The sequence below is a fragment of the Manihot esculenta genome, chromosome 9 (assembly GCF_001659605.2).
Source record: "Manihot esculenta cultivar AM560-2 chromosome 9, M.esculenta_v8, whole genome shotgun sequence".
Classification (NCBI taxonomy): domain Eukaryota; kingdom Viridiplantae; phylum Streptophyta; class Magnoliopsida; order Malpighiales; family Euphorbiaceae; genus Manihot; species Manihot esculenta.
In genome coordinates, this window is record NC_035169.2 from 27,090,977 (window position 1) to 27,163,065 (window position 72,089).

The 72,089-nt window shown below is 44.8% G+C and overlaps 1 pseudogene; it reads right to left on the reverse strand.

Annotated features, from left to right (window-relative positions):
* Positions 1–24,752: 24,752 nt before the first annotated feature.
* Positions 24,753–31,739, reverse strand: LOC110608324 (annotated as a pseudogene).
* Positions 31,740–72,089: the final 40,350 nt, after the last annotated feature.

Genomic DNA, 72,089 nt, shown 5'->3' on the forward strand with positions numbered 1-72,089 from the left:
TACAGCTTCAGTCACCAGGTGAGTGGAACAACTTCTTAAGTTTTAAAGTAAATGAATAAATGAATAAATGAATGAATCATAAAGCATTGCCCATGCATCATTATGCCATGCAATATTTCAGGATGTTTGCATTAGATCTCACGAATATGCTGCATTGCATAAATTGATGTTGATGTGGATGAATGTTGAGTGATCCATTAGCCCTCGTATGTTATGTCATGATATGATGATGATACGGTATGGAAGTCCAGGAAGACCCATTCTACGTCCCTGGCACTATGTAAGAGAAAGACCAGGACCCATTCTACGTTCTGGCACTAATGGAAATGTAGAGGGCTATTGGTGACAAATTCATCCTTTATGTGATTAGCTGTGATGTGTTGCATTCCATGAAAGCATGAATAAGAAAAAGTTATATAATAATATACCTAAAAATGGAGGAATCATAATAATAATAAAATGTATAATAATATACCTAAAAAGGGTGGAATTAAAGCAAATATTTTTAGTTTCTGCTCATTGGGCTTTATAGCTCACCCCCTCTCCCCTAACCCCAGTCTTGCAGGTGCAGAGTAGATAGAGAAGTCAGCAGAGTAAGAGAAGTTTATGTAATAGCTTAGCTGTGGACATGGTTTGTTGGTAATGTATAAGTAAGATGAGATGTAATGTAATGTAAGTTTGATAATGTGCTTGACTAGAGTCTGTTGTATTCCCAGTACACATGGTCTTGTATGAGATATAATGTTTTTATGATGATTATGTAATCCAAGCCTATGTTATGTTATGTTACCCCATTGGAATATTTGATGAGGATTCCAATGAGAGGTTTATGTTATGTTGTGCATGCACAGGCTAGGCTTGGCAAAGAAATGTTTGAATGAATGAATGAAAGAAAAGTTTTTAATTTTTATGTATGTTGTTGACCATGTATGGGATTAAACAGGTTCACAGGATGTATGTTTGGCTTGCTACGGGTCCCGGCGGCCTTAAGCCGATCTGGATCCTAGCGCCGGTGGCGGCCTGATTTTCGGGTCGTTACATCAAAACCATGCATAAACCCCTAAACATGCATAAACAACCTTACACTACAACACACAACATCACAAAGCCACATATAGCACACATAGGCATAAAGGGTGCATAAACCCCCTTCATGCACAACTCATGCAAACCATGCAATTCTACCCTTTTTCTACCATAAAACTTGCTTAAAACACTAGAAAACATAAGGATCAACACTTACCTCTTGAAGAACTAGAGTTGATATGATCCTAACGTCAAAACAAGGAGAAACCAAGCTCAAAAGCTCCAAGCTCCAAAACTCGCTCTTTTTGCTCAAAACCTTCAAAACCAAGGTAAAAGCTTACTACAACTTGGAAAGAACTTGAACAAACCATGAAATCATCTCAAGGAGGTCATGAACTCACCTTGGGTGGGAAGAGGAAGCAAACTCAGCTCCTCAACCGACCTAAGGGGCTTTTATAGGTGGCTTGGTCAACCAGTTTCGGCAGCCAAACATGCACCCGCAACTCAGCCAAGTTCGGCGGCCGAACCTAGCTTTCGGGGGCACAAACTCTACCACCTTATGCGGCCGAACATTCCTTCGGCGGCCGAACCTCTGTTTTTCCCTCCTTGAGCCTTTTCTCTTCCAAACTCATTTCCTTTCCTTTTAAAACCATAAAACACATAAAAACCTTTTGGAAACCCTTTACTTAACCCTTGCTAGAACCCGTAAAAGAAGCCGACATCCGAGATTCCACCGGACGGTAGAAATGCTGATGCCTGAACGAGGCGGGTATTACAGTGATGACAGGTAATCTCACTCTCGTATGTTCTTATGTGTATGCTTTAATGAACCCTGATCTCTTTCTTTGTTTGCTCCGAGAGCCGTAGATAGAGTGGGTTTGATAGCTTCTGGGTTAGAGTGTCCCCTTTGGGTCAGTGGACCCAAGTGTGATCCATCGGTGGCAAAGTTAGTCTGCCGATATAGTTCAGAGTATGTTGAAGGTAGATGTCTTCCAGCCGACCTAGTGGTTCTAGATTTGACTGATTTTGACGTCATTCTAGGGATGGATTGACTTTCTACTCATGGTGCTACCTTAGATAGCAGAGACAAGGTAGACAGGTTCAGAGATCAGGATGGATCAGAGGTAGTCTTTAGAGGGGACAGAGTAGGGATACCTAGAGGTATGATATCAGCCCTACAGGCTCGTGAGTTTTTCAGGAGAGGTTGTCAGGGGTTTCTTGCTCATGTTAGAGAGCATAGCCTTCAGGTTAGGGAGCCCGCCTCAGTGCCCGTAGTGAGAGGATTTCTAGATGTTTTCTCAAACGAGCTGCCAGGTTTACCACCTGCTAGGGAGAATGAGTAAAAAATTAAAGTGATGATGGGAACCAGACCCATCTCTACCCCTCCCTACAGGATGGCACCTGCAGAGTTAAAGAAGTTGAAGAGCAGTTGCAAGAGTTGGTAGACAAGGGTTTCATCCGACCGGGTACCTCACCTAGGGGTGCTCTAGAGTTGTTTATGAGAATAAAGGATGAATCCTTATGACTTTGTGTCGACTGCAGACAGTTGAACAAAGTCACTACCAAGAGCAAGTATCTGTTACCTAGGATCGACAATCTATTTAGACAGCTAGCAGGAGCTGGTTGTTTCTCCAAGATAGATCTGAAATCCGGATATCATCAGTTAAGAATCAGAGAAGAAGATGTGCCGAAGACGGCGTTCAGGACCAGATATGGGCATTATGAGTTCTTAGTGATGCCGTTCGGGCTAGCCAATGCCCCTACCGCATTCATGGACCTCATGAGCAGAGTTTTAGTCAATTTCTAGATCACTTTGTTATTGTCTTCATTGACGATATCTTGGTGTATTCCGGAACGCAGAAGAGCATGCCCATTATCTGAGGACAGTGTTGCAGACCCTGAGAAAACACAGCTTGTATGCCAAGTTCTCCAAATGTGAGTTCCGGTTAAGGAGCATATCTTTCTTGGGTCATGATATGTCAAAAAAAGGGAATTGAAGTAGACCTCAAGAAAGTAGAAACTGTAGCTAACTGGTCCAGACCCACTACAGTGACAGAGACTAAAAGCTTTTTTTGGGTTTGGCAGGTTACTACAGGAGGTTCATCTAGGACTTCTCAAGAGTTGCTGCTCCTATGACCGGATTGACCAAAAGGAGTCAGAGGTTGGGGTTGGTCAAAATAGTGTGAAGGAAGCTCTGAAAAGTCAAAGAGAAGGTTGACGTCAGCACCGGTGTTAGCTCTGCCCACCAGTAATGAAGACTTCATAGTGTTCTGTGATGCGTCCCGTGTGGGACTAGATTGTGTGTTGATGCAGTATGAGAAGGTAATTGCTTATGCTTCTAGGCAGCTGAAGAAGCATGAGTTGAATTACCCTACGCATAATCTAGAAATGGCAGCTGCGATCTTTGCACTCAAGATGTGGAGGCGTTATCTTATGGGATAAAATGAGAGATCTTTACAGATCATAAGAGCTTGCAGTGCATCTTGAGTCAAAAAAGAGTTGAACTTGAGGCAGAGAAAATGGGTAGAACTGCTTAATGACTATGATTGCAAGATTTATCATCCGGGTGAGGCAAATGTTGTGGCAGATGCCCTCAGCCGGAAATCACTTGGCAGTTTATCCCATATTACAGCATGAAAAAGGCCGGTGGTCAGAAAAAGAATCAGAACTGCTGTGAGACAGCAGAGGTGTTAAGCAGATGTTCGTAGAAAGCTTGTAATGTTTCTGGAGGGAGATATGGTGTTGCTTAAGGTGTCTCCTATGAAAGGGGTGGTTCGTTTTGGGAAGAAAGGTAAGCTAGCTCCACGATACATCGAACCCTTCGAGGTCTTGCAAAAAGGTTGGGAATGTATCGTACAAGTTAGACTTACATACTCCCATGGAGAGAATCCATCCGGTTTTCCATGTTTCCATGTTATGGAAGTTCGTGTCAGATCCAGGCAAGGTCCTTAATGAGCCAGATGTAGAGATCCTAGGAGATCTCACTTATGTTAAGCAGCCAGTACGGATCATAGACACTCAGATCAGAAAGCTGAGGAACGGGGAAATCCCGATGGTGAAAGTCCTTTGGAATCACCACTGAATGGAAGAGTGTGTCTGGGAGACCCGAGAGTTCATACTCCAGCAATATCTTTACCTCTTCTAAAGTGAGTGTTCTAGGTTTTATGTGTTTCTCTTGATACTTATGCTTGTTTGTTGAACCTTTAGGGACAAATGTTCTTAAAGGGGGGAAGAATGTAATACCCGGCTAGACCCCGGCATCGGAATTCCTATCTTCCGACGGAATCTCCGTTGGAATCCGGAATTCCCCGGATGTCGGAAGCCTTCTAGAAGGGTAAAATAAAGGTTTTTTAAAATGTTTTTACATGTTTTCATGGTTTAATCAAGAAAGAAAATTGAGTTTTGGGAGAAAAGAAAGTTTTGAAGGGAAATACCAGGTGTAACGACCCGGAAACCGGACCGCTACCGGCGCTAGGATTCAGGTCGGCTTAAGGCCGCCAGAACCCGTAGCAAGCCAAACATACATCCTGTGAACCTGTTTAATCCCATACATGGTCAACAACATACATAAAAATTTAAAAACTTTTCTTTCATTCAAACATTTCTTTGCCAAGCCTAGCCTGAGCATGCACAAACATAACATAAACCTCTCATTGGAGTCCTCATCAAATACTCCAATGGAGTAACATAACATAACATAGGCTTGGATTACATAGGCATCATAAAAACATTATATCTCATATATGACCATGTGTACAGGGAATACAACAGACTCTAGTCAAGCACATTATCAAACTTACATTACATTACATCTCATACTTTTACATTACCAACAAACCATGTCCACAGCTAAGCTATTACATAAACTTCTCTTACTCTGCTGACTTCTCTATCTACTCTGCACCTGCAAGACTGGGGTTAGGGGAGAGGGGGTGAGCTATAAAGCCCAATGAGCAGAAACTAAAAATATTTGCTTTAATTCCACCCTTTTTAGGTATATTATTATTCATTTTATTATTATACATTTGCTTTAATTCCTCCATTTTTAGGTATATTATTATTTAACTTTTTCTTATTCATGCTTTCATGAAATGCATCACATCACAGCTAATCACATAAAGGATGGTATTGTCACCATTAGTCCTCAACATCTCCAAATGCCAGGGGCGTAGAATGGGCCTCACTGGTCTTTCTCTTACATATCATAACATTCCAAATGCCAGGGGCGTAGAATGGGCCTCGCTGGTCTTTCTCTTTCATAGTGCCAGGGGCGTAGAATGGGCCTCACTGGTCTTCCATACATATCATCATAACATATCATCAGAGGACTATGGATCACCCAACATCCATCCACATCAACATCAATTTATGCAATGCAGCATATTCGTGAATTTCTAATGCAAACATCCTGAATTATTGCATGGCATAATGATGCATGGGCAATGCTTTATGATTCATTCATTTATTCATTTACTTTAAAACTTAAGAAGTTGTTCCACTCACCTGGTGACTGAAGCTTTAACGACGAACTCTGAACGACTATCTCACAACCGGGGGTCTCGGTTCCTCGGGTCCGAACCTACACAGGTGGACTCAAATGAGGCACCAAACAACAAGAACATAACTCTAAACATACCCCCAAAAACCTCCTAAAAACATCACCAAAACACTCCTAGGAAGCATGCAAGAAAAGGCTGGACAGGGCACTTTCGGCGGAACCTTCGGCGGCCGAAAGTCCCTCCAGAGACGAAAGTCAGGCAGGTTCGGCGGCACCTTCGGCGGCCGAAACTCCCAGACAGAGACGAAACTCATGCATGTTCGGCGGCACCTTCGGCGGCCGAAAGTCTCGGACAGAGCCGAAACTCCAATTTTCGGGGGCAAGCTTCGGCAGCCTAAAGCTGCCTCTCAAGCCATGTTCGGCGGCCGAAAGTGCCTTCGGCTGCCGAACCTGGTTTCTGCCAAAGGGCAGAAACTTTGGCTCCTCTATGCACAAATGCCTCCCAACTCTCACATCATGCATATACTTCACCCAAATCATGCATACAAGTTCCTAGGGGCCTCAAAACATCAAATACCCCAACTACAACACTTCAAGCATACTCAAACATCATACATTGTTCATAAATCACTTAAAACTTAACATTTGCTTAAAAACTCATACAACCCTATACATGTCATTCTACCCCATAAAATCACTTAAAACTTACTTAAAACACATGAAGAGCTTAAGATCGGCTCTTACCTCTTGAAGATCGAGGGTTGAGGAGATCTAAACTTGGAGATGGGAGAAGTTCCAACTTTTGGTCTCCAAGCTCCAAAACTCGTTCTAGGCTCAAAGATCTTCAAAACCAAAGTTACAAACTTGTAAAGATCATGGAAAAAGGAAGGAAAAACTCAAGATTGGGGAAGGATGGCGGAATGCTCACCTTGGCCGAAATGGGGAGAAAAAGCTCGCCCATTTTCGGCTAAGGGACCCTTTTATAGGTGGCTGGCCAGGCCACGTTCGGGGGCCGAATGTGCCCCCGCATCCATGCAATTGTTCGGCGGCCGAACTTGACTTTCGGCGGCCGAACTTGAACTTCCCTAACTCATGCTTTCGGGGGCCTAACGTGCCTCCAAAACGCATGCATGTTCGGCGGCCGAACTTGACTTTCGGCGGCCGAACCTGGGTTTTCCTCCAATGCTATTTTCATGCAAAACTCATTTAGTTTCATACTTTAAAACCATTAAAAACATGAAAACATTTCATAAAACATGTCTTTACCCTTCTAGAAGTTCCCGACATCCGAAATTCCACCGGACGGTAGGAATTCCGATACCGGAGTCTAGCCGGGTATTACAGGAGACACCTTAAGCAATACCAGATCCCCCTCCTGAAACTCTACTAGTCTTCTGCGGATGTCTGCATAACTCTTCTGTCTGCTTGCAGCAGCCTTGATTCTTTCTCTGATTATTGGTACCACCCTGCTGGTGATCTCTACTAGCTCAGGCCCTGCCAAGGCCTTTTCTCCAACTTCTTCCCAGCAAACAGGCGACCTGCACTTCCTCCCATATAAAGCTTCATATGGAGCCATCCCGATGCTAGCATGATAGCTGTTATTGTAGGCGAACTCCACTAAGGGTAGATGTTGCCTCCAAGAACCGCCAAAATCTAGCACACACATTCTGAGCATATCTTCTATTGTCTGGATGGTCCTCTCTGACTGTCCATCAGTCTGGGGATGGAAGGCAGTACTGAAGTCTAACCTGGTACCCATAGCACTCTGCAGACTCCGCCAAAACCTGGAAGTGAACTGGGGCCCTCTATCAGACACTATAGACACTAGAACCCCGTGCAGCCTGACAATCTCATCCACATACACCTGCGCCAACTTGTCCACAGAGTAGCCACTCCTGACGGGGATGAAGTGAGCAGATTTGGTGAGTCTGTCCACAATCACCCATATGGAGTCCACTCTGTTGGACGTCGCCGGTAACCCTACTACGAAGTCCATAGCTATGTTTTCCCATTTCCATTCTGGAATCGGTAGCGGGTTAAGCATTCCAGCTGGCTTCTGATGTTCCAGCTTCACCCTCTGACACACTTCGCAAGCTAACACGAACTGTGCCACTTCTTTCTTCATCGCTGGCCACCAATAAACTTTCTTCAAATCTTGATACATCTTGATGGCTCCGGGGTGAATGTTGTATCTTGCATTATGAGCCTCTCTCATAATGTCTCCTTTTAGCCCTATGTCATCTGGTACACATAATCGACTCCCATAGCGGAGGATCCCCTTGTTGTCAAATCTGAACTCATCATTCTTGCCTGACTGAACGGTCCTGGCAATCTTCACTAACTCGGGGTCCTCATGCTGTTTTTGAGCGACTTGCTCAAGGAACACGGTGTCACTTTCATCTGAGCCAACAAGGCACCTGTACCCGACAACTCTAACTGTAGCCCTTCTTCGATGAGTTTGTAGAACTCCTTTACTACTGGTCTTCGTTCTGCTGTGATGTGGGATAGACTGCCGAGTGATTTCCGGCTTAAGGCATCAGCTACCACATTAGCCTTACCCGGATGATACTGGATTTTGCAATCGTAGTCACTGAGCAGTTCTACCCATCTTCTCTGTCTCAAATTCAAATCTCTTTGACTCAGGATGTACTGCAGGCTCTTATGATCTGTAAAGATCTCACATTTTACCCCATAGAGGTAGTGCCTCCACATCTTGAGTGCAAAGATTACTGCTGCCATCTCCAGGTCGTGTGTGGGGTAATTCAACTCATGCTTCTTCAGCTGCCTAGAAGCATAAGCAATCACCCTCTCATTCTGCATCAGTACACAACCCAGTCCCACACGGGACGCATCACAAAAGACTGTAAAGTCCTCATCACTAGATGGCAGAGCTAAAACTGGTGCTGAAGTCAACCTCTTCTTAAGCTCTTCAAAACTCTCTTCGCACTGGTCGGTCCACAGGAACTTCTGATCCTTCCTGGTTAACCTGGTCAGAGGAGCTGCTATCTTTGAGAAGTCCTGAACGAACCTCCTGTAGTAACCTGCCAAACCCAAGAAACTTCTAATCTCTGTCACTGAAGTGGGTCTAGGCCAGTTAGCCACAGTTTCTGTCTTCTTGGGGTCCACCTCAATACCATTCTCTGACACTACATGCCCCAAGAACGAAATGCTCCTCAGCCAGAATTCACATTTAGAGAACTTGGCATACAAGCCATGTTCCCTCAAAGTCTGCAAGACCAACCGCAGATGATGGGCATGCTCTTCTGCATTCCTGGAATACACTAAGATATCATCTATGAAGACAATAACGAAGTGATCCAGGTATTGGCTAAATACTCTGTTCATGAGATCCATGAATGCTGCAGGGGCGTTTGTTAACCCGAACGGCATCACTAGGAACTCAAAATGCCCATATCTGGTCCTGAATGCTGTCTTTGGCACATCTTCATCTCTGATCCTCAGCTGATGATACCCAGATCTCAGATCTATTTTGGAGAAACAACCTGCTCCTGCTAGCTGGTCGAATAGATCATCGATCCTAGGCAACGGGTACTTGTTCTTGGTAGTAACCTTGTTCAACTGTCTATAGTCGATACAAAGTCTGAGGGATCCATCCTTCTTTTTCACGAACAACACTGGAGCACCCCAAGGTGAGGCACTCGGTCGGATGAAACCCTTGTCTACCAGCTCTTGCAACTGTTCTTTAAGCTCTTTCAGCTCTGCTGGCGCCATCCTGTAGGGAGGGATAGAGATCGGTCTGGTTCCTGGCATCAATTCTATTTCGAATTCTATCTCCCTAGGAGGCGGTAAACCTGGCAGCTCGTCTGGGAAAACATCTAAGAACTCTCTAACCACAGGCACCGAGGCGAGCTCTCTGACATCTCTGTCTAGCTCTCTCACATGGGCTAGATAACCCTGACAACCCCTCCTGAGCAGCCTGCGAGCCTGTAGGGCTGATATCAAACCTCTAGGTGTACTCCCCCTGTCTCCTCTAAAGACAACCTCTGACCCATCCTGACATCTGAACTTAACTACCTTGTCTCTGCAATCCAAGGTAGCACCATGGGTAGATAGCCAATCCATCCCTAGAATGACGTCAAAATTTGTCAAGTCTAGAACCACCAGGTCGGCGGATAGGCATCTTCCCTCTATGAAAACCGGACTGTACTGGCAGACTGACTCTGCCACTGACGGGTCACATTTGGGTCCGCTGACCCATAGGGGACACTCTAACCCAGAGACCATCAAACCCAACCTCTCGACCGCTCTCGGAGAAACAAAGGAATGGGATGCACCCGGGTCCATTAAGGCATAAACATCTGAACAACCAATGATGATATTACCTGACACCACGGTGTTGGATGCGTTTGCCTCCTGCTGCGTCATTGTGAAGATCCGTGCTGGAGCCGACGGACCTTCCCCTCTGTAAACTGATGAAGAAGAGGCTGACCCTCTCCCTCGGCCTCTGCCACTAGCCTGTGTTGCGGCTGAAGCTGCTGGCTGTGCTACGCTACCCGAAGTTGTCTGCTGGGGCTGTGCCGTAGGAACTGCTCTCGGACATTCCCAAGACATGTGTCCCTCTTGCCCACACCTGTAGCAGGCTGTCGTCCCAAACCGGCATACCCCCTTGTGTAGCTTACCACACCTTGCACACACTGCATTATCAGCACCAGAGCTTGAGCCACCTCCTAATCCCAAACCTGATTTGATCTTGCTCCAGAACTTATTCTTCTTTGGTTTCTTAGTGGTACTGCCCCACTTCTTACTAGCTGAACTCAAGGATGAAGGGTCTATCCTTCCCCCACCTGGGGTCTTAGAACCAGAAGGCTGTGCCACTGACTGCTTGACTTTTCCCTCTATTACGGCACTAGCCTCCATTCTCCTGGCCATGTCTATAATGGCATGGAAACTTTCTCTATCAGCTGACTGAATCAAAGAGGAATACCTGGAATTGAGCCTCATGATATACCTCCTCGACTTCTTCGGATCTGTGTCCAGATGTTGCCCAGCAAACGGCAACAACTCTAAGAATCTATCGGTGTACTCATCGACACCCATCTCATCTGTCTGCTTCAGCTGTTCAAACTCAATCACCTTCAGCTCCCTGGAACTGTCAGGGAAAGCCAATCCTGCGAACTCATTCGCAAACTCCTCCCATGACAGACTGTCCACCCTTGGTTTCACATAGTTCTTGAACCACTCTCGTGCCTTCTTGCATTTCAGAGTGAAACCAGCCATCTGAATGGCTCTACTGTCATCAGCCCCTATCTCATCTGTAATTGTTTTGACCCTTTCCAGGTACACAAACGGATCATCACCGGTATCAAACTGGGGAGAACCCAACTTCATATAGTCGGTCATCTTGGCCTTGCTCCCTCCAGATGAGGTAGGTTGAGGTCTTTGGGTTTCTGTAACTGCGGTTTCTGCTGGTGGTGGAGGTGCGGCATCCCCTGGGGTAGGGTTTGCTGTGCCTGGATGGAAGGATGGAGGTGGGTACATAGGGTACTATGGATACTGTGGGTAGAAAGGTGGGTATGGCATGTGAGAAGGGTAAGGATTAAAACTGGGGTAATCCGATGTACCTCCCATCGAATACCCGGGGTATGGTGAAAAAGGTGGGTACTGGGGTGGTGGAACAAACCCCGAGGCCTGAGTGCCTCCCTGAGACTCACCCATGCCCTCTTCTGGCATGCTCACACCAAGACTACTATCCCTCCTCTGGTCCACATCCATCTCTTCTCCCACATCCACTGACCTGCCTCCTTGAACCGTTCCTCTTACTGATCTATTTCTACCCAGATCCAGAGATCTTCTAGGGTCTCCCACTACTCTGTCCCTGTTGGACCTACTTGACACTGCCCTTGGCAATGCTGGAGGACGGACGCTCGTGCCCTCATCCTCCGGTGGTACTCTAGTCAATCTAGCTGATCGACGAGTTCCTCGCATTCTGTTTACTGAAAAACAGCACAGATAACAAAACATTAGCATCCAATGGTTCATGTGGAAACACATGAACCCACATCATATACATAGCATATCTCATGGCATATCATACTTTCATTCTAGACAGGACTCTACATCCTATCCTAGTGGACATGATTTCCTATTGTGCTTGACTTTCTATCACATCTATGAGCCCGACACTCTAGGTCCGACCATATGAACCTAGGGCTCTGATACCACTCTGTAACGACCCGGAAACCGGACCGCTACCGGCGCTAGGATTCAGGTCGGCTTAAGGCCGCCAGAACCCGTAGCAAGCCAAACATACATCCTGTGAACCTGTTTAATCCCATACATGGTCAACAACATACATAAAAATTTAAAAACTTTTCTTTCATTCAAACATCTCTTTGCCAAGCCTAGCCTGAGCATGCACAAACATAACATAAACCTCTCATTGGAGTCCTCATCAAATACTCCAATGGGGTAACATAACATAACATAGGCTTGGATTACATAGGCATCATAAAAACATTATATCTCATATATGACCATGTGTACAGGGAATACAACAGACTCTAGTCAAGCACATTATCAAACTTACATTACATTACATCTCATACTTTTACATTACCAACAAACCATGTCCACAGCTAAGCTATTACATAAACTTCTCTTACTCTGCTGACTTCTCTATCTACTCTGCACCTGCAAGACTGGGGTTAGGGGAGAGGGGGTGAGCTATAAAGCCCAATGAGCAGAAACTAAAAATATTTGCTTTAATTCCTCCATTTTTAGGTATATTATTATTCATTTTATTATTATTATTATTATTTTTTTTTATCATATTATTTAATTTTTTTCTTTCTTTTTCTTTTTCTTATTCATGCTTTCATGAAATGCAACACATCACAGCTAATCACATAAAGGATGGTATTGTCACCATTAGTCCTCAACATCTCCAAATGCCAGGGGCGTAGAATGGGCCTCACTGGTCTTTCTCTTACATAACATAACATTCTAAAGTGCCAGGGGCGTAGAATGGGCCTCGCTGGTCTTTCTCTTACATAGTGCCAGGGGCGTAGAATGGGCCTCACTGGTCTTCCATAACATATCATCATAACATAACACCAGAGGACTATGGATCACCCAACAACCATCCACATCAACATCAATTTATGCAATGCAGCATATTCGTGAATTCTAATGCAAACATCCTGAAATATTGCATGGCATAATGATGCATGGGCAATGCTTTATGATTCATTCATTTATTCATTTACTTTACTTTAAAACTTAAGGGGTTGTTCCACTCACCTGGTGACTGAAGTTTTAACAACGAACTCTGAACGACTATCTCACAACCGGGGGTCTCGGTTCCTCGGGTCCGAACCTACACAGGTGGACTCAAATGAGGCACCAAACAACAAGAACATAACTCTAAACATACCCCCAAAAACCTCCTAAAGACACCTCAAAACACTCCTAGGAAGCATGAAAGAAAAGGCTGGACAGGGCACTTTCGGCGGCACCTTCGGCGGCCGGAAGTCCCTCCAGAGCCGAAAGTCAGGCAGGTTCGGCGGCACCTTCGGCGGCCGAAACTCCCAGACAGAGGCGAAACTCATGCATGTTCGGCGGCACCTTCGGCGGCCGAAAGTCTCGGACAGAGCCGAAACTCCAACTTTCGGGGGCAAGCTTCGGCAGCCTAAAGCTGCCTCTCAAGCCATGTTCGGCGGCCGAAACTCCCTTCGGCTGCCGAACCTGGTTTCTGCCAAAGGGCAGAAACTTGGCTCCCTTAAGCATTTTTGCCCTTAAACTCACCAATCATGCATAAACTTGTTCTAAAACATGCATACAAGTCCCTAGGGGCCTCAAAACATCAAATACCCCAACTACAACACTTCAAGCATACTCAACCAACATACATTGTTCATCAAAACATAAAAACCCATAAACTCATCAACAAGCCTAAACATGCATCTCTACCCATAAAACAACTTAAAACTTACTTAAAACACATGAGGAGCTTAAGATCGGCTCTTACCTCTTGAAGATCGAGAGGGAGACGACCTAAACTTGGAGATCCACGAAAATGAGCTCCTGAGTTCCCAAAGCTCCAAAACTTGGTTTAAATGCTCAAAACTTGCAATGTGAGTTTAAAACTCAAGGAAAATGGAAGAGATTTGGAGGAAGAACACAAGATTTGCAAAGGGAAGGTCGGAAGTTTGCTGTGGCCGAAAATGGGAGAAAGCTCGCCCCTTTCGGCTAAGTGCCCCTTTTATAGGTGGCTGGCCAGGCCACGTTCGGGGGCCGAATGTGCCTCCGCATCCATGCAATGTTCGGCGGCCGAACTTGACTTTCGGCGGCCGAACCTGGACTTCCCTAACTCATGTTTTCGGGGGCCTAACGTGCCTCCAAAACGCATGCATGTTCGGCGGCCGAACTTGACTTTCGGCGGTCGAACCTGGGTTTTCCTCCAAAGACTTCTCATGCAAAACTCATTTAGTTTTTATACTTAAAATCATGAAATACCTTAAAACATTTTATGAAAACATGTTTCTACCCTACTAGAGGCTTCCGACATCTGAGATTCCACCGGACGGTGGGAATTCCGATACCGGAGTCTAGCTGGGTATTACACCAGGTTCGGGCACCGAACATGGTGGAGTTGTAGAAGCACCTTTGGCCTCCGAAGGTGGTTTGGCCAGCCACCTATAAAAGGCCCCATGTCCGAAAATGGGCGAGTTTTCTCTCTCCATTTTCGGGCAAAGGTGAGTTCTTGACGCTCCATGGTTGATTTTATGTTTTCCTTCAAATCTCCCAGAGTTTTTATGAGTTTTTACCATGTTTTGAAGATTTTAAGCTAAGATCAAGGTTTTAGAAACTTGGAGACCTCCGGAGTTCGTTTCCTCCACATCTCCAATGTAACGACCCTGAAACCGATACCCCTCTGTAACGGCCCGAAACGCTACCGGCGCTAGGATCCAGATCGGCTTAAGGCTGCCGGGACCCGTAGCAAGCCAAACATACCTCCTATCACCTGGTCAAATCCCATACATGATCAAAACTTTAACATAAAAACTTAAACATTTGATGTATATCCCGAGCCTGACCTGTATGCGACATAACTGAAAACATAAAGAAACCCCCTACTAGAGCCCTCATCAACTCTAGCTGGGTCAACATAACATACATCAAGCCGGAGTCACATCCAAAGAACTAGAACCTAACCTGTGCATGCATCAAACCACAAACATAAGACTTCCACTAGGGTCCTCATCAAATACTCTAGCGTGGTAAACAACACATGCCACAAGTTCAGTTCAAACACAACTCAACATTAAACCATAACATACATCATGTACTAAAAAGGGACTAACCAAGTCTTAGGGCCAAGCACAGTACTAATACATAAACATAACTCTACTATACTTGCATTATATTACATTTCATTATCTTACAATACATTATATCATTTTACAATACATGTCCACACTAAAACACTAATCTAATACTATTACAAGACTTTTACCCTTGACGTCTTCCTGGACTACTTCTGACCTGGAAAACTAGGGTTAGGGGAGAGGGGTGAGCTAAAAAGCCCAGTGAGTAGAAACAGAAAAACAGTTCATTAATTACATGCTTTTATGAAATGCGTCACAGCACAAACATTTCACGTAACGGATGGACATGACCACCAAAACTCCCTATGTCTGTAACATAACATGGTGCCCGGCCCTTCAGGCTCCTCAGGACTTCATTATGCCCGGCCCTTCGGGCTCCTCAAGACTTCATTAACATAACATAAATAGGGCTATTGGGGTCGCCTTGGTCCATCCACACCAACAGTAAATAATGCAATGCGTCATATTCGTGTAACTAGTGCAATCAACCTATTACATATAAACATGATGCATGAGCATGCTTTAGGCATTTGAATTTCGTAAAGTAAAAGATTAAGTTTAGTTCTACTCACCTCTGGCAGACGCTGGACTGACTCTGCAACAGCTAATACTGATGGCCTCCTCGGTCCCTCGGGTCCGATCCTACACAGGTGGACTCGAATGAGGTGCCAAACACACTCTAAACAACTCATAAACAACTCCCCAAAAACCCCCTAAAACAACCTCAAAACAACACTTAAATATGCATAGAAAATAACCATGAAAGGGCTGGACAGGGCACTTTCGGCGGCACCTTCGGCTGTCGAATGTCTCTTGCAGAGACGAAAGTCATGCAGTTTCGGCGGCCGAAGCCTCTCTCCAGATCCGAAAGTCAGGCACCTTCGGCGGCCGAACATCACCTTCGGCGGCCGAAAGTCTGCTCCAGATCTGAAACACAACTTTCGGGGGCAAGGTTAGGCGGCCAATCCATGCATCCATAGGCAGGTTCGGCGGCCGAAATCACCTTCGGCGGCCGAACCTGAGTTCGTCCAGAACTCAGCCTCGCATGCATACCAGCCTCCCAAACCTTCCAAACGCCCCAAACAAGCACCCAACCTCTAAAGAACATGCATAAACCCTTAACCATGCACAAAGGAGCTTAAACAAGCTTAAACTCCAACAAAGAACATCATAAAGCATACATAAAGAGCTTATGACCCACATAAGCCGAAACCATCAAAACTACTCAAAACCTCACTTGCTCTCTCCCAATCATGCATACACTCTCCCACATGCATAAAGGAGCATAAACTAACATAAACTCCTCAACACAAATATCACATAACATACATTGGGCATAAAACCCACATAAACCTAAACATGCATATCTACCCATACTCAACCATTAAAACTCCATTAAAACACAAGGAAAGCAAGGATCTACACTTACCTCTTGAAGATCGAGGGGTGGTGCGATCCCTAACTCGGAGATGTGGAGGATCCAAGCTCCAAAAGCCTCCAAGCACCCAAAACTCCTATTTAAGCTTCAAAACTTCAAAACAAGGGTAGAACTCATGAAAACTTGAGGGATGGGTAGAGAAAGCATGAAAACGACCAAAGGAGTACAAAAACTCACCTGAGCTCGCGAATGGGGAGGAAACTCGCCCATTTCCGATCTGAGGGCTCTTTATAGGTGGCCTGGTCAAAGACCTTCGGCAGCCTAACGTGCCCCCTAAACTCATGCATGTTCGGCGGCCAAACTTGAGGTTCGGCGGCCGAACCTTGGTTAGTTCAAACAAAGCTTTCGGAGGCCAAAAGCACTCCGAAACCTTCCCATGTTCGGCGGCCGAACTTCACTTTTGGCGGCCGAACCTGGCAAACGCCTCCTTAGTCTTTTCTTTTCAAAACTCAATTCTTTTCATTTAAAAACCATAAAATCAGTAAAAACCTTTTAGAAAACACATTTTATCCCTCTAGAAGCCTCTGGCATCTTCAAAATTCCAAATTCCAACGGAGATTCCGCCGGAAGGTAGGGATTCCGATGCCGGAAGGTAGGGATTCCGATGCCGGAATCTAGCTGGGTATTACATCCAAGTTTGGGATCGCATCTCCTCTCGATCTTCAAGAGGTAAGTGTAGATCCTCCTCTTCTTTCATGTTTTAAGTAAGTTTTAAGAAGGGGTTAAGGGTTTTAATGCATGTTTAGAGTAGATCTAAAGTGTTAGGGTTTATGTACCCTTTATGATAAATGTATGCTAAATGTGATGTTTTTTTGGGGTATAGCCTAGTTTTATGCCCCTATACGCTTAAATATGTGTATAAGCATGTTTTAGCATAGTTGGTTGCATGTTGGGATGTTGGGATGGCTGAATGTGGGATGGCAAAATCGAGTTCTGCCATCCAGAAGGATCCAGGTTCGGCGCCAAACCTGCCAGGGAAGGCAGTTTAGGCCGCCTAAACTCGCCCCCGAAAGTTTGGACTTTCGGCTCTGGAGGGGAGTTTCGGCCGCCGAACCTGCCCCCGAAAGTGGGTGACTTTCGGCTCTGGAAGGACTTTCGACCGCCGAACCCTGCCCCCGAAAGTGCCTGACTTTCGGCTTTGGAGGGACTTTCAGCCGCCGAACCTACCGCCGAAAGTGCCCTGTCCAACCTTCCTTTGCATGTTTTCTATGAATGTTTTGTGATGTTTTAGGGGGGGTTTTTGGGGAGATGTTTAGAGTTATGTTAAAGTTTGTTTGCTCCCTCATTTGAGTCCACCTGTGTAGGATCGGACCTGAGAGACCGAGGAGGTCAGCTGTGAGCTAGCTGCTACAGAGTCAGTAAAGCGTCAACCAGAGGTGAGTGGAACACAACTCTTCTATTTTAAAGCAATGAAATCTTTTTAGCATGATCCATGCATCACGAATGCCATGATATGTATTAGGTTGTTTGCATTAGAATTCACGAATATGATGCATTGCATAATATGTTGTTGATGTGGATGGATATTGGATGATCCATTAGCCCTCGATGTGATATGATATGATATGAGATGGAAAGACCAGGTGTGGCCGTATCGCCCCTGGCAATATGTATATGTAAGAGAAGACAGGGTGATATGATATGAGATGGAAAGACCAGGTGTGGCCGTATCGCCCCTGGCAATATGTATATGTAAGAGAAGACAGGGTGTGGCCGTATCGCCCCTGGCACAGTTAGACATGTTATGATATGTATATGTAAGAGAAGACCAGGTGTGGCCGTGTCGCCCCTGGCACAGTTGGACATGTACGATATGCAGAGGGTTATTGATGACAAGTCCATCCGTGATGTGAATGGTTTGTGATGTGATGCATTTCATGAAAGCATGTGTTTAATTAACTGTTTTACTGTTCTACTCACTGGGCTTTAGTAGCTCACCCCCTTCCCCTAACCCCCAGGTATGCAGGACCAGAGGTAGCACAGGGAGTCAGCAAGGGTAATGGCCATGGTTATGTTATGTAATAGAGTGTTAGAGGACATGTAATGTAATGAAATGTAAAATGATGTAATGTAAAATAATGTAATGTGGATTAGTATTGTGCTTGGCCCTAGTGTTTATTGTAAATCCCTGTTGTACATGATCTTGATGTAAATGTTTTAATGATGAGACATGTTGAACCAGGCTTGACATATGAGATATTGACCCAACTGGAGCATTTGATGAGGGCTCCAGTAAGGGGTTTTATGTATACAGTTATGGTGCATGCACAGGTCAAGCTTGGGATATGAGAAAAGTTTAAAGTTTTTTGATTTGTATGATCATGTATGGGATTTATCAGGTATGACAGGATATATGTTAGGCTTATTACGGGTCCCGACGACCTTAAGTCGACTTGGATTCTAGCGCCAATAGTAGTCCGGTTTCCGGGTCGTTACAATAATTGTCTTTCTTGTTGTATCACAAGAGAAAAGACTTTGTTTATTGAAGATAGTGGATTCATCATCATGATTTGCGACCTAACATTGTTGAACTGATCATTGAGACCCTTAAAAATCTAATGATATAATTGTTTTCTCTGTAAGTTTTCACAGTTGCAATTGCACGACAGCTGCATGAAGGATTGCATGTGCACTGAGGTATAGGTCTAAAGTTGATTAATTCATCCCATAAAGTTTTTAGATGGGTGAAGTAGTCTGTAACAGATGAATCTGCCTATTTGAGACTATAAACCTCTTCTTGTAAATTAGAGATGTGAAACATATCTCCCTACGAGAATTGATCTTGAAGGTCTTTCCAGGTATATGCTGTAATATCGATCCAAATAATACTCCGTGCAATTGACTGTGATAAAGATTTCGTGATCTAAGACAAAACCATGTTATTATACCTTTCCCATGTTATAAACATATGATCTATAGCTTCTGGCATCTTTAAAGATCTATCAATGAATTTTATCTTGTTCTTAGATTGTAAGGCCATTTGCGTGGCTCTACATCAAGAATGGTAATTTGGTCTTGAGAGAGCAGGTGACACAAGAATCAAGGCAGGATTTTCTTTTGGATGTAAAAAATATGGATTTGAAGGATTGGTGAGATAATCTGTTGTTTGGTTTTAAGGATGATTCAAGAACCTCATATTTTGGTTTGCCATGAATGCAGTTGGAAGGAAGAAGAAAAAGAAGAAAAGAAAAAGAAAAAAAATGTTATTGCTCTGATACCATGTTACAAAAAGAATTGATTGAAATAGAGAGACTAAGACAAAACAAGCTTGACTATTTTATTTGAGTAAAATATGTTTATATACAGCTCTATCGAGTATTTTAGAACAAAGTATGCATCATAATATACAACTGTTGCTATAGAAGAAAACATGTGAGTTAAGAGAGAGAAGAAGAGAGAAAAGTCTGGAATATCCAACCAATTCCAATTCAATCATTTTAAGATAGTTATCCGACCTGGTCATCTTAGATTGATCGTCTGGTCATCCATTGATTCTAATCAGGTCATTTTAGAATAGTTGTCCAACCTGGTCATCTTAGAGTGGTCGTCCGACTTGGTCTTCTAACCTAGTCGTCTGTTTTTGGGTGGTCATTCAACCTAATATTGAGTGGTCATTCGATATGATCTTCTGGAATGGTCGTTCGATTTGTTTGACTTTTATCTGACATTGGATGGTCATCCGACCTGATCTTCTGGACTGGTCATCCTACCTGTTCGACTTGCATTTGATCTTAGATGGTCGTCAGACTTTTGGAATGGTCATCCAACCTTTTATTTATCACGTAACAGCTTCTACTATAGCTTGAATTAGCAATAAAAGCTCCACTTTCATTGCTACCACTTGTTTTTCTTGAACTTTTCATCATTTAAATTATTGCAGCAACCTCTTCTACTTTCAATATCTCCTTCCCAATTGTTAGACCTGTTACTAAACTTTTATTGGATGTTGCTCTTTGTAACGACCCGAAAATCGGACCGCTACCGGCGCTAGGATCCGGGTCGACTTAAGGCCGCCGGGACCCGTAGCAAGCCTAACATAATACCTGTAAACCTGAATAATCCCATACATGATCAACAATAAGCATAAAAATTAAAACTTTCCTTTGCATACTCATCAACCAAACTCAACCTGTGCATAAACATTAATATAACATTGATCCCTCTGTGGGATCTCATCTGTGCCCTCAAGGGGTAACATAACCTGTGTTGAGCTGGTTTACATAAACATCATCAAAATCTCTAAGATCATGTATAAAGAGGGATACAACAAGCTATGGTCAAGCACATACTAACATCCAAAAAAACTCATTACATAACTATACTGTACTTTTACATTACAATTTTGATCATGTCCATTACTAGCTATTACATAACATGACTTCTTTACTCTATCCGGACTCCCGCTCTATACTGTACCTGCAAGCCTGGGGGTAAAGGGAGAGGGGTGAGCTAAAAGCCCAGTGAGTAGAGCTAGTAAAACACATTAACACTATGCTCAAATGGAATGCATCATAACACAGACAATTCACATAAGGGTTGGGTGAACTTGTCACCAAATAGTCCAAGTTAACTCTGTGCCAGGCCTGTAGAATGGGGCCTGGTCTTCCTGTCATAACATACATTACTTACCATTTTCCAGGGCCTCCTCTGGGCTCCTGGTCTTCGAGTCCCATAACCGTGCATTACTCTGTGCCAGGCCTGTAGACTGGGGCCTGGTCTTTCTTACTCTGTGCCAGGCCTGTAGCATGGGGCCTGGTCTTCCTGTCTTGGACTAATTGGGTCATCCAACATTCACCCACATCAACAACAATTTATGCAATGCGGCATATTCGTAAAAACTAATGCAATCATCCTATTGCATAATCATGATGCATGAAACATGATAAAACATTTAATTTAAAAGATTCAGTTTAGTTCCACTCACCTCTGGCTGACTCTGACAACACCGCAGCTGAACTCACTGCTGGGGTCCTCGGTTCCTCGGGTCCGAACCTACACAGGTGGACTCAAATGAGGAACCAAACATACTTGAACACAACTCTAAACTACTCCCCAAGAACCCCCTAAAACATCCTGAAAATATCACAGAAAATATGCATGAAATGGCTGAACAGGGCACTTTCGGCGGCACCTTCGGCGGCCGAAAGTCCTGGACAGAGACGAAACTCAGCTAGGTTCGGCGGCACCTTCGGCGGCCGAAAGTGCCAGACAGAGACGAAAGTCTCTTTTCGGGGGCAACTTCGGCAGCCGAAAGCTGCCTCCACAAGAGGGGTTCGGCGGCCGAAACTCCCTTCGGCTGCCGAACCTGGTTTCTGCCAAACGGGCAGAAACTTGGTTCACTTGAACCTCCTGCCTCCCAAAACCACAAATCAAGCATATACTCCAACCAAGTCATGCATACAAGTTCCTAGGGGCCTCAAACATGCATATACCCCATCTACAACACTTCAAACACACACAAACAAGCTACATTGCTCAAAACATCAATATATATCCATGGCTCAACATATGCCCTAACATGCATTTCTACCCATAGATCTTGCATAACACTTACTTAAAACACATAAGGAGCTTAAGATCGGCTCTTACCTCTTGAAGATCGAGGGTTGAGGAGATCTAAACATGGAGATGGGAGAAGTTCCAACTTTTGGTCTCCAAGCTCCAAAACTCGTTCTAAGCTCAAAGATCTTCAAAACCAAAGTTATAAACTTGTAAAGATCATGGAAAAAGGAAGGAAAAACTCAAGATTGAGGAAGGATGGCGGAAAGCTCACCTTGGCCGAAAATAGGGGAAAAAGCTCGCCCGTTTTCGGCTAAGGGACCCTTTTATAGTGGCTGGCCAGACCACGTTCGGGGGTCGAATGTGCCTCCGCATCCATGCAAATGTTCGGCGGCCGAACTTGACTTTCGGCGGCCGAACCTTGACTGCCCTCACTCATGCTTTCGGGGGCCTAACGTGCCTCCAAAACGCATGCACGTTCGGCGGCCGAACTTGACTTTCGGCGGCCGAACCTGGGTTTTCCTCCAATGCTATTTTCATGCAAAACTCATTCAATCTCATACTTAAAACCATTAAAATTTATGAAAACATTTTATAAAACATGTTTCTACCCTACTAGAGGCTTCCGACATCCGAAATTCCACCGGACGGTAGGAATTCCGATACCGGAGTCTAGCCGGGTATTACATTCTCCCCCCCTTAAGAACATTCGTCCCCGAATGTTCCTCAACTAGCACATGCATAGCAATCAACATAACATACATACAACACATAGAGACTAACCTTAAAAGAGATGAGGATATTGCCGGAGCATGGACTCCCGTGTCTCCCAGGTACATTCTTCTATATTGTGGTGGTTCCAAAGGACTTTCACCATCGGGATTTCCTTGTTCCTTAGCTTTCTGATCTGGGTGTCTATGATCCGTACTGGCTGCTCAACATAGGTGAGATCCTCTTGGATCTCCACATCAGGCTCACTAAGAACCTTGCCCGGATCTGACACGAACTTTCTCAACATAGAAACGTGGAAAACCGGATGGATTCTCCCCATTGAAGCAGGCAAATCTAGCTTGTACGATACATTCCCAATCTTTTGCAAGACTTCAAAGGGTCCGATGTACCGCGGAGCCAGCTTACCCTTCTTTCCGAACCGAACCACTCCTTTCATTGGAGACACCTTGAGCAATACCAGATCCCCCTCCTGAAACTCTACTAGTCTTCTGCGGATGTCTGCATAACTCTTCTGTCTGCTTGCAGCTGTCTTGATTCTTTCTCTGATCATGGGCACCACCCTGCTGGTGATCTCTACTAGCTCGGGTCCTGCTAAGGACCTCTCTCCTACCTCTTCCCAGCAAACAGGTGACCTGCACTTCCTTCCATATAGGGCTTCATATGGAGCCATCCCAATGCTAGCATGATGGCTGTTATTGTAGGCAAACTCCACCAAAGGTAGATGCTGCCTCCAAGAACCGCCAAAGTCCAGCACACACATTCTGAGCATATCCTCTATGGTTTGGATGGTCCTTTCTGACTGTCCATCAGTCTGGGGGTGGAAGGCAGTACTGAAATCCAATCTAGTACCCATAGCATTCTGCAGACTCCGCCAAAACCTGGAGGTGAACTGGGGCCCTCTATCTGACACTATAGAAACAGGGACCCCATGCAGTCTGACTATCTCATCAACGTACACCTGCGCCAACTTGTCCACAGAATAGCCACTCCTGACAGGGATGAAGTGAGCAGATTTGGTGAGTCTGTCCACAATCACCCATATGGAGTCCAATCTGTTGGACGTCGCCGGTAACCCCACTACGAAGTCCATAGCTATATTCTCCCATTTCCACTCTGGAATAGGTAGCGGGTTAAGCATTCCAGCCGGCTTCTGATGTTCCAGCTTCACCCTCTGACATACTTCGCAGGCTGACACAAACTGTGCCACTTCTCTCTTCATAGCTGGCCACCAATAAACCTTCTTCAGATCTTGATACATCTTGGTGGCTCCGGGGTGAATGCTGTATCTTGCATTATGAGCCTCTCTCATAATGTCTCCTTTCAGCCCTATGTCATCTGGTACACACAATCGACTCCCATAGCGGAGGATCCCCCTATTGTCGAATCTGAACTCACTGTCCTTGCCTGACTGAACAGTCCTGGCAATCTTCACTAACTCTGGGTCCTCATGCTGTTTCTGAGCCACCTGCTCTAGAAACACGGGTGTCACTTTCATCTGAGCAACCAAGGCACCTGTACCAGATAACTCCATCTGTAGACCTTCCTCAATGAGCTTGTAAAACTCCTTCACCACTGGTCTCCTCTCTGCCGTGATATGGGATAGACTGCCTAGTGACTTCCGGCTTAGGGCGTCTGCCACGACATTCGCCTTACCCGGATGATACTGAATCTTGCAATCATAGTCACTCAGCAACTCTACCCATCTCCTCTGTCTCAAATTTAAGTCTCTTTGACTCAGGATGTACTGCAGGCTTTTATGATCGGTGAAGATCTCACATTTTACCCCATAGAGGTAATGCCTCCACATCTTGAGTGCAAAGATTACTGCTGCCATCTCAAGGTCATGTGTGGGGTAATTCAACTCATGCTTCTTTAGCTGCCTAGAAGCATAAGCAATTACCCTCTCATTTTGCATCAGTACACAACCCAGTCCCACACGGGACGCATCACAAAAGACTGTGAAGTCCTCTCCACTAGATGGCAGAGCTAAAACTGGTGCTGAAGTCAATCTCTTCTTGAGCTCTTCAAAACTCTCCTCGCACTGGTCGGTCCACAAAAATTTCTGATTCTTCCTGGTTAGTCTGGTTAGAGGAGCTGCTATCTTTGAGAAGTCCTGAACGAACCTCCTGTAGTAACCTGCCAAACCCAAGAAACTCCTGATCTCTGTCACTGAAGTGGGTCTAGGCCAGTTAGCCACAGTCTCTGTCTTCTTGGGGTCTACCTCTATTCCATTCTCTGACACTACATGCCCCAAGAATGAAATACTCCTCAGCCAGAACTCACATTTAGAGAACTTGGCATACAAGCCATGTTCCCTCAAAGTCTGTAGAACCAACCTCAGATGATGGGCATGCTCCTCTGCATTCCTGGAATACACTAAGATATCATCTATGAAGACAATAACAAAGTGATCCAGGTATTGGCTAAAAACTCTGTTCATGAGGTCCATGAATGCTGCAGGGGTGTTAGTTAACCCGAACGGCATCACAAGGAACTCAAAATGCCCATATCTGGTCCTGAAAGCTGTCTTTGGTACGTCCTCTTCCCTGATCCTCAACTGATGGTACCCCGATCTCAGATCTATTTTGGAGAAACAACCCGCTCCTGCTAGCTGGTCGAATAGATCGTCGATCCTTGGCAATGGGTACTTATTCTTAGTAGTGACTTTGTTCAACTGCCTGTAGTCGATACAAAGTCTAAGAGATCCATCCTTCTTTTTCACAAACAGAACTGGAGCACCCCAGGGTGAGGTACTCGGTCGGATGAAGCCCTTGTCTACCAGCTCCTGCAACTGCTCCTTCAACTCTTTTAATTCTGCTGGCGCCATCCTGTAGGGAGGGATAGAGATCGGTCGGGTTCCAGGCATCAGTTCTATCTCGAACTCTATCTCCCTAGCAGGTGGTAAACCTGGCAGCTCGTCTGGGAACACATCTAAGAACTCTCTAACCACTGGCACCGAGGCGGGCTCTCTAACCTGACTATTTAGCTCTCTCACATGAGCCAAATACCCCTGACATCCCTTCCTAAGCAACCTACGAGCCTGAAGAGCTGAGATCATACCTCTAGGTGTACCCCCCCTGTCTCCTCTGAAGACAACCTCTGATCCATCCTGACCTCTGAACCTGACTACCTTGTCCCTGCAGTCCAAGGTAGCACCATGGGTAGATAACCAGTCCATCCCTAGAATGACGTCAAAATCTGTCAAATCTAGAACCACAAGGTCGGCGGACATGCATCTCCCCTCAACAAACACAGGACTACACTGACAGACTGACTCTGCCACTGATGGATCACACTTGGGTCCACTAACCCAGAGAGGACACTCTAACTCAGAGATCATCAACCCCAACCTCTGTACGGCTCTCGGAGCAATAAATGAATGAGATGCACCAGGGTCCATCAATGCATATACATCCGAACATCCAATGACGAGATTACCTGCCACCACGGTGTTGGATGCGTCTGCCTCCTGCTGTGTCATTGTGAAGATCCGTGCTGGGGCTGACGGACCTTCACCTCTGAAACCCGCTGAAGAAGAGGCTGCTCCTCTCCCTCTGCCTCTGCCACTGGCCTGAGTCATGGCTGGAGCTGCTGGCTGTGCTACACTGCCTGAAGCTGTCTGCTGGGACTGAGCCATCGGGGCCGCTCTTGGACAATCTCGAGCCATATGCCCCTCCTGACCACATCTGAAGCAAGTGTTTGTCCCAAACCGACATACTCCCCTGTGTGGCCTTCCACACCTCGCACATAAAGCATTATCCGCACCAGAGCTTGAGCCACTCCCAAATCCCAGACTAGATTTGACCTTGTTCCAGAACTTATTCTTCTTACCCTTGGGTTTACTCCATCTCTTACTGCCTGAAGCTGCTGCACTCAAAGTAGAGGGATCTACCCTTCCCCCTCCCGGAGTTTTTGAACCAGAAGCTTGTGCCACTGTCTGCTTAACTGTCCCCTGAATAATGGCACTAGCCTCCATTCTCCTAGCCATGTCTACTATGGCGTGAAAACTCTCTCTATCTGCTGACTGTACCAAGGAGGAATACCTGGGATGGAGCTTCATGATATACCTCCTCGACTTCTTCTGGTCTGTGCTAAGGTCTTGCCCTGCAAATGGCAGCAACTCCATAAACCTGTCAGTATATTCGTCTACACTCATGTCATCCGTCTGCCTCAACTGCTCGAATTCTATCATCTTCAATTCCCTTGAACTATCAGGAAAAGCCCATCCTGCAAACTCGTTTGCAAACTCTTCCCAAGTCATGCTGTCCACTTTTGGGTTCACATAGTTCTTGAACCACTCTCGTGCCTTCTTGCACTTTAGTGTGAACCCAGCCATTTGAATGGCTCTACTGTCATCCGCCCCTATCTCATCTGTAATTGCCTTGACCCGTTCCAAGTACACGAACGGATCATCACCGGTTTCAAACTGGGGAGCACCCAGCTTCATATAGTCTGTCATCTTAACCTTGCTCCCACTGGCTGAGCTAGGTCTAGGTGGCTGAACAACTGGGGCTGTCGGTTCTGCAGGTGGTGGAGATGGTGCAACATTTTCTGAGGTAGGGTTTGCTGGATTTGGATAATAGGGTGGAGGTGGATACATTGGGTACTGAGAGTACGGTGGGTAGTATGGTGGGTATGGCATCTGTGTGGGATAAGGGGTGAAACTAGGGTAATCCGATGTACCTCCCATCGAATACCCTGGATGGTGTGAATAGGGTGGGTAGTGAGGTGGCTGTACAAATCCCGAGGCCTGAGCGCCTCCTTCTGATTCTCCCATTCCCTCTTCCGGCATGCTCACACCGAGACTGCCATCCCTCCTCTGATCTACTTCCATATCCTCAGACGCTCCTCCTTGCACTGTTCCTCTTACTGATCTGCTTCTACCCAGATCCAAAGACCTTCTAGGGTCTCTTGCTACTCTGTCCCTGTTGGACCTGCTAGACATTGCCCTAGGCAATGCTGGAGGACGGGCGCTCATGCCCTCATCCTCAGGTGGTACTCCTGTCAATCTTGCTGATCGACGAGTTCCTCTCATCCTGTTTTCTGAAAAACAGTACACATCACAAGCAACATTAGCATCATATGGTCCATGTGGGCACACATGAACCCTCATCACATACATCACATATCATAGCATATCATTAATGCACATGCATATTATCATGGCATTTCACATCATTATGCAAGACAGGACTCCACATCCTATCCTAGTGGACATGATCTTGCCTATCGTGCTTGACCTTCTATGACCTCTATGAGCCCGACACTCTAGGTCCGACCATATGAACCTAGGGCTCTGATACCATTCTGTAACGACCCGAAAATCGGACCGCTACCGGCGCTAGGATCCGGGTCGACTTAAGGCCGCCGGGACCCGTAGCAAGCCTAACATAATACCTGTAAACCTGAATAATCCCATACATGATCAACAATAAGCATAAAAATTAAAACTTTCCTTTGCATACTCATCAACCAAACTCAACCTGTGCATAAACATTAATATAACATTGATCCCTCTGTGGGATCTCATCTGTGCCCTCAAGGGGTAACATAACCTGTGTTGAGCTGGTTTACATAAACATCATCAAAATCTCTAAGATCATGTATAAAGAGGGATACAACAAGCTATGATCAAGCACATACTAACATCCAAAAAAACTCATTACATAACTATACTGTACTTTTACATTACAATTTTGATCATGTCCATTACTAGCTATTACATAACATGACTTCTTTACTCTATCCGGACTCCCGCTCTATACTGTACCTGCAAGCCTGGGGGTAAAGGGAGAGGGGTGAGCTAAAAGCCCAGTGAGTAGAGCTAGTAAAACACATTAACACTATGCTCAAATGGAATGCATCATAACACAGACAATTCACATAAGGGTTGGGTGAACTTGTCACCAAATAGTCCAAGTTAACTCTGTGCCAGGCCTGTAGAATGGGGCCTGGTCTTCCTGTCATAACATACATTACTTACCATTTTCCAGGGCCTCCTCTGGGCTCCTGGTCTTCGAGTCCCATAACCGTGCATTACTCTGTGCCAGGCCTGTAGACTGGGGCCTGGTCTTTCTTACTCTGTGCCAGGCCTGTAGCATGGGGCCTGGTCTTCCTGTCTTGGACTAATTGGGTCATCCAACATTCACCCACATCAACAACAATTTATGCAATGCGGCATATTCGTGAAAACTAATGCAATCATCCTATTGCATAATCATGATGCATGAAACATGATAAAACATTTAATTTAAAAGATTCAGTTTAGTTCCACTCACCTCTGGCTGACTCTGACAACACCGCAGCTGAACTCACTGCTGGGGTCCTCGGTTCCTCGGGTCCGAACCTACACAGGTGGACTCAAATGAGGGACCAAACATACTTGAACACAACTCTAAACTACTCCCCAAGAACCCCCTAAAACATCCTGAAAATATCACAGAAAATATGCATGAAATGGCTGAACAGGGCACTTTCGGCGGCACCTTCGGCGGCCGAAAGTCCTGGACAGAGACGAAACTCAGCTAGGTTCGGCGGCACCTTCGGCGGCCGAAAGTGCCAGACAGAGACGAAAGTCTCTTTTCGGGGGCAACTTCGGCAGCCGAAAGCTGCCTCCACAAGAGGGGTTCGGCGGCCGAAACTCCCTTCGGCTGCCGAACCTGGTTTCTGCCAAACGGGCAGAAACTTGGTTCACTTGAACCTCCTGCCTCCCAAAACCACAAATCAAGCATATACTCCAACCAAGTCATGCATACAAGTTCCTAGGGGCCTCAAACATGCATATACCCCATCTACAACACTTCAAACACACACAAACAAGCTACATTGCTCAAAACATCAATATATATCCATGGCTCAACATATGCCCTAACATGCATTTCTACCCATAGATCTTGCATAACACTTACTTAAAACACATAAGGAGCTTAAGATCGGCTCTTACCTCTTGAAGATCGAGGGTTGAGGAGATCTAAACTTGGAGATGGGAGAAGTTCCAACTTTTGGTCTCCAAGCTCCAAAACTCGTTCTAAGCTCAAAGATCTTCAAAACCAAAGTTATAAACTTGTAAAGATCATGGAAAAAGGAAGGAAAAACTCAAGATTGAGGAAGGATGGCGGAAAGCTCACCTTGGCCGAAAATAGGGGAAAAAGCTCGCCCGTTTTCGGCTAAGGGACCCTTTTATAGTGGCTGGCCAGACCACGTTCGGGGGCCGAATGTGCCTCCGCATCCATGCAAATGTTCGGCGGCCGAACTTGACTTTCGGCGGCCGAACCTTGACTGCCCTCACTCATGCTTTCGGGGGCCTAACGTGCCTCCAAAACGCATGCACGTTCGGCGGCCGAACTTGACTTTCGGCGGCCGAACCTGGGTTTTCCTCCAATGCTATTTTCATGCAAAACTCATTCAATTTCTTACTTAAAACCATTAAAATTTATGAAAACATTTTATAAAACATGTTTCTACCCTACTAGAGGCTTCCGACATCCGAAATTCCACCGGACGGTAGGAATTCCGATACCGGAGTCTAGCCGGGTATTACACTCTTGCTAGCCAATTGGGTAATTAAATTATTAAAAATATTAAGATATATCAAATATCCATACCTCTTCCATTTTGAGTCAGTACAATTTTATTTTTAAGTATAAACAGTTTGTGAGTGATTTTGATATATACAAACTCTCTAACATCTTCTATAATATAATTAGTGAAATTTCTTTCAAGACATTGTACTTCATATCAAGAGCTAATACTAATCTAATTATATTTATTATCTTTTATTGAAACTCCTCTCAATCATCATCCTGGCCTTTATTGGTTATTTCTTTTAAAGTTTTAATCAATCCTTATGTACAAGGATATCCTTCATAGTGTTTTACTATAGATTAAAATTTATTTTTCTATTAGACAATTCCACCTTAAATTTTATACTTGTTATAGTTGACTTACCTCAGCTCTCATATCAATTTGTTGTAGTAATTACTTATAAATTATATAAAAAAATAAAATTTAACGTGGTTTAGTGTAAATATACTTTACAATAAATCCACTAATAAAGAAAAATAATTTACGATCACAAATTATTTTCTGCGCTTCCGAAAATCACTCACATTATTTAACCATTCACAATTTGGTTTTACTGCATACCATCTTCATTCATGAAATTCTCTTTCTTTTATAATTAATCACTAGTTAAACATAAATTTAAATGGGACTTTTGAAATATAATTTTTTTTAATTAAAATTCTACTTAAAACTTTCTGATGAAATTTTAATAATAATAAATTTTTTATTTTATTTTAAATTATTAATTTTATTTGGACCTAAGTTTCAATAGATTAAATAATAGATTTATTGAAAGACATATGGACTAAAAAAAGTTCAAACCTTTGCATAATTTCTCAATTATATCCGCTCCTTTAAATTATGTAATGAATAGCCTAACCTTTGCAATTGCATCTGCATTCCCAAACCAATTTTGACCAAAAAGGAGTTTATCCACCGAGTATGACACCTATCATTTCTCATTATTATATTAAAATATGTATAATTGTCCCTCATCAGATTATTTAACTCCACATTAACCCATGTTAACCTTTATTAAACCCCTAAAATCTTTTAAAAACCCTAAATAACTTATTAACAGATGATACCTTTTAAGATACGAATGATGGTCAAAACAAACCCAAACTCAGCATTATCTATGGAAGACAAATTAAGAAGTTGCCCAGTCTTCTAATAAACCTCCTCAGCCTTAACATCCTCATGGATCAGAAAGGTAGCATCACCACCATCATCCACTATCATATTTGGGGCACCATTGGGACCCAGTCAAGAGCACACTCTAAAATACACCAGTACTCCTAGAGAGTCTCACCTTCTAGACAAAGATGAAAGTGGAGTCATGAGCGATGGCAGCAGCAGCGTGGTCTTGAGTGCTAAATACGTTATAAGAGAACTGGTGGATCTTGATGCCCAAAACAGTGAGGGTCTCGATGAGGATGGCGATCTAAATGGTCATAGGGAACCAATGATCTTAGCTCCCTTGAAAAGTGGAGCAGGCTGAATTTAGCTCTGTAAGCCATAAGACCAAGCATTTTAACTTTGACCAATTCAATCTTGACCGACCAAAGTAAGCTTGAGACATGTCCTTGACCTTGTACTCTCGGCCGTCAGTGGTCTTCTCCATCAACAAAATCATTGTCAAGGTCATTTAGGGTTTGGATCTGAGATTTTTGAGCGAAAGAAAGAAGATAGATACACAGACACACACACTCTCGCTAAGGTTTAACAATCTAATAAAGGTTAAATATGGATTAATGGTGGAAATAATCTAATGACATGACAGTTATATTTTAACGTAGTTATGAGAGATGCCACGTGTCATATTAGGTGAACACATTCCTTTTTTGTCAGAATTGATTTAGGAACATGAATGCAATTACAATTAATTATAAAAAATTAAGTTATTCTATACGAAATTTAAAAAGTGGATATAATTAAAAATTCACACAAAAATTTAAATTTTTGGTCTAATTAACTTTTTTTTAACTTCACTTTGTTAAATTAAAAAATTTAATAATGAATTTTTTTTATACTGATCAGACTAGAGAGTAAAATTTAAAATAATAACTCGGCTAATGGACGAACCCTAACAAACAGTAACCCAGTAACAGTTAGACACGGTGTACTTGAATAGACTAGCCAGTGGCCTACGAAGAGGAAGTGTTTCCATTTTGGTCCACTGTTCGTGGAAGATGAAGAAGAAGAAGAAGTGGTTAGACTTGGTGGTACCACTTGCGACAGAGACAGTACAGTAATTATTGACATTGATGGGCGATGAGGACCACAGCCTGCCTTTTCACTTTTCTTCATGTTAATTCTCATTTTACCTCTCCATCCATTTTTAACATGCATGCCCAATCATTGAATTCTATATTATAATTTCATTAATATTTTATATATACATATATTCAATGGATAAAATGCATTACTGAAATTAAAAGATCTAAATATAGGCATAAAATGATTTATTGGATAAAATAATTTAAATTTCTTTTAAAAATTTTTATTTATACTATAAACTTTATTTATTAGACAATAAATATAAAATTAAAAAAAAAATTGAATTGAATTTAAAAAATTAACAGTAAATTATAATAAAATTAATTTGAATTTTTATTGATTAATAAAATAGTAATTTAGAATAAATATTTTTATTTTAAGTATGTCTATTAAATTTAATAATATTTTTTTTATCAATTATATTATTTTTTTTCTTCTCAATAATTAAAAAATCATTAAACTTTAGTTTAAATTAAATTTAATATATCTTATTTTTTATTTAACATATATTAGAATAAGAAAATAACATTTTTAAATTAATTGTAACAATGTTTAAAACTTCTTTTTAACTCTTGAAACTTATGTACATGATTTTCAATATTATTAATCATAAAATATTAAACATAAAAATTTAATTAAATTTTTTATGAATTATCTTATTGATACTCAATAATATTGAAATTATATACATAAGTTGCAAGAGTAAAAAAGATTTAAATACTATTAAAATTAAATTAAAAATACTATTTTATTATTTTCGCATTTGTTAATAAAATTTAAAATATTTGAACTTTAATTTAAAAATGCATTTTTATAATTGTTTAATTATTAAAGAAGAAAATAATATAATTAACAAGTATATGATAAGTAAGAAAACATTAATTGAATTTAATAATGATAAATAAGTATGTAATTGAAATCAAAATAAATAAGAATAAGTACTCTATACGATGATAAGCCCACAAAATTAACTTTAAAGTGTTTAAAGTGTACATTATTTGTAATTGAAAGTCGAAACAAATCATCACTGTATGAATTAATCATATTGAGATATTGTTACAATCGTTTATAAAAGCTTTGTTGGCTGGGAATAACTCTGTTTAAGTAAGTTATTAGTTTTAAATTTTATGGTAAATTTGGATAGAATCTAATTTTTACTGCCACGTTCGATGGAAACTTACGATAGTTTTTCAAATAAAGAATTTTGAAACGCACGACTTTCAAAAGGTTGACGATCGCCGCAGACCTTTCACAAACTTCAAGTGAAAATTTCATCGTTTAGGAAATCAATTTTGCATTTTAATTATTTTTTTGGATATTTTTATAATTTTGTATATTAGAATTTTTTTCTATTATAAATAATTTTTTCTTGATTATTTGAGACTTACTTTTCATACTGCTGGCCGTGAACTATGTGTCCAAGTGGATAGAGGCCAAGGCAACAAGGGCAGATGATGCAAAGGTGGTAGTCGATTTCGTGAAAACCCACATCTTCTCCAGATTTGATTTGCCCAAAGCCATAATTAGTGATCGAGGCACTCATTTCTGCAACAAGGTAGTGGAAGCCCTCCTTAAAAAGTATCATGTTGTCTATAGAATATCCACTGCCTATCACCCTCAAACAAATGGGCTGATCGAAGTATCAAATAGAGAGATCAAGTCGCGCCTCAATGATGCCTTGTAGGCCTACAGAACAGCTTACAAAACGCCCATAGGTATGTCCCCATATAGGCTGATCTATGGAAAAACTTGCCTTCTGCTCGTAGAACTTGAACACAAAGCCTATTGGGCTGTCAAAAGATGTAATCTTGATGAAAAAGAAGCTGGAGCCCACAAAAAATTGCAACTTCAAGAGCTAAAGGAAATTCGGCGTGATGCATATGAAGTTTTATGGGACTATAAAGCCAAGACCAAAGCCTTCCATGATAAACATATCTCCAGAAAACAATTTTAGGTTGGTGATAAGGTCTTGCTTTTTGACTCATGATTCAAATTATTCCCAGAAAAGTTACGGTCTAGGTGGATTGAGCTATTCTTGGTGGAGCACATATATCCACATGGCGCTGTGGACATACGCAGTCCAGAAACAAGCAAGGTTTTCAAGGTTAATGGGCACCGTTTGAAGCACTTCTATGAAGGATTTACTGTGCACCTTGTGGAGGAGGTACCTTTGGACGCCCCTTTCCCAACCTACTGATCAAGGCAAGGCAGTCTAGCCCATGACAAAAAACTAGGGCTGTAATACCCGGCTAGACTCCGGTATCGGAATCCCTACCGTCCGGTGGAATCTCGGATGTCAGAAACCTCTAGAAGGGTAAAATCATGTTTTTATAAAATGTTTTAAAGTATTTTAAGGTTTTAAGTAAGAAAGAAATTGAGTTTTGAATGAAAAAGACCATAGAGGGAAATCCAGGTTCGGCCGCCGAACATACATGAGTTTTGGAATCACTTTCGGCTTCCGAAGGTGGCCTGGCCAGCCACCTATAAAAGGATCCATGGCCGAAAATGGGCGAGCTTTCTCCCCTATTTTCGGCCAACAGTGAGTCCATGCCCTCCCATGGTTAGTTTCAATGATTTTGTAACGACCCGGAAACCGGACCGCTACCGGCGCTAGGATCCAAATCGGCATAAGGCCACCGGGACCCGTAGCAAGCCTACTATGCATCCTGTACAGTTGGTATAATCCCAAACATGATCAAACATTTCCATAAAATATTTAAAACTTTACCTGTACCAAGCTTGACCTGTGTATGCACTATGACTGAACTCATAGAACCCCTAGGGTCAGCATACCCTATGTCAAACTCGGTCCAATACATATCTCAACATAATATAAAACTCATGCACAAAGGGATTATCCAACTCGGGCCAAGCACAATACTATAACTCTGAACACATTACATAATATCATTTTACAATACAACTCTTTTACATCATTACATAACCTTACATTACATCATGTCCACAACTATTCTATTACATATCATAACCATAGCCATATCCTGTTGGCTTCCTGAACTATCTCTGACCCTGCAAACCTGGGGTTAGGGGAGAGGGGTGAGCTATAAAGTCCAATGAGCAGAACGATAATAAAAATCATTTGAACATATGCTTTCATGAAATGCATCACATCACAAACATATCACATCAAGGATGAACTTGTCACCAATAACCCTCCACAAATCGTAACATGTCCAACTGTAATACCCGGCTAGACTCCGGTATCGGAATTCCTACCGTCCGGTAGAATCTCGGATGTCGGAGACCTCTAGAAGGGTAAGACCATGTTTTCATAAAATGTTTTAATGTGTTTTATGGTTTTAAGTAAAAAGGAAATGAGTTTTTGCATGAAAACAACCTTGGAGGAAAACCCAGGTTCGGCCGCCGAACCTCAAGTTCGGCCGCCGAACATGCAGGCATTTCGGGCGTGCCTTAGGCCCCCGAAGGCATAAGTGAGGGAAGTCCAGGTTCGACCGCCGAACCTCAAGTTCGGCCGCCGAACATGGCATGCATGTGGAGGCACGTTCGGCCCCCGAACGTGGCCTGGCCAGCCACTATAAAAGGGTCCCTTAGCCGAAAATGGGCGAACTTTTCTCCCCATTGTCGGCCAAGGTGAGCTCTCCGCCATCCCTCACCAATCCTTGAGTTCTTCCTTCAAATCTTTCACGATTTTTACAAGTTTTCATCTTGTTTTGAAGATTTTCAAGTTTTGAGCAAGTTTTGAGCTTGGAGACCCAAGGAAGTTGTAAATCTCCCATCTTCGAGTTTAGGTCGTCTCTCTCTCGATCTTCACGAGGTAAGAGCCGATCTTAAGCTCAATGCATGTTTTAAGTAAGTTTTATGGAGATCTATGGGGTAGAATGCATGTTTAGCTTATAGTTAGGTTTTTGAGTTATTGTTGTGTTTTGAGCAATGTGGCTTGCCAATGTATGTTTGATGTGTTGTAGATGGGGTTTTAGGTAGTTTGAAGCCCCTAGGAGCTTGTATGCTTGTGTATGTGTGTTGTAGAATAGGTTTATGCATGTTTGGATGGATTGGGAGGCGTATATGCATAGAAGAGCCGAGTTTCTGCCACTAAGGGAGAAACCAGGTTCGGCAGCCGAAGGAACTTTCGGCCGCCGAACATGCTTGTGGAAGCAGCCTTCGGCTGCCGAAGCTTGCCCCGAAAGGAGACTTTCGTCTCTGTCTGGGAGTTTCGGCCACCGAAAGTGCCGCCGAACATGCATGAGTTTCGCCTCTATCTGGGAGTTTCGGCCGCCGAAGGTGCCGCCGAAGGTGCCGCCGAACCTGCCTGACTTTCGGCTCTGGAGGGACTTTCTGCCGCCGAACCTGCCGCCGAAAGTGCCCTGTCCAGCCCTCTTTTGCATGTTTTTCTATGATTGTTTCATGATGTTCTAGGGGGTTTTTGGGGGATGTTTTTAGAGTTATATTCTAGTTGTTTGGTCCCTCATTTGAGTCCACCTGTGTAGGTTCAGACCCGAGGAACCGAGGACCCCAGCAGTGAGTTCAGCTGCTTCTGAGTCAGTAGAGTTTCAGCCAGAGGTGAGTGGAATAAACCTTATGCTTTTAAATAAATAAATCAGTTTTAGCATGATTCACGCATCATGAATGCCATGAGATATAATAGGGTGTTTGCATTAGACTCACGAATATGTTGCATTGCATAATATGTTGATGATGTGGATGAATGTTGAATGATCCTTTAGTCCCCATATGTTATGATGATGATGATACGGTACGGAAGACCAGTGAGGCCCATTCTACGCCCCTGGCACCATGTAAGAGAAAGATCAGTGAGGCCCATTCTACGCCCCTAGCACAGTTGGATCATGTTATGTTATGTTATGTAAGAGAAAGACCAGCGAGGCCCATTCTACGCCCCTGGCACAATTGGACCATGTAGGGGACTATTGGTGACAAATTCATCCTTGATGTGATTAGCTGTGATGTGATGCATTTCATGTTATCATATGTTTTAAATGTTTTATTATTCTGCTCACTGGGCTTTATAGCTCACCCCTCTCCCTTAACCCCCAGGCTTGCAGGTACAGGGTAGACCAGGAGGTCAGCAAGAGTAATGAAGTCTTGTATATGTAATAGCTAGAATGTGGACATGACAAATTGTATAATGATGTATAGATATGCAATGTAATGATATTGAGGTTTAGAAGTGTGCTTGACCATAGTATATTGTAATCCCTTTTTAATACATGATCTCAAACGTTTTATGATGATTATGTTTAACCAACTCAACACATGTTATGCCTCCCATTGGGGGCATTGATGAGGTCCCACAGAGGGATCAATGTTATGGTTACGTTTATGTTCAGTGCATGCACAGGTTGAGGTTGGTACTTGAGAAATGATGAAAGAAAAGTTTTAATTTTTATGTATATTCTTGATCATGTATGGGATTAAACATGTTTACAGGTTGTATGTCAGGCTTGCTACGGGTCCCGGCGGCCTTAAGCCGATCTGGATCCTAGCGCCGGTAGCGGTCCGGTTTTCGGGTCGTTACAGAATGGTATCAGAGCCCTAGGTTCATATGGTCGGACCTAGAGTGTCGGGCTCATAGATGTTATAGAAGGTCAAGCACAATAGGAAGATCATGTCCACTAGGATAGGATGTGGAGTCCTATCTTGCATGATGATGTGAAATGCCATGATTATATGCATGTGCATTAATGATATGATATGTATGTGATGAGGGTTCATGTGTGCCCACATGAACCATATGATGCTGATGTTTGCTTGTTATGTGCTGCCTTTCAGAAAACAGGATGAGAGGAACTCGTCGATCTGCACGATTGACTGGAGTGCCACCTGAGGATGAGGGCATGAGCGCCCGTCCTCCTACATTGCCTAGGGCAATGTCTAGTATGTCTAACAGAGAAAGAGTAGTAAGAGACCCTAGAAGGTCTTTGGATCTGGGTAGAAGCAGATCAGTGAGGGGAACAGTTCAGGGAGGAATGTCAGAGGGCATGGGGGATGATATGGATGTAGAGCAGAGGAGGGATGGCAGTCTGGGAGTTAGCATGTCAGAAGAAGGAATGGGAGAGTCCCAAGGAGGCACTCAGGCCTCGGGATTTGTTCAGCCACCTTACTACCCACCCTTCTCACAAAACCCTGGGTATTCGATGGGAGGCACATCGGATTACCATAGCTTTAGCCCTTATCCCACACAGATGCCATACCCACCTTATTATCCACCATACTCACAGTACCCAATGTATCCACCTCCACCTTACTATCCAAATCCGGCAAACCCTACCCCGGGGGATGCTGCACCTCCTCCTCCACCAGCAGAACCCACAGTTCCAGAAAACCCAGTACCGAAGCCTAGCTCATCTGGTGGGAGCAAGGTCAAGATGACCAACTACATGAAATTGGGTGCTCCTCAGTATGAAAAAGGGGATGATCCATTTGTGTATCTTGAAAGGGTTAAGGTGATCACAGATGAGATTGGGGCTGATGACAGTAGAGCCATTCAGATGGCTGGGTTCACGCTTAAGTGCAAGAAGGCACGAGAGTGGTTCAAGAATTATGTGAACCCGAGAGTGGACAGCATGTCTTGGGAGGAGTTTGCAAACGAGTTTGCAGGATAGGCTTTCCCAAATAGTTCAAGGGAGCTGAAGATGATAGAGTTTGAGCAGTTGAGACAGACTGATGAGATGGGTGTAGAGGAGTTCACAGACAGATTCTTGGAGTTGTTGCCATTTGCAGGGCAAAATCTTGACTCGGACCAGAAAAGGTCAAGGAGGTATATCATGAAACTCCACTCCAGATATTCCTCCTTGATCTAGTCAGCAGATAGGGAGAGCTTTCATGCCATAGTGGATATGGCCCGGAAAATAGAGGCCAGTGCCATCATTCAGGGGACAGTTGAGCAGTCAGTGGCACAGCCTTCTGGTTCTAAGACCCCAGGCTCTTCTTCTTTTAGTGCAGCAGCTTCAGGCAGCAAGAGGTGGAGCAGTACCGCCAAGAAGCCAAAGAAGAATAAGTTTTGGAACAAGGTCAAGTCCAGTCTGGGACTAGGAAGTGGCTTGAGCTCTGGTGCGGATAATGCAGTTTATGCAAAGTGTGGTAGGCCACATAAGGGAGTTTGCCGGGCTGGGACAGCAGCCTGCTTCAGATGTAGGCAAGAGGGACACATGGCTCGGGAGTGTCCTAGGGCAGCTTTTGGAGCACAGTCTCAGCAGACAGCTTCTGGTAGTGTGGCTCAGCCAGCAGCTCCAGCCGTAACTCAAGCCAGTGGCAGAGGTAGAGGGAGAGGAGCAGCCTCTTCTTCAGCGGGTTTCAGAGGTGAAGGTCCATCAGTTCCAGCACGGATCTTCACCATGACTCAGCAGGAGGCAGATGCATCTAACACCGTGGTGGCAGGTAACTTAGTTATTGGTTGTTCAGATGTGTATGCCTTGATGGACCCTGGTGCATCTCATTCTTTTATTGCTCCGAGAGCCGTCGAGAGGTTGGGTCTGATGATCTCTGGGTTAGAGTGTCCTCTCTGGGTCAGTGGACCCAAGTGTGATCCATCAGTGGCAGAGTCAGTCTGCTAGTGCAGTCCAGTCTTTGTTGAGGGGAGATGCCTTTCCGCCGACCTTGTGGTTCTAGACTTGACAGATTTTGACGTCATTCTAGGGATGGACTGGTTATCTACCCATGGTGCTACCTTGGACTGCAGGGACAAGGTAGTCAGGTTCAGAGGTCAGGATGGGTCAGAGGTTGTCTTCAGGGGAGACAGGAGGGGTACACCTAGAGGTCTGATATCAGCTCTTCAGGCTCGTAGGTTGCTTAGGAAGGGATGTCAGGGGTATTTGGCTCATGTGAGAGAGCTTAGCAGTCAGGTTAGAGAGCCCGCCTCGGTGCCAGTGGTTAGAGAGTTTCTAGACGTCTTCCCAGACGAGCTGCCAAGTTTACCACCTGCTAGGGAGATAGAGTTCGAGATAGAACTGATGCTTGGAAACCGACCGATCTCTATCCCTCCCTACAGGATGGCTCCAGCTGAGTTGAAGGAATTGAAAGAACAGTTGCAAGAGCTGGTAGAAAAGGGCTTCATCCGACCGAGCACCTCACCTTGGGGTGCACCAGTCTTGTTTGTGAGAAAGAAGGATGGATCCCTTAGACTTTGTATCGACTACAGGCAGTTGAACAAAGTCACTACCAAGAATAAGTACCCGTTGCCAAGGATCGACGATCTATTCGACCAGCTAGCAGGAGCGGGTTGTTTCTCCAAAATAGATCTGAGATCGGGGTACCATCAGTTGAGGATTAGAGAAGAAGATGTGCCAAAGACAGCTTTCAGGACCAGATATGGGCATTTTGAGTTCCTTGTAATGCCGTTCGGGTTAACCAACACCCCTGCAGCATTCATAGATCTCATGAACAGAGTGTTTAGCCAATACCTGGATCACTTTGTTATTGTCTTCATAGATGATATCTTGGTGTATTCCAGGAATGCAGAGGAGCATGCCCATCATCTGAGGTTGGTTCTGCAGACCTTAAGGGAACATGGCTTGTATGCCAAGTTCTCTAAGTGTGAGTTCTGGCTGAGGAGCATTTCATTCTTGGGGCATGTAGTGTCAGAGAACGGAATAGAGGTGGACCCCAAGAAGATAGAAGTTGTGGCTAACTGGCCTAGACCCACTTCAGTGACAGAGATCAGGAGTTTCTTGGGTTTGGCAGGTTACTACAGGAGGTTCGTTCAGGACTTGTCGAAAATTACAGCCCCTCTAACCAGACTAACCAGGAAGAATCAGAAGTTTGTGTGGACCGACCAGTGCGAAGAGAGTTTTGAAGAGCTTAAGAAGAGGTTGACTTCAGCACCAGTGTTAGCCCTGCCATCTAGTGATGAAGACTTTACAGTCTTTTGTGATGCGTCACGTGTGGGACTGGGTTGTGTACTAATGCAGAATGAAAGGGTAATTGCTTATGCTTCTAGACAGCTGAAGAAGCATGAGTTGAATTACCCCACGCATGACCTAGAGATGGCAGCAGTAATCTTTGCACTCAAGATGTGGAGGCACTACCTCTATGGGGTAAAATGTGAGATCTTTACAGATCATAAGAGTCTGCAGTACATCCTGAGTCAAAGAGATTTGAATTTGAGACAGAGGAGATGGGTAGAGCTGCTGAGTGACTATGATTGCAAGATTCAGTATCATCCGGGTAAGGCGAATGTCGTGGCAGACGCCCTAAGCCGGAAGTCACTAGGCAGTCTATCCCACATCACGGCAGAGAGGAGACCAGTGGTGAAGGAGTTTTACAAGCTCATTGATGAAGGTCTACAGTTGGAGTTGTCTGGTACAGGTGCTTTGGTTGCTCAGATGAGAGTGGCACCCGTGTTTCTGGAGCAGGTGGCTCAGAAACAACATGAGGATCCAGAGTTAGTGAAGTTTGCCAGGACTGTTCAGTCAGGCAAAGACAGTGAGTTCAGATTTGACAGTAAGGGGATCCTCCGCTATGGGAGTCGATTGTGTGTACCAGATGACATAGGGCTAAAAGGAGACATTATGAGAGAGGCTCATAATGCAAGATACAACATTCACCCCGGAGCCACCAAGATGTATCAAGATCTGAAGAAGGTTTATTGGTGGCCAGCTATGAAGAAAGAAGTGGCACAGTTTGTGTCAGCTTGCGAAATGTGTCAGAGGGTGAAGCTGGAATAGCAGAAGCCGGCTGGAATGCTTAACTCGCTACCTATTCCAAAGTGGAAATGGGAGAATATAGCTATGGACTTCGTAGTGGGGTTACCGGCGGCGTCCAACAGATTGGACTCCATATGGGTAATTGTGGACAGACTCACCAAATCTGCTCACTTCATCCCTGTCAGGAGTGGCTATTCTGTGGATAAGTTGGCGCAGGTATATGTTGATGAGATTGTCATACTGCATGGGGTTCCTGTTTCAATAGTGTCGGATAGAGGGCCCCAGTTCACCTCCAGGTTTTGGCGGAGTCTGCAGAATGCCATGGGTACGAGGTTGGATTTCAGTACTGCCTTCCACCCTCAGACTAATGGACAGTCAGAAAGGACCATCCAGACTATCGAGGATATGCTCAGAATGTGTGTGCTGGACTTTGGCGGTTCTTGGAGGCAGCATCTACCTCTGGTGGAGTTTGCCTACAATAACAGCCATCATGCTAGCATCGGGATGGCTCCATATGAAGCTCTATATGGAAGGAAGTGCAGATCACCTGTTTGCTGGGAGGAAGTTGGAGAGAAGGCCTTGGCAGGGCCTGAGCTAGTAGAGATTACCAGCAGGGTAGTACCCATAATCAAAGAAAGGATTAAGACTGCTGCAAGTAGACAGAAGAGTTATGCAGACATCCGCAGACGACAAGTAGAGTTTCAGGAGGGGGATCTGGTATTGCTCAAGGTGTCTCCAATGAAAGGAGTGGTTCGCTTTGGGAAGAAAGGTAAACTAGCCCCACGATACATCGGACCCTTTGAAATCTTGCAAAAGATTGGGAATGTGTCGTACAAGCTAGATTTACCTGCTTCAATGGAAAGAATCCATCCGGTTTTCCATGTTTCTATGTTAAGGAAGTTCGTGTCAGATCCGAGTAAAGTTCTTAGTGAGCCTGATGTAGAGATCCAAGAAGATCTCACCTATGTTGAGCAGCCAGTACGGATCATAGACACCCAGATCAGGAAGCTGAGAAACAAGGAAATCTCGATGGTGAAAGTCCTGTGGAACCACCACAATATGGAAGAATGCACTTGGGAGACACGGGAGTCCATGCTCCAGCAATACCCTTATCTTTTCTAAGGTTAGTTTCTTATATGTTTCATGTGTTTTATGTGTATGATATTGTAATACCCGGCTAGACTCCGGTATCGGAATTCCTACCGTCCGGTGGAATTTCGGATGTCGGGAACCTCTAGAAGGGTAGAATCATGTTTTTATGAAATGTTTTCATGTTTTTAATGGTTTTGAGTATGAAATTGAATGAGTTTTTGCATGAAAAGTCCTTGGAGGAAAACCCAGGTTCGGCCGCCGAAAGTCAAGTTCGGCCGCCGAACATGCATGCGTTTTGGAGGCACGTTAGGCCCCCGAAAGCATGAGTTAGGGAAGTCCAGTTTCGGCCGCCGAAAGTCAAGTTCGGCCGCCGAACATTGCATGGATGCGGAGGCACATTCGGCCCCCGAACGTGGCCTGGCCAGCCACCTATAAATGGGGCACTTAGCCGAAATGGGCGAGCTTTCTCCCATTTTCGGCCACAGCAGGCTTCCGACCTTCCCTTTGCAACTCTAGTGTTCTTCCTTCAAATCTCTTCCATTTTTCTTGAGTTTTAAACTCATATTTGCAAGTTTGAGCATTTAAACCAAGTTTTGGAGCTTTGGGAACTCAGGAGCTCATTTTTGTGGATCTCCAAGTTTAGGTCGTCTCCCTCTCGATCTTCAAGAGGTAAGGGCCGATCTTAAGCTCCTTATGTGTTTTAAGTAAGTTTTATGCAAGATCTATGGGTAGAAATGCATGTTAGGGTATATGTTGATGTTATGGGTATATATTGATGTTTTGAACAATGTGTGTTGATTATGTGTATTTGAAGTGTTGTAGTTGGGGTATTTGATGTTTTGAGGCCCCTAGGAACTTGTATGCATGTTTTGGTTGAGATATATGCTTGATTTGAGGTTTTGGGAGGCAAGGGGTTCATGTGAACCAAGTTTCTGCCCTTCTGGCAGAAACCAGGTTCGGCCGCCGAAGGGAGTTTCGGCCGCCGAACCCCCTTTGTGGAGGCAGCATTCGGCTGCCGAAGTTACCCCCGAAAAGAGACTTTCGTCTCTGTAATACCCGGCTAGACTCCGGTATCGGAATTCCTACCGTCCGGTGGAATTTCGGATGTCGGGAACTTCTAGAAGGGTAAAGACATGTTTTATGAAATGTTTTTATGTTTTTAATGGTTTTAAAGTATGAAACTAAATGAGTTTTTGCATGAAAATAGCATTGGAGGAAAACCCAGGTTCGGCCGCCGAAAGTCAAGTTCGGCCGCCGAACATGCATGCGTTTTGGAGGCACGTTAGGCCCCCGAAAGCATGAGTTAGGGAAGTTCAGGTTCGGCCGCCGAAAGTCAAGTTCGGCCGCCGAACATTTGCATGGATGCGGAGGCACATTCGGCCCCCGAACGTGGCCTGGCCAGCCACCTATAAAAGGGTCCCTTAGCCGAAAATGGGCGAGCTTTTTCTCCCCATTTCGGCCAAGGTGAGCATTCCGCCATCCTTCCCCAATCTTGAGTTTTTCCTTCCTTTTTTCCATGATCTTTACAAGTTTATAACTTTGGTTTTGAAGATCTGTGAGCTTAGAACAAGTTTCGGAGTTTGGAGACCAAAAGTTGGAACTTCTCCCATCTCCAAGTTTAGATCTCCTCAACCCTCGATCTTCAAGAGGTAAGAGCCGATCTTAAGCTCTTCATGTGTTTTAAGTAAGTTTTAAGTGATTTTATGGGGTAGAATGACATGTATAGGGTTGTATGAGTTTTTAAGCAAATGTTAAGTTTTAAGTGATTTATGATCAATGTATGATGTTTGAGTATGCTTGAAGTGTTGTAGTTGGGGTATTTGATGTTTTGAGGCCCCTAGGAACTTGTATGCATGATTTGGGTGAAGTATATGCATGATGTGAGAGTTGGGAGGCATTTGTGCATAGGGGAGCCAAAGTTTCTGCCCTTTGGCAGAAACCAGGTTCGGCAGCCGAAGGAACTTTCGGCCGCCGAACATGGCTTGAGAGGCAGCTTTAGGCTGCCGAAGCTTGCCCCCGAAAATTTGAGTTTCGGCTCTGTCCGAGACTTTCGGCCGCCGAAGGTGCCGCCGAACATGCATGAGTTTCGTCTCTGTCTGGGAGTTTCGGCCGCCGAAGGTGCCGCCGAACCTGCCTGACTTTCGTCTCTGGAGGGGCTTTCGGCCGCCGAAGGTGCCGCCGAAAGTGCCCTGTCCAGCCTTTTCTTGCATGATTCCTAGGAGTGTTTTGGTGATGTTTTAGGAGGTTTTTGGGGGTATGTCTAGAGTTATGTTCTTGTTGTTTGGTGCCTCATTTGAGTCCACCTGTGTAGGTTCGGACCCGAGGAACCGAGACCCCCGGTTGTGAGATAGTCGTTCCGAGCTCGTTGTTACAGCTTCAGTCACCAGGTGAGTGGAACAACTTCTTAAGTTTTAAAGTAAATGAATAAATGAATAAATGAATGAATCATAAAGCATTGCCCATGCATCATTATGCCATGCAATATTTCAGGATGTTTGCATTAGATCTCACGAATATGCTGCATTGCATAAATTGATGTTGATGTGGATGAATGTTGAGTGATCCATTAGCCCTCGTATGTTATGTCATGATATGATGATGATACGGTATGGAAGTCCAGGAAGACCCATTCTACGTCCCTGGCACTATGTAAGAGAAAGACCAGGACCCATTCTACGTTCTGGCACTAATGGAAATGTAGAGGGCTATTGGTGACAAATTCATCCTTTATGTGATTAGCTGTGATGTGTTGCATTCCATGAAAGCATGAATAAGAAAAAGTTATATAATAATATACCTAAAAATGGAGGAATCATAATAATAATAGAATGTATAATAATATACCTAAAAAGGGCGAAATTAAAGCAAATATTTTTAGTTTCCGCTCATTGGGCTTTATAGCTCACCCCCTCTCCCCTAACCCCAGTCTTGCAGGTGCAGAGTAGATAGAGAAGTCAGCAGAGTAAGAGAAGTTTATGTAATAGCTTAGCTGTGGACATGGTTTGTTGGTAATGTATTAGTAAGATGAGATGTAATGTAATGTAAGTTTGATAATGTGCTTGACTAGAGTCTGTTGTATTCCCAGTACACATGGTCTTGTATGAGATATAATATTTTTATGATGATTATGTAATCCAAGCCTATGTTATGTTATGTTACCCCATTGGAATATTTGATGAGGATTCCAATGAGAGGTTTATGTTATGTTGTGCATGCACAGGCTAGGCTTGGCAAAGAAATGTTTGAATGAATGAATGAAAGAAAAGTTTTTAATTTTTATGTATGTTGTTGACCATGTATGGGATTAAACAGGTTCACAGGATGTATGTTTGGCTTGCTACGGGTCCCGGCGGCCTTAAGTCGATCTGGATCCTAGCGCCGGTGGCGGCCTGATTTTCGGGTCGTTACAGAGTGGTATCAGAGCCCTAGGTTCATATGGTCGGACCTAGAGTGTCGGGCTCATAGATGTGATAGAAAGTCAAGCACAATAGGAAATCATGTCCACTAGGATAGGATGTAGAGTCCTGTCTAGAATGAAAGTATGATATGCCATGAGACATGCTATGTATATGATGTGGGTTCATGTGTTTCCACATGAACCATTGGATGCTAATGTTTTGATTTCTGTGCTGTTTTTCAGTAATCAGAATGCGAGGAACTCGTCGATCAGCTAGATTGGCTAGAGTACCACCGGAGGATGAGGGCACGAGCGCCCGTCCTCCAGCATTGCCAAGGGCAATGTCGAGTAGGTCCCACAGGGACAGAGCAGTGGGAGATCCTAGAAGATCTCTGGATCTGGGTAGAAACAGATCAGTAAGAGGAACGGTTCAAGGAGACAGGTCAGTAGATGTGGGAGAAGAGATGGATGTGGACCAGAGGAGGGATGGTAGTCTTGGTGTGAGCATGCCAGAAGAGGGCATGGGTGAGTCTCAGGGAGGCACTCAGGCCTCGGGGTTTATTCCACCACCCCAGTACCCACCTTTTTCACCATACCCCGGGTATTCGATGGGAGGTACATCGGATTACCCCAGTGTTAATCCTTACCCTTCTCACATGCCATACCCACCTTTTTACCCACAGTATCCACAGTACCCTATGTACCCACCTCCATCCTTCCATCCAGGCACAGCAAACCCTATCCCAGGGGATGCCGCACCTCCACCACCAGCAGAAACCACAGTTACAGAAAACCAAAGACCTCAACCTACCTCATCTGGAGGGAGCAAGGCTAAGATGACCGACTATATGAAGTTGGGTGCTCCTCAGTTTGATACCGGTGATGATCCGTTTGTGTACCTGGAGAAGGTCAAAACAATTACAGATGAGATAGGGGCTGATGACAGTAGAGCCATTCAGATGGCTGGTTTCACTCTGAAATGCAAGAAGGCACGAGAATGGTTCAAGAACTATGTGAAACCAAAGGTGGACAGTTTGTCATGGGAGGAGTTTGCGAATGAGTTCGCAGGATGGGCTTTCCCTGACAGTTCCAGGGAGCTGAAGGTGATTGAGTTCGAACAGTTGAAGCAGACAGATGAGATGGGTGTCGATGAGTACACCGATAGATTCTTAGAGTTGTTGCCATTTGCTGGGCAGCATCTGGATACAGACCAGAAGAAATCGAGGAGGTATGTCATGAGGCTCAATTCCAGGTATTCCTCTTTGATTCAGTCAGCTGATAGAGAAAGTTTCCATGCCATTATAGACATGGCCAGGAGAATGGAGGCTAGTGCCGTAATAGAGGGAAAAGTCAAGCAGTCTGTGGCACAACCTTCTGGTTCTAAGACCCCAGGTGGGGGAAGGATAGACCCTTCATCCTTGAGTTCAGCTAGTAAGAAGTGGGGCAATACCACTAAGAAACCAAAGAAAAATAAGTTCTGGAGCAAGATCAAATCAGGTCTGGGATTAGGAAGTGGCTCAAGTTCTGGTGCTGATAATGCAGTGTGTGCAAGGTGTGGTAAGCTACACAGGGGAGTATACCGGTTTGGGACGACAGCCTGCTATAGGTGTGGGCAAGAGGGACACATGTCTTGGGAGTGTCCGAGAGCAGTTCCTACGGCACAGCCCCAGCAGACAACTTCGGGTAGCGTAGCACAGCCAGCAGCTTCAGCCGCAACACAGGCTAGTGGCAGAGGCCGAGGGAGAGGGTCAGCCTCTTCTTCATCAGTTTACAGAGGGGAAGGTCCGTCAGCTCCAGCACGGATCTTCACAATGACGCAGCAAGAGGCAAACGCATCCAACACCGTGGTGTCAGGTAATATCATCATTGGTTGTTCAGATGTTTATGCCTTAATGGACCCGGGTGCATCCCATTCTTTTGTTTCTCCGAGAGCGGTCGAGAGGTTGGGTTTGATGGTCTCTGGGTTAGAGTGTCCCCTATGGGTCAGCGGACCCAAATGTGACCCGTCAGTGGCAGAGTCAGTCTGCCAGTACAGTCCAGTTTTCATAGAGGGAAGATGCCTATCCGCCGACCTAGTGGTTCTAGACTTGATAGATTTTGACGTCATTCTAGGGATGGATTGGCTATCTACCCATGGTGCTACCTTGGATTGCAGAGACAAGGTGGTTAAGTTCAGATGTCAGGATGGGTCAGAGGTCGTCTTTAGAGGAGACAGGGGGAGTACACCTAGAGGTTTGATATCAGCCCTACAGGCTCGTAGGCTGCTCAGGAGGGGTTGTCAGGGTTATCTAGCTCATGTGAGAGAGCTAGACAGAGATGTCAGAGAGCCCGCCTCGGTGCCTGTGGTTAGAGAGTTCTTAGATGTTTTCCCAGACGAGCTGCCAGGTTTACCGCCTCCTAGGGAGATAGAGTTCGAAATAGAATTGATGCCAGGAACCAGACCGATCTCTATCCCTCCCTACAGGATGGCGCCAGCAGAGCTGAAAGAGCTTAAAGAACAGTTGCAAGAGCTGGTAGACAAGGGTTTCATCCGACCGAGTGCCTCACCTTGGGGTGCTCCAGTGTTGTTCGTGAAGAAGAAGGATGGATCCCTTAGACTTTGTATCGACTATAGACAGTTGAACAAGGTTACTACCAAGAACAAGTACCCGTTGCCTAGGATCGATGATCTATTCGACCAGCTAGCAGGAGCAGGTTGTTTCTCCAAAATAGATCTGAGATCTGGGTATCATCAGCTGAGGATCAGAGATGAAGATGTGCCAAAGACGGCATTCAGGACCAGATATGGGCATTATGAGTTTCTTGTGATGCCGTTCGGGTTAACTAACGCCCCTGCAGCATTCATGGATCTCATGAACAGAGTATTTAGCCAATACCTGGATCACTTCGTTATTGTCTTCATAGATGATATCTTAGTGTATTCCAGGAATGCAGAAGAGCATGCCCATCATCTGCGGTTGGTCTTGCAGACTTTGAGAGAACATGGCTTGTATGCCAAGTTCTCTAAATGTGAGTTCTGGCTAAGGAGCATTTCGTTCTTGGGGCATGTAGTGTCAGAGAATGGAATAGAGGTAGACCCCAAGAAGACAGAGACTGTGGTTAACTGGCCTAGACCCACTTCAGTGACGGAGATCAGAAGTTTCTTGGGTTTGGCAGGTTACTACAGGAGGTTCGTTCAGGACTTCTCAAAGATAGCAGCTCCTCTGACCAGACTAACCAGGAAGAATCAGAAATTTCTGTGGACCGACCAGTGCGAAGAGAGTTTTGAAGAGCTTAAGAGGAGGTTGACTTCAGCACCAGTGTTAGCACTGCCATCTAGTGGAGAGGACTTTACAGTCTTTTGTGATGCGTCCCGTGTGGGACTGGGATGTGTGCTTATGCAGAATGAGAGGGTGATTGCTTATGCTTCTAGACAGCTAAAGAAGCATGAGATGAATTACCCCACACATGACCTTGAGATGGCAGCAGTAATCTTTGCACTCAAGATGTGGAGGCACTACCTCTATGGGGTAAAATGTGAGATCTTTACAGATCATAAGAGCCTGCAGTACATCCTGAGTCAAAGAGATTTGAATTTGAGGCAGAGAAGATGGGTAGAACTGCTCAGTGACTATGATTGCAAAATCCAGTATCATCCGGGTAAGGCTAATGTTGTAGCTGATGCCTTAAGCCGGAAATCACTCGGCAGTCTATCCCACATCACAGCAGAACGAAGACCAGTAGTAAAGGAGTTCTACAAGCTCATCGAAGAAGGGCTACAGTTAGAGTTGTCGGGTACAGGTGCCTTAGTGGCTCAGATGAAAGTGACACCCGTGTTCCTTGAGCAAGTCGCTCAGAAACAGCATGAGGACCCCGAGTTAGTGAAGATTGCCAGGACTGTTCAGTCAGGCAAGAATGATGAGTTCAGATTTGACAACAAGGGGATCCTCCGCTATGGGAGTCGATTATGTGTACCAGATGACATAGGGCTAAAAGGAGACATTATGAGAGAGGCTCATAATGCAAGATACAGCATTCACCCCGGAGCCACCAAGATGTATCAAGATCTAAAGAAGGTTTATTGGTGGCCAGCTATGAAGAAAGAAGTGGCGCAGTTCGTGTCAGCCTGCGAAGTGTGTCAGAGGGTGAAGCTGGAACATCAGAAGCCAGCTGGAATGCTTAACCCGCTACCGATTCCAGAATGGAAATGGGAAAACATAGCTATGGACTTCGTAGTAGGGTTACCGGCGACGTCCAACAGATTGGACTCCATATGGGTGATTGTGGACAGACTCACCAAATCTGCTCACTTCCTCCCTGTCAGGAGTGGCTACTCTATGGACAAGTTGGCGCAGGTGTATGTAGATGAGATTGTCAGGCTGCATGGGGTTCCAGTGTCTATAGTGTCAGATAGAGGGCCTCAGTTCACTTCCAGATTTTGGCGGAGTCTGCAAAATGCCATGGGTACTAGGTTAGACTTCAGTACTGCCTTCCATCCCCAGACTGATGGACAGTCAGAGAGGACCATCCAAACAATAGAAGATATGCTCAGAATGTGTGTGCTAGATTTTGGCGGTTCTTGGAGGCAACATCTACCTTTAGTAGAGTTCGCCTACAATAACAGCTATCATGCTAGCATCGGGATGGCTCCATATGAAGCTTTGTATGGAAGGAAGTGCAGGTCACCTGTTTGCTGGGAAGAAGTTGGAGAAAAGGCCTTGGCAGGGCCTGAGCTAGTAGAGATCACCAGCAGAGTGGTACCATTAATCAGAGAAAGAATCAAGACTGCTGCAAGCAGACAGAAGAGTTATGCAGACTTCCGCAGAAGACTAGTTGAATTTCAGGAGGGGGATCTGGTATTGCTTAAGGTGTCTCCAATGAAAGGAGTGGTTAGGTTCGGGAAGAAAGGTAAGCTAGCCCCACGATACATCGGACCCTTTGAAATCTTGCAAAAGATTGGGAATGTGTCGTACAAGCTGGACTTACCTGCTTCAATGGCAAGAATCCATCCGGTTTTCCATGTTTCCATGTTGAGGAAGTTTGTGTCAGATCCGAGTAAGGTTCTTAGTGAGCCTGATGTGGAGATCCAAGAGGATCTCACCTATGTGGAGCAGCCAGTGCGGATCATAGACACCCAGATCAGAAAGCTAAGAAACAAGGAAATCCCGATGGTGAAAGTCCTTTGGAACCACCACAATATAGAAGAATGTACCTGGGAGACACGGGAGTCCATGCTCCAACAGTATCCCCACCTCTTTTAGAGGTTAGTATCTATGTGTTCTATGTGTTTAGTATGTATGTTATGTTCTATGTTACGCATGTATTAGTTGAGGAACATTCGGGGACGAATGTTCTTAAGGGGGGGAGAATGTAATACCCGGCTAGACTCCGGTATCGGAATTCCTACCGTCCGGTGGAATTTCGGATGTCGGGAACTTCTAGAAGGGTAAAGACATGTTTTATGAAATGTTTTTATGTTTTTAATGGTTTTAAAGTATGAAACTAAATGAGTTTTTGCATGAAAATAGCATTGGAGGAAAACCCAGGTTCGGCCGCCGAAAGTCAAGTTCGGCCGCCGAACATGCATGCGTTTTGGAGGCACGTTAGGCCCCCGAAAGCATGAGTTAGGGAAGTTCAGGTTCGGCCGCCGAAAGTCAAGTTCGGCCGCCGAACATTTGCATGGATGCGGAGGCACATTCGGCCCCCGAACGTGGCCTGGCCAGCCACCTATAAAAGGGTCCCTTAGCCGAAAATGGGCGAGCTTTTTCTCCCCATTTCGGCCAAGGTGAGCATTCCGCCATCCTTCCCCAATCTTGAGTTTTTCCTTCCTTTTTTCCATGATCTTTACAAGTTTATAACTTTGGTTTTGAAGATCTGTGAGCTTAGAACAAGTTTCGGAGTTTGGAGACCAAAAGTTGGAACTTCTCCCATCTCCAAGTTTAGATCTCCTCAACCCTCGATCTTCAAGAGGTAAGAGCCGATCTTAAGCTCTTCATGTGTTTTAAGTAAGTTTTAAGTGATTTTATGGGGTAGAATGACATGTATAGGGTTGTATGAGTTTTTAAGCAAATGTTAAGTTTTAAGTGATTTATGATCAATGTATGATGTTTGAGTATGCTTGAAGTGTTGTAGTTGGGGTATTTGATGTTTTGAGGCCCCTAGGAACTTGTATGCATGATTTGGGTGAAGTATATGCATGATGTGAGAGTTGGGAGGCATTTGTGCATAGGGGAGCCAAAGTTTCTGCCCTTTGGCAGAAACCAGGTTTGGCAGCCGAAGGAACTTTCGGCCGCCGAACATGGCTTGAGAGGCAGCTTTAGGCTGCCGAAGCTTGCCCCCGAAAATTTGAGTTTCGGCTCTGTCCGAGACTTTCGGCCGCCGAAGGTGCCGCCGAACATGCATGAGTTTCGTCTCTGTCTGGGAGTTTCGGCCGCCGAAGGTGCCGCCGAACCTGCCTGACTTTCGTCTCTGGAGGGGCTTTCGGCCGCCGAAGGTGCCGCCGAAAGTGCCCTGTCCAGCCTTTTCTTGCATGATTCCTAGGAGTGTTTTGGTGATGTTTTAGGAGGTTTTTGGGGGTATGTCTAGAGTTATGTTCTTGTTGTTTGGTGCCTCATTTGAGTCCACCTGTGTAGGTTCGGACCCGAGGAACCGAGACCCCCGGTTGTGAGATAGTCGTTCCGAGCTCGTTGTTACAGCTTCAGTCACCAGGTGAGTGGAACAACTTCTTAAGTTTTAAAGTAAATGAATAAATGAATAAATGAATGAATCATAAAGCATTGCCCATGCATCATTATGCCATGCAATATTTCAGGATGTTTGCATTAGATCTCACGAATATGCTGCATTGCATAAATTGATGTTGATGTGGATGAATGTTGAGTGATCCATTAGCCCTCGTATGTTATGTCATGATATGATGATGATACGGTATGGAAGTCCAGGAAGACCCATTCTACGTCCCTGGCACTATGTAAGAGAAAGACCAGGACCCATTCTACGTTCTGGCACTAATGGAAATGTAGAGGGCTATTGGTGACAAATTCATCCTTTATGTGATTAGCTGTGATGTGTTGCATTCCATGAAAGCATGAATAAGAAAAAGTTATATAATAATATACCTAAAAATGGAGGAATCATAATAATAATAGAATGTATAATAATATACCTAAAAAGGGCGAAATTAAAGCAAATATTTTTAGTTTCCGCTCATTGGGCTTTATAGCTCACCCCCTCTCCCCTAACCCCAGTCTTGCAGGTGCAGAGTAGATAGAGAAGTCAGCAGAGTAAGAGAAGTTTATGTAATAGCTTAGCTGTGGACATGGTTTGTTGGTAATGTATTAGTAAGATGAGATGTAATGTAATGTAAGTTTGATAATGTGCTTGACTAGAGTCTGTTGTATTCCCAGTACACATGGTCTTGTATGAGATATAATATTTTTATGATGATTATGTAATCCAAGCCTATGTTATGTTATGTTACCCCATTGGAATATTTGATGAGGATTCCAATGAGAGGTTTATGTTATGTTGTGCATGCACAGGCTAGGCTTGGCAAAGAAATGTTTGAATGAATGAATGAAAGAAAAGTTTTTAATTTTTATGTATGTTGTTGACCATGTATGGGATTAAACAGGTTCACAGGATGTATGTTTGGCTTGCTACGGGTCCCGACGGCCTTAAGTCGATCTGGATCCTAGCGCCGGTGGCGGCCTGATTTTCGGGTCGTTACAGTCTCTGTCTGGGACTTTCGGCCGCCGAAGGTGCCGCCGAAAGTGCCTGACTTTCGGATCTGTCCAGGACTTTCGGCCGCCGAAGGTGCCGCCGAAAGTGCCCTGTTCAGCCATTTCATGCATATCTCTGTGTGATATTTTCAGGATGTTTTAGGGGGTTTTTGGGGAATACTTTAGAGTTATGTTCAAGTATGTTTGGTCCCTCATTTGAGTCCACCTGTGTAGGTTCGGACCCGAGGAACCGAGGACCCCAGCAGTGAGTTCAGCTGCTTCGGTATTGTCAGAGTCAGCCAGAGGTGAGTGGAACTAAAACTTAATCTTTTAAATTAAATGTTTTATCATGTTTCATGCATCATGATTATGCAATAGGATGATTGCATTAGTCTCACGAATATGTCGCATTGCATCGATTGTTGTTGATGTAGGTGAATGTTGGATGACCCAATTAGTCCATGACAGGAAGACCAGGACCCCATTCTACGGCCTGGCACAGAGTAAGGAAAGACCAGGACCCCATTCTACGGCCTGGCACGGTAATGGGACTCGAAGACCAGGAGCCCAGAGGAGGCCCTGGGATAATGGTAAGAAATGTATGTATGACAGGAAGACCAGGACCCCATGCTACGGCCTGGCACAGAGTTAGCTTGGACTAATTGGTGACAAGTTCACCCAACCCTTATGTGAATTGTTTGTGTTATGATGCATTTCATAGAGCATAGTGTTAACGTGTTTTACTAGCTCTACTCACTGGGCTTTTAGCTCACCCCTCTCCCTTTACCCCCAGGCTTGCAGGTACAGGATATAGCAGGAGTCCGGATAGTGTAAAGAAGTCATGTTTATGTAATAGCTAGCAATGGACATGATCAAATTGTAATGTAAAAGTACAGTATAGTTATGTAATGAGTTTTATGGATGTTAGTGTGTGCTTGACCATAGAATGTTGTATCCCTTTTTATACATGATCTTAGAGATTTTGATGATGTTTATGTAAACCAGCTCAACACAGGTTATGTTACCCTTTGAGGGCACAGATGAGATCCCACAGAGGGATCAAAGTTATGTTCATATTTATGCACAGGTTGAGTTTGGTCGATGTTTATGAAAAGAAAAGTTTTAATTTTAATGCATGTTGTTGATCATGTATGGGATTATACAGGTTCACAGGTTTTATGTCAGGCTTGCTACGGGTCCCAGCGGCCTTAAGTCGACCCGGATCCTAGCGCCGGTAGCGGTCCGATTTTCGGGTCGTTACAGATATGTTGTATGCCTTGCATGTGCTAGTTGAGGAACATTCGGGGACGAATGTTCTTAAGGGGGGAGAATGTAATACCCGGCTAGACTCCGGTATCGGAATTCCTACCGTCCGGTGGAATCTCGGATGTCGGAGACCTCTAGAAGGGTAAGACCATATTTTCATAAAATGTTTTAATGTGTTTTATGGTTTTAAGTAAAAAGGAAATGAGTTTTTTCATGAAAACAACCTTGGAGGAAAACCCAGGTTCGGCCGTCGAACCTCAAGTTCGGCCACCGAACATGCAGGCATTTTGGGCGTGCCTTAGGCCCCCGAAGGCATAAGTGAGGGAAGTCCAGGTTTGGCCGCCGAACCTCAAGTTCGGCCGCCGAACATTGCATGCATGCGGAGGCACGTTCGGCCCCCGAACGTGGCCTGGCCAGCCACTATAAAAGGGTCCCTTAGCCGAAAATGGGCGAGCTTTTCTCCCCATTGTCGGCCAAGGTGAGCTCTCCGCCGTCCCTCACCAATCCTTGAGTTCTTCCTTCAAATCTTTCACGATTTTCACAAGTTTTCATCTTGTTTTGAAGATTTTCAAGTTTTGAGCAAGTTTTGAGCTTGGAGACCCAAGGAAGTTGTAAATCTCCCATCTCCGAGTTTAGGTCGTCTCTGTAACGCCCCGGAAATCCGGACCGCTACCGGCGCTAGGATCCAGATCGGCATAAGGCCGCCGGGACCCGTAGCAAGCCTAACATAACCTGTAAACATGTTTAATCCCATGCATGATCAACCATATACATAAAAAGATAAAACTTTTCTTCATACATACTGTCATCAACTAACTCAACCTGTGCATACTTTGAACATATACATAACATAGTCCCTCTGTGGGATCTCATCAAGCCTCAAAGGCAAAACTACCAGTGTTGAGTTAGTTTACATAAACATCATAACATAAGATCATTTACATACAAAAGGGATTAACAATATTCTGTGGTCAAGCACAACTCTATCCTCAATGACCTCATTACATAACATACTGAATATTTTTACATTTCATCATAATACAATTGTCATGTCCACAATCTAACTATTACATACATATGACTTTTTCTCTTCTTGTCTTCTCTATCTATCCCGCACCTGCAAGCCTGGGGGTTAGGGGAGAGGGGTGAGCTAGATGCCCAGTGAGTAGAACTATAAAAAGAATATTTAAAACATGCTGTTATGAAATGCGTCACTGCACAAACAGATCACACCACGGATGGACTGATTCAAAAATCCTCAGCTCCATGCCCGGCCATATTATGGGCACCACAGGACTTCGTATTGCCCGGCCCTATTATGGGCACCACAGGACTTCGTATCTCAGAGCTATTGCCCGGCCCTATTATGGGCACCACAGGACTTCGTATTCAGAGGCTAATGAATCATCCTAATGTCCATCCACTATCATCTATCACAACAATGCAATGCGGCATATTCGTGAATTCTAATACAAACATCCTATAGTATAATCATGATGCATGAAGCATGATAAAAACATTTAATTTCTTAATTTAAAAGATTAAGTTTAGTTCCACTCACCTCTGGCTGACTCTGACAAACTCTGTAGCAGCTGGCTCACTGCTGGGGTCCTTGGTTCCTCGGGTTCGAACCTACACAGGTGGACTCCAATGAGGGACCAAACATACATAAACATAACTCTAATATATCCCCCAAAACCCCCCCTAAAATATCATGAAAACATCACATGAAAATATGCATGAAATGGCTGAACAGGGCACTTTCGGCGGCACCTTCGGCGGCCGAAAGTCCCAGACAGAGACGAAACTCAGGTAGGTTCGGCGGCACCTTCGGCGGCCGAAAGTGCCAGACAGAGACGAAAGTCTCTGTTCGGGGGCAACTTCGGCAGCCGAAAGGCCTGCCTCCCCAGCCATGTTCGGCGGCCGAAAGTACCTTCGGCTGCCGAACCTGGTTTCTGCCAAAGGGCAGAAACTTGGCTCCCTTTGCACATTTCGCCTCCAAACCTTCCAAACATGCATATTTTTCAACCAAAGCATGCATACAAGTTCCTAGGGGCCTCAAACATGCATATACCCCATCTACAACACTTCAATCACACACAATCAAGCTACATTGTTCAAAATCACAACATACACTCATAAACCTAACCATGAACTAAACATGCATTCTACCCCATAGATCTTACTCAAAGCTTGTTTAAAACATAAAAAGAGTTCAAGATCGACCCTTACCTCTTGAAGAAACGAGAGGAAAACGACCTTGACTCGAAGATGGGAGGATTGAGCTCCTTGAACCTCAAAGTTCCAAAACGTGCTTAAAACTTGTAAATCTTCAAAACAAATGTTATAAACTTGTAAAAATCATGGAAAAAGGAAGGAAAATCTCAAGATTGAGCAAAGATGGCGGAGAGCTCACCTTGGCCGAAATGGGGAGAAAAAGCTCGCCCGTTTTCGGCTAAGGGACCCTTTTATAGTGGCTGGCCAGGCCACGTTCGGGGGCCGAATGTGCCTCCGCATCCATGCAATGTTCGGCGGCCGAACTTGACTTTCGGCGGCCGAACCTGGGTTTTCCTCCAAAGATTTTTCATGCAAAAACTCATTAAATTTCATACTTAAAACATTAAAAACATGAAAACATTTTATAAAAACATGCTTTTACCCTTCTAGAGGTTTCTGACATCCAAATTCCCCCGGACGGTAGGAATTCCGATACCGGAGTCTAGCCGGGTGTTACATTCTCCCCCCCTTAAGAACATTCGTCCCCGAATGTTCCTCAACTAGTACATGCATATCACAACAATCATATAGCATACATATACACCACAAGATTCACATATACACTAACCTCTAAAAGAGATGGGGATATTGCTGGAGCATAGACTCCCGTGTCTCCCAAGTGCATTCTTCCATATTGTGGTGGTTCCAAAGGACTTTCACCATCGGGATTTCCTTGTTCCTCAACTTCCTGATCTGGGTGTCTATGATCCGCACTGGCTGCTCAACATAAGTGAGATCCTCTTGGATCTCTACATCAGGCTCACTAAGAACCTTGCCCGGATCTGACACGAACTTTCTCAACATGGAAACATGGAAAACCGGATGGATTCTCTCCATAGAAGCAGGCAAGTCCAGCTTGTACGACACATTCCCAACCTTTTGCAGGACCTCAAAGGGTCCAATGTACCGTGGAGCTAGCTTACCTTTCTTCCCAAACCGAACCACCCCTTTCATTGGAGACACCTTGACCAAAACAAGATCCCCCTCCTGAAACTCTACCTGTTTCCTGCGGATGTCTGCATAACTCTTTTGTCTGCTGGTAGCAGTCTTGATTCTCTCTCTGATAATGGGCACCACCCTGCTGGTGATCTCTACTAACTCAGGCCCTGCCAAGGCCTTCTCTCCTACTTCTTCCCAACAGATGGGTGATCTGCACTTCCTCCCATACAAAGCTTCATATGGAGCCATCCCTATGCTAGCATGATAGCTGTTATTGTAAGCGAACTCCACCAAGGGTAGATGTTGCGTCCAAGAACCGCCAAAATCCAGCACACACATTCTGAGCATATCTTCTATTGTCTGGATGGTCCTCTCTGACTGTCCATCAGTCTGGGGATGGAAGGCAGTACTGAAGTCTAACCTGGTACCCATAGCACTCTGCAGACTCCGCCAAAACCTGGAAGTGAACTGGGGCCCTCTATCAGACACTATAGACACTGGAACCCCGTGCAGCCTGACGATCTCATCAACATACACTTGTGCTAACTTATCCACAGAGTAGTTGCTCCTAACAGGAATGAAGTGAGCAGATTTAGTGAGTCTGTCCACAATCACCCATATGGAGTCTAATCTGTTGGATGTTGCCGGTAATCCCACTACGAAGTCCATTGCTATATTTTCCCATTTCCATTCTGGAATGGGTAGCGGGTTAAGCATTCCAGCCGGCTTCTGATGTTCCAGCTTCACCCTCTGACACACTTCGCAGGCTGACACGAACTGTGCCACTTCCCTCTTCATAGCTGGCCACCAATACACTCTTTTCAGATCTTGATACATCTTGGTGGCTCCAGGGTGAACACTGTATCTTGCATTATGAGCCTCTCTCATAATGTCTCCTTTTAGCCCGATGTCATCTGGTACACATAGTCTATTCCCATAACGGAGGATCTCTTTGCTGTCAAATCTGAACTCACTGTCCTTGCCTGACTGAACAGTCCTGGCAATCTTCACTAGCTCTGGGTCCCCATGCTGTTTCTGAGCCACCTGCTCCAGAAACACTGGTGTCACCTTCATCTGGGCTATCAAAGCACCTGTACCAGACAACTCCATCTATAGACCTTCATCAATGAGCTTATAAAACTCCTTCACCACCGGTCTTCTCTCTGCTGTGATGTGGGAGAGACTGCCAAGTGATTTCCGGCTTAAGGCATCTGCAACTACATTAGCCTTACCCGGATGGTACTGAATCTTGCAATCATAGTCACTGAGCAGCTCTACCCATCTCCGCTGTCTCAAATTCAGCTCTCTCTGGCTCAAGATGTGCTGAAGGCTCTTATGATCGGTGAAGATCTCACACTTTACCCCATAGAGGTAATGCCTCCACATCTTGAGTGCAAAGATAACTGCTGCCATCTCCAGGTCGTGTGTGGGGTAATTCAACTCATGCCTCTTCAGCTGTCTAGAAGCATAAGCTATCACCCTTCCATTCTGCATTAGCACACAACCCAAGCCTACTCTGGATGCATCACAGAACACTGCGAAGTCCTCATTGCTGGTTGGCAGAGCTAACACTGGTGCTGAAGTCAACCTCTTCTTGAGCTCCTCAAAGCTCTCCTCACACTGATCGGTCCACTCGAACCTCTGATTCTTTCTGGTTAATCTGGTTAGAGGAGCTGCAATTTTGGAGAAGTCCTGAACGAACCTCCTGTAGTAACCAGCCAAACCCAAGAAACTTCTGATCTCTGTCACGGAGGTGGGTCTTGGCCAGTTAGTCACAGCTTCAACCTTCTTGGGGTCCACCTCTATCCCATTCTCTGACACTATATGCCCCAAGAATGATATGCTCCTTAACCAGAACTCACACTTGGAGAACTTGGCATACAAGCCATGTTCCCTCAAGGTCTGCAGAACTATCCTCAGATGATGGGCATGCTCCTCTGCATTCCTGGAATACACTAAGATATCGTCTATGAAGACAATGACAAAGTGATCCAGGTACGGTCTAAACACTCTGTTCATGAGATCCATGAATGCTGCAGGGGCGTTAGTTAACCCGAACGGCATCACAAGGAACTCATAGTGCCCATATCTGGTCCTGAAAGCTGTCTTCGGTATGTCTTCTTCTCTTATCCTCAGCTGATGGTACCCTGATCTCAGATCTATCTTGGAGAAGCAACCCGCTCCTGCTAGCTGGTCGAATAGATTGTCGATCCTTGGCAATGGGTACTTGTTCTTGGTAGTGACTTTGTTCAACTGCCTGTAGTCGATACAAAGTCTGAGGGATCCATCCTTCTTTCTCACAAATAGTACTGGAGCACCCCAAGGTGAGGTACTCGGCCGGATGAAGCCCTTATCTACCAGATCTTGCAACTGCTCTTTCAATTCTTTTAATTCCGCCGGCGCCATCCTGTAGGGAGGGATAGAGATCGGTCTAGTTCCAGGCATTAGTTCAATCTCGAACTCTATCTCCCTAGTAGGTGGTAGTCCTGGAAGCTCTTCTGGAAAGACATCCAGAAATTCTCTGACAACTGGCACTGAGGCTGGCTCCCTGACTTGTCTATCTAGCTCTCTCACATGAGCTACATACCCCTGACATCCCTTCCTAAGCAGCCTTCGAGCCTGTAGGGCCGATATCAGACCTCTAGGCGTACCCCTCTTGTCTCCTCTGAAGACAACCTCTGACCCGTTCTGATCTCTGAACCTGACTACCTTGTCCCTGCAGTCCAAGGTAGCACCATGGGTAGACAGCCAATCCATCCCTAGAATGACGTCAAAATCTGTCAAGTCTAGAACCACAAGGTCGGCGGAGAGGCATCTTCCCTCAACAAAAACTGGACTGTACCGGCAGACTGACTCTGCCACTGACGGGTCACACTTGGATCCACTGACCCATAGGGGACACTCTAACCCAGAGACCATCAACCCTAGTCTCTCAACTGCCCTCGGAGCAATAAAGGAATGAGATGCACCCGGGTCCATTAATGCATACACATCAGAACACCCAATGATGAGATTACCTGACACCACGGTGTTGGATGTGTTCGCCTCCTGCTGAGTCATGGTGAAGATCCTGGCTGGAGCTGATGGACCTTCACCTCGGGAACCAGAGGAAGAGGCTGCTCCTCTCCCTTTACCTCTGCCACTGCCCTGTGTTGTGGCTGGAGCTGCTGGCTGTGCCACACTACCCGAAGCTGTCTGTTGGGGCTGGCCCATGAAAGGCGCTCTAGGACAATCCCGAGCCATGTGTCCCTCCTGGCCACATCTGAAACACGCATTGGTCCCTAATCGACACCCTCCTTTGTGTGGTCTTCCACATCTCTGGCATTCTGTACCATCTGAGCCTGAGCTCGAGCCACCGCCAAATCCCAGACCGGATTTCAGCTTATTCCAGAACTTGTTCTTCTTGGGCTTCTTGGTGTTACTCCATCTCTTACTACCTGATCTCTGAGTAGAGGGTCCTGGCCCTCCTCTGCCTGGGGTCTTAACCCCTGAAGACTGGGTCACCGACTGCTTTACTGACCCCTCAATTATAGCACTGGCCTCCATTCTTCGCGCCATATCTACCACAGTGTGAAAACTTTCCCTCTCAGCTGATTGAATCAATGAGGAGTACCTGGACTGTAATTTCATGACATATCTTCTGGCCTTCTTTGCATCTGTATCTAGAGCTTGCCCTGAGAAGGGTAATAGCTCCAGAAATTTATCTGTGTACTCCTCTATGCTCATGTCTTTTGTTTGTCTCAGTTGCTCAAACTCAATCATCTTTAGCTCTCTGGAACTATCTGGAAAGGCCCATCCAGCAAACTCATTGGCAAATTCCTCCCATGTCATACTGTTTAATCTCGGGTCCACATAACACTTGAACCATTCCCGTGCTTTCTTGCACTTTAAGGTGAACCCTGCCATCTCAATGGCTCTTCTGTCATCTGCCCCTAGCTCGTCAGTGATCATCTTCACTACTCTCAGGTATTCAAAGGGATCATCCCCTGACTTGTACTTGGGAGCATCCAGCTTAAGGTAAGCTGTCATCTTCACCTTACTCCCACTGGCTGTGCTAGGTCTGGTAGGTTGAGCAATTGGGGCTGCTGGTTCTGTAGGTGATGGAGGTGGGGGTGCAGCATTCCCCGAGGTGGGGTTTGCTGGGTGAGGATGGAAGGATGAGGGTGGATAGGCTGGGTACTGTGGGTAAGGTGGATAGAAAGGTGGATAAGGCATGTGAGTAGGGTAGGGGTTAAAACTGGAGTAATCCGATGTACTTCCCATCGGATACCCGGGACTCTGTGCATAGGGTGGATAATAGGGTGGAAAGCCATACCCCGAGGCCTGAGTGCCTCCTTGTGACTCCCCTATCCCTTCTTCTGACATGCTAACATCCAGATTCCCATCCCTTCTCTGATCTTCTTCCATAACCTCCCTCACATCTGAAGAACTTCCTCCTCTATCTGTCCCCCTTCTGCTAGTATCAAAAGACCTTCTAGGGTCCCTTGACACTCTTTCTTTGTTTACTCTGCATGACATTGCCCTAGGCAATGTGGGAGGACGGGCGCTCGTGCCCTCATCCTCTGGTGGGACTCCTGTCAATCGTGCAGATCGACGAGTTCCTCTCATCCTGTTTTCTCTGAAAAACCAGCACATAACTCACAAACATTAGCATCACATGGTTCATGTGGGCACACATGAACCCTCATCACATGCATAGCAAACATAGCATATCATTTATGCACATGCATATAGTCATGGCATATCACATCATCATCAAGACAGGACTCTACATCCTATCCTAGTGGACATGACTTTTCCTATTGTGCTTGACCTTCTATAACATCTATGAGCCCGACACGCTAGGTCCGACCATATGAACCTAGGGCTCTGATACCACTCTGTAACGCCCCGAAAATCCGAACCGCTACCGGCGCTAGGATCCAGATCGGCATAAGGCCGCCGGGACCCGTAGCAAGCCTAACATAACCTGTAAACATGTTTAATCCCATGCATGATCAACCATATACATAAAAAGATAAAACTTTTCTTCATACATACTGTCATCAACTAACTCAACCTGTGCATACTTTGAACATATACATAACATAGTCCCTCTGTGGGATCTCATCAAGCCTCAAAGGCAAAACAACCAGTGTTGAGTTAGTTTACATAAACATCATAACATAAGATCATGTACATACAAAAGGGATTAACAATATTCTGTGGTCAAGCACAACTCTATCCTCAATGACCTCATTACATAACATACTGAATATTTTTACATTTCATCATAATACAATTGTCATGTCCACAATCTAACTATTACATACATATGACTTTTTCTCTTCTTGTCTTCTCTATCTATCCCGCACCTGCAAGCCTGGGGGTTAGGGGAGAGGGGTGAGCTAGATGCCCAGTGAGTAGAACTATAAAAAGAATATTTAAAACATGCTGTTATGAAATGCGTCACTGCACAAACAGATCACACCACGGATGGACTGATTCAAAAATCCTCAGCTCCATGCCCGGCCCTATTATGGGCACCACAGGACTTCGTATTGCCCGGCCCTATTATGGACACCACAGGACTTCGTATCTCGGAGCTATTGCCCGGCCCTATTATGGGCACCACAGGACTTCGTATTCAGAGGCTAATGAATCATCCTAATGTCCATCCACTATCATCTATCACAACAATGCAATGCGGCATATTCGTGAATTCTAATGCAAACATCCTATAGTATAATCATGATGCATGAAGCATAATAAAAACATTTAATTTCTTAATTTAAAAGATTAAGTTTAGTTCCACTCACCTCTGGCTGACTCTGACAAACTCTGTAGCAGCTGGCTCACTGCTGGGGTCCTTGGTTCCTCGGGTCCGAACCTACACAGGTGGACTCCAATGAGGGACCAAACATACATAAACATAACTCTAATATATCCCCCAAAACCCCCCTAAAATATCATGAAAACATCACATGAAAATATGCATGAAATGGCTGAACAGGGCACTTTCGGCGGCACCTTCGGCGGCCGAAAGTCCCAGACAGAGACGAAACTCAGGTAGGTTCGGCGGCACCTTCGGCGGCCGAAAGTGCCAGACAGAGACGAAAGTCTCTGTTCGGGGGCAACTTCGGCAGCCGAAAGGCCTGCCTCCCCAGCCATGTTCGGCGGCCAAAAGTACCTTCGGCTGCCGAACCTGGTTTCTGCCAAAGGGCAGAAACTTGGCTCCCTTTGCACATTTCGCCTCCAAACCTTCCAAACATGCATATTTTTCAACCAAAGCATGCATACAAGTTCCTAGGGGCCTCAAACATGCATATACCCCATCTACAACACTTCAATCACACACAATCAAGCTACATTGTTCAAAATCACAACATACACTCATAAACCTAACCATGAACTAAACATGCATTCTACCCCATAGATCTTACTCAAAGCTTGTTTAAAACATAAAAAGAGTTCAAGATCGACCCTTACCTCTTGAAGAAACGAGAGGAAAACGACCTTGACTCGAAGATGGGAGGATTGAGCTCCTTGAACCTCAAAGTTCCAAAACGTGCTTAAAACTTGTAAATCTTCAAAAAAAATGTTATAAACTTGTAAAAATCATGGAAAAAGGAAGGAAAATCTCAAGATTGAGCAAAGATGGCGGAGAGCTCACCTTGGCCGAAATGGGGAGAAAAAGCTCGCCCGTTTTCGGCTAAGGGACCCTTTTATAGTGGCTGGCCAGGCCACGTTCGGGGGCCGAATGTGCCTCCGCATCCATGCAATGTTCGGCGGCCGAACTTGACTTTCGGCGGCCGAACCTGGGTTTTCCTCCAAAGATTTTTCATGCAAAAACTCATTAAATTTCATACTTAAAACATTAAAAACATGAAAACATTTTATAAAAACATGCTTTTACCCTTCTAGAGGTTTCCGACATCCAAATTCCCCCGGACGGTAGGAATTCTGATACCGGAGTCTAGCCGGGTGTTACAGTCTCTCTCTCGATCTTCACGAGGTAAGAGCCGATCTTAAGCTCAATGCATGTTTTAAGTAAGTTTTATGGAGATCTATGGGGTAGAATGCATGTTTAGCTTATAGTTAGGTTTTTGAGTTATTGTTGTGTTTTGAGCAATGTGGCTTGCCAATGTATGTTTGATGTGTTGTAGATGGGGTTTTAGGTAGTTTGAAGCCCCTAGGAGCTTGTATGCTTGTGTATGTGTGTTGTAGAATAGGTTTATGCATGTTTGGATGGATTGGGAGGCGTATATGCATAGAAGAGCCGAGTTTCTGCCACTAAGGGAGAAACCAGGTTCGGCAGCCGAAGGAACTTTCGGCCGCCGAACATGCTTGTGGAAGCAGCCTTCGGCTGCCGAAGCTTGCCCCCGAAAGGAGACCTTCGTCTCTGTCTGGGAGTTTCGGCCGCCGAAAGTGCCGCTGAACATGCATGAGTTTCGCCTCTGTCTGGGAGTTTCGGCCGCCGAACCTGCCTGACTTTCGGCTCTGGAGGGACTTTCGGCCGCCGAACCTGCCGCCGAAAGTGCCCTGTCTAGCCCTCTTTTGCATGTTTTTCTATGATTGTTTCATGATGTTCTAGGGGATTTTTGGGGGATGTTTTTAGAGTTATGTTCTAGTTGTTTGGTCCCTCATTTGAGTCCACCTGTGTAGGTTCGGACCCGAGGAACCGAGGACCCCAGCAGTGAGTTCAGCTGCTTCTGAGTCAGTAGAGCTTCAGCCAGAGGTGAGTGGAATAAACCTTATGCTTTTAAATAAATAAATCAGTTTTAGCATGATTCACGCATCATGAATGCCATGAGATATAATAGGGTGTTTGCATTAGACTCACGAATATGTTGCATTGCATAATATGTTGATGATGTGGATGAATGTTGAATGATCCTTTAGTCCCCATATGTTATGATGATGATGATACGGTACGGAAGACCAGTGAGGCCCATTCTACACCCCTGGCACCATGTAAGAGAAAGACCAGTGAGGCCCATTCTATGCCCCTGGCACAGTTGGACCATGTTATGTTATGTTATGTAAGAGAAAGACCAGCGAGGCCCATTCTACGCCCCTGGCACAGTTGGACCATGTAGGGGACTATTGGTGGCAAATTCATCCTTGATGTGATTAGCTGTGATGTGATGCATTTCATGTTATCATATGTTTTAAATGTTTTATTATTCTGCTCACTAGGCTTTATAGCTCACCCCTCTCCCTTAACCCCTAGGCTCCAGGTACAGGGTAGACCAGGAGGTCAGCAAGAGTAATGAAGTCTTGTATATGTAATAGCTAGAATATGGACATGACAAATTGTATAATGATGTATAGATATGCAATGTAATGATATTGAGGTTTAGAAGTGTGCTTGACCATAGTATATTGTAATCCCTTTTTAATACATGATCTCAAATGTTTTATGATGATTATGTTTAACCAACTCAACACATGTTATGCCACCCATTGGGGGCATTGATGAGGTCCCACAGAGGGATCAATGTTATGGTTATGTTTATGTTCAGTGCATGCACAGGTTGAGGTTGGTACTTGAGAAATGATGAAAGAAAAGTTTTAATTTTTATGTATATTCTTGATCATGTATGGGATTAAACATGTTTACAGGTTGTATGTCAGGCTTGCTACGGGTCCCGGCGGCCTTAAGCCGATCTGGATCCTAGCGCCGGTAGCGGTCCGGTTTTCGGGTCGTTACACCAATTGTGCCAGGGGCGATAAGGCCACACCTGGTCTTTTCTTACATAACTCATATCATAACATGTCCAACTATGCCAGGGGCGATTAGGCCACACCTGGTCTTTCCATCTCATGTCATACCATGTCATATCATATCATTTCATATCGTACTGAGGGCTAGAGGATCATTCAATATTCATCCACATCATCATCATCGTATTATGCAATGCATCATATTTGTGAATTCTAATGCAAACAACCTATTACATAACATGGTATTCGTGATGCATGAACATGCTTAAATCATTTGATTTAAATTTAACAAAAACATAAGGTTCAGTTCTACTCACCTCTGGCTAGCTTTGGGCTAACTCTGAAGCAGCTAACTCACTGCTGAACACCTCGGTTCCTCGGGTCCGATCCTACACAGGTGGACTCAAATGAGGGACCAAACACACTCTAAACAACTCATAAACAACTCCCTAAAAACCTCCTAAAACATCATCAAAGCATGCATAAAAATACCCAAGAAAAGGCTAGACAGGACACTTTCGGCGGCAGGTTCGACGGCCGAAAGTCCCTCCAGAGCCGAAACTCAGCCACTTTCGGCGGCACCTTCGGCGGCCGAAAGTCCTTCTCAGAGACGAAACTCATGCATGTTCGGCGGCACCTTCAGCGGCCGAATCTCTCTTCCATAGCCGAAAGTTCAACTTTCGGGGGTAAGGTTCGGCAGCCAAAAGTTGCCTCCATAGGCAGGTTCGGCGACCGAAAGTCCCTTCGGCTGCCGAACCTGAGTTCATCCAGAACTCAGCCTCATGTACAACAAGCCTCCAAACATCCTAAACATGCATTCAACTTCTCAAAAACAAGCATAAATCCTTAACCATGCATCAAGGAGCTTAACAACTAGATTAAACTCCTAAAACAACATCAAAAAGCACACATCAATAGCTTATGACCCACATACGCCAAAACCATTAAAGCAACCCATAATCTCACTTGCCCTCTCCCAATCATGCATACACTCTCCCACATGCATATAGAGCATAAACACTAGTCCAAGCCCCCAACAATCAGCACATAGACATACATTGGGCACAAAACCCACAAAAACCTTAACATGCATATCTACCCATACACAACCATTAAAACTTCTTAAAACTTCATTAAACACCAAGGGAAGCAAGGATCTACACTTACCTCTTGAAGATCGAGGGTTGGTGCGATCCCTAACTCGGAGGTGTGGAGGATCCAAGCTCCAAAGCCTCCAAGCTCCAAAACTTCTATTTAAGCTTCAAAACTTCAAAACAAGGGTAGAACTCATGAAAACTTGAGGGATGGGTAAAGAAAGCATGAAAACGACCAAAGGAGGCCCAAAACTCACCTGAGCTTGAGAAGGGGGAGAAAACTCGCCCATTTCCGATCTGAGGGCTCTTTATAGGTGGCCTGGTCAACCACTTTCGGCAGCCTAACGTACTCCCTAAACTCATGCATGTTCGGCGGCCAAACTTGAGGTTCGGCGGCTGAACCTTGGTTCGTTCAAACAAAGCTTTCGGAGGCCAAAAGCGCTCCCAGAACCTTCCCATGTTCGGCGGCCGAACTTCACTTTCGGCGGCCGAACCTGGCAAATGCCTCCTTGGTCTAATCTTTTAAAAACTCGCTTCTTTTCCATTAAAAACCATAAAATCGTGTGAAAACATTTTAGAAACACATTTTACCCCTCTAGAAGACTCTGGCATTGACAGAATTCCAGATTCCAACGCAGATTCCGCCGGAAGGTAGGGATTCTGATGCTGGGATCTAGCCGGGTATTACAGATTTCCTTTAAATCTTTCAAAGTTTTGACAAGCTTTCATCTTATTTGAAGATTTTTTAGTTAAAAATGGAGTTTTGGAGTTTGGAGACCTAAGGAGCTAGATCTCTCCCATCTCCAAGTTAGGATCGTCTCTCCTCTTGATCTTCAAGAGGTAAGCTTAGATCCTACCCTTCTTGTATGTTTTAAGCAAGTTTTGAGGGGTTATGGAGTAGAAATGCATGTTTAGGTTAATGTTGAGTTTATGGACAATGTGTGTTGTTTGAGTTGATATTTGTGTTTGTGTTGGGGTTTAGGATAGTTTGAGGCTCCTATATGCTTAGTGGTATTTGTATGCATATTGTAGAATAGCTAAATGCATGTTTGAATGGTTTGGGAGGAAAATTGTGCATGAGGAGGCTGAGTTCTGCCCTTTGGAAGAACTCAGATTCGGCAGCCGAAGGACTTTCGGCCGCCGAACCTGCCTGTGGAGGCAAGCTTTCGGCTGCCGAACCCTGCCCCTGAAAGTTGGACTTTCGGCTCTAGAAGGGAGTTTCGGCCGCCGAAGGTGCCGCCGAAAATGCACGAGTTTCGGCTCTGTAACCACTTTCGGCCGCCGAAGGTGCCACCGAAAGTGGCTGAATTTTGACTCTGGAGGGACTTTCGGCCGCCGAACCTGCCGCCGAAAGTGCCCTGTTCAGCCTTCCTTTGCATGATTTCTATGATTTTTTAAGGTGTTTTAGGGAGTTTTTGGGGAATAGTTTAGAGTCATATTCATGTATGTTTGGTCCCTCATTTGAGTCCACCTGTGTAGGTTCGGACCCGAGGAACCGAGGACCCCAGCAGTGAGATAGCTACTTCAGTGTCTTTTCAGAGCTAGCTTGAGGTGAGTAGAATGACTCTTTATGTTTCAAAGCAAATAATGAAAGTTTTAGCATGATTCACGCATCATGAATGCCATAAGATATATTAGGGTGTTTGCATTAGAATTCACGAATATGTTGCATTGCATATTATGTTATTAATGTGGATGGGTGTTGAATGATCCATTAGCCCTCGTATGTTGACATGATATGATATGATATTGTAACGACCTGGGAACCGGACCGCTACCGGCGCTAGGATCCAGGTCGACTTAAGGTCGCCAGGACCCATAGCAAGCCTGCTATACTGTCTGTGTACCTGTAAAATCCCATACATGATCATACATTTTCTGTAAAAGTATAAAACTTTACTCTGAACCACGGCTCTACCTGTGCATGCACTATCTCTGTACTACAGAACCCCTTACTAAAGCTTGCTCCAGACGGGTTAAACTCATACTCTGGTAAGCCTGGTTTTCATTCTCATAAAAACATTTACATACAATAAACAGATCATGTATACAAAAAGGATTTACAACACATCTAGGTCAAGCACCATTCTAAACTCTATACAATACCATTACATCTCTTTCCACATATTACATGTCCACACTATACGATTACAACTTTTACTCTTCCTGAACCCTGTTGAACTTTCCCTGACTTCTGATCCTGCAAGACTGGGGTTAAGGGAGAGGGGTGAGCTATACTAGCCCAGTGAGTAGAACAGTAAAACATGTTAATTAAACATGCTCAAATGAAATGCATCATATCACAGACAATTCACAGCAAGGATGAATGTGTCACCAATAGTCTCGACATCCTATCCTCGTGCCAGGGCGTAGAATGGGCACCTAGTCTTCCTGTCTTACCTGATAACTCGTGCCAGGGTGTAGAATGGGCACCTGGACTTTCTGTCTTACCTGATAACTCGTGCCAGGGCATAGAATGCGCACCTGGACTTCCTCATAACTAGTGCCAGGGCGTAGAATGGGCACCTGGTCTTTCTCAGAGACTAATGGATCACTCACATTCCATCCACATCAACAACATAAAATGCAATGCAACATCTTCGTGAATTCTAATGCAATCAACCTATTGCATAATCATGGTGCATGAAACATGCTAAAAAGTATTTGCTTACTCATATTTAAAAGATTCAGTTTAGTTTCACTCACCTCTGGCTGACTCTGAACTGACTCTGGAAACTCTGAAGCAGTGCTCACTGCTGATCTCTTTGGTTCCTCTGGTCCGTTCCTACACAGGACTCAAATGAGGGACCAAACTAACTCAAGAACATTTCTAAAATACTCCCCCAAAACCCCTAAAATATCCTAAAACAATCAAGGAAAACATGCAAAGGAAGGCTGGACAGGGCACTTTCGGCGGCCGAAAGTCCCTTCCAGAGCCGAAACTCAAGCACTTTCGGCTGCACTTCGGCTGCCGAAAGTCATCTCCAGAGACGAAACTCATGCATGTTCGGTGGCACTTTCGGCGGCCGAACCTCCCCTCCAGAGCCGAAAGTCCAAACTTTCGGGGGCAAGCTTGGGCAAGCTTAGGCAGCCGAAACCACCTCCTTAGCATGTTCGGCGGCCGAACCTCTTTCGGCGGCCGAAACTGGGTTCTCCAGTAAGGCAGAACCCTGCTCAACTTCATGCAATCTTCCTCCAAACTTCTCAAACGTGCAAACTTCAACTCTACAACACACAAAAACTCAACCAAAAGCACAAAGGGGTCCAAAACTACCTCAAAACCCCAACAAACAGCACAACTAAACACATAAGCATGCTTTGACCACAAATCAACCAAAAACTCAACTTACCCTAATCATGCATCTCTACCCAAAAACCTTCATAAAACCTTCATAAAACATCAAAGAAGCTAAGGATCTACACTTACCTCTTGAAGATCTAGAGGATATGTGATCCTAACGTGGAGATATGGAGCAACTCTCTCTCAAACTCTCCAAACTTCAAAATGGTATGGCATGTAAGACCAGTGAGGCCCATTCTACGCCCCTGGTACGATGTAAGAGAAAGACCAGTGAGGCCCATTCTACGCCC